The sequence below is a fragment of the Rhinolophus ferrumequinum genome, chromosome 7, assembly GCF_004115265.2.
Source record: "Rhinolophus ferrumequinum isolate MPI-CBG mRhiFer1 chromosome 7, mRhiFer1_v1.p, whole genome shotgun sequence".
NCBI lineage: Eukaryota > Metazoa > Chordata > Mammalia > Chiroptera > Rhinolophidae > Rhinolophus > Rhinolophus ferrumequinum.
The window spans coordinates 94,339,546-94,410,330 of NC_046290.1; the positions used below are offsets into that span (position 1 = coordinate 94,339,546).

Consider the following 70,785-nt stretch of genomic DNA (forward strand, 5'->3'; position numbering starts at 1 on the left):
AGCACCCACCGTGCGCCAGGACCTGCCAGGCACCAGGGATGCTGTGATGAGACGGGTGCGTCCGTTCCAGCTGGACGGGCTGGGGGCGGCTGCCTCTGCTTGATCTGGCCTCACAATGGAGGAGACAGGGTGAGGCCACCGGCCCCCAGAGTTCACGGAGGGCTTTTGGGCAGATTCTGCCTGCTAACCCTGCACTTCTCAACCCTAGCTGGACCATAGGATCATTGCAGGATAGTCTTTATTTTTGATAGACCACATTTTGTTTATTCATTCATCAGTCGATGGACATTTTGGTTGGTTCCACTTTTGGGCTATTGGGAATAATGCCAAAACATTCCTGTACACGTTTTACATTGGCCCAGCTCTTTATTTTTTGCAACATTCCCATAAAAGATTTTGTGTGAATGTTTTCAATTTTCTTGGGTGTATACCTAGGAATGGAACTGTGGGGGCATTCACTTACGTTGGACCGTTGTTACCATGTAATCCATGACACACTCTAACCTCGAGTTCCAAGACACTGAATGTTGCTTTCCCCGGGTACAACAACGTGGACTGTTCCCCGCAGGCAGGCTCGTTAAGGGCTCTCTGCCTTCTTCTCCACACTTTTCCCTCCACATTGGCACCCTCTCCATGCCCGGGGTTCATCAGGGTGACGAGTGGGCCGCGGGTCTAGCAGATGGCTACCAGCGCTTCTGCGGGTTCTGCTCAGGTAGGGCTCCTGGAAAAACTCAAAGGAGATGCTCCACTACCAACCTTTGCAAGGTAAGGACGGACCTCTGTGTCCTTCCCTCCGTCTTACCCCTTCTGTGCTAACCTTCACTGTGTTTATAGCAACTTTCTTTCACCGTCAAGAGTTGTCAGAAAAGCTCACATTTCTTTCTTGGCTGTCCTTCTTGCTGTGCATCCACATCTGTTGCTTTTTCTACCACATTCCTTTTTCTTTTTTTAAATAACAAAATCATTTTAAAGTGTACAAGTAGTGGTTTTGAGCATATTGTCTGTCTGGTGCAAACACCACCACGATCTCATTCCCTTTGCAGAGGTGGTTCTTCCTACCTTTCTTGACCATCGCGACATCTGGCCCCTGACCCCCAGCTGGATTTCACACGATAAAACCAGGAGAGGCAAAATGACGGCAGATGCTGCTCTTTCCTTCTGTGGCCTTGTGACCTTTTTGAGAGCAGGTAGAGAAGCTTTTAAAACTATATAGAATCAGACCTTGGGGGTGGACTCCCCGCATGGGTGAGCCCCCAGGGGGTTCCATATGCTCTGGGGTGAGAACCCTGCCCAGAAGCAGCCAAAGCTGGTCCCACAGGAATTATGCCCTGGTTGGGGAGGGGCACATTCATGATTCTGAGGGCTGGTGGCACGTCAGCCAGTCCTCCACTTCCGTGAGTGCCCCTGCCCCCTGCCCGCTCTGGGAAGGCCCTGGAGCCCTGAGCGCTGAGGCCATGACCCCATCCCGCTTTCCTCCCATGAGCCAGTCAGTAACCCAGACCCACCATTCAAAGGCTAAGCAGCCTCTTGCAGGCACATCCTCCACGTCCCTCAGGGCCTGCAGGGCAGTGTGAGACCCCGGCCAGCCTGAGCACCCTCTTTTCCTTCCTCCCTCATTCCTCCCAGCCTTTCTCCGACCTCTCCATTCCAGCCCTCTGTGCCTTTGCTGTTTCCTCTGCTCAGTGCTCGGTCTTACCCAGCTCAACGCCCATGTCCTGGCTTCCTGGTCTCCCTCTGCTGCCAGGCAGTGGTCATTCCCCAGCCCCAGGGCACAGCATCTCCTGTGGTCTAGCACTGCACTCCCTGCACAGCTCCTCCTGTCTGCACCTCCGGGAGCAACTCAGGTCCGGCCACGGCAGATTTCTCTGGGTCCCCAGCTCCCAGCATGAAGTCTGGTGCTGCCTGGGTAACAGTGAATGTGAGTGGGCGGTGGGAAAGCCAGGCCTTTGGAACTGGCTGGAGAGTCTTGGGGCAATCAAGGGTCCCCGCGGATGTCGTGGCCCCAGTGGGGTATCTGAAGGACGGAGAGCGCATTAGTCTGCAGACCCCAGAAAGAAAGGCCTTCACAGTAGCCAGACCTTGCTTGGAGTCAGATGTGAGAAAGGGCTTCAGCCCCCATTTTCACTCCCTTCCATCTCCAGCTCCGCGTCTCCTGAGGACAGGAGTGAGGTGGGTTGAATGCAGGCACAGCCCTGCCCTCCAAGGAGAATATCCGAGAGGGGCTGGGTGAAGGGTGTTCAAGGTCCAGGACCTGCTGGCCTCAGGCCTCTCTCTCTCTTGCCTGGGCAGGTCCAGTGCCGACCTGCCAAGAGGGCAAGAGCCACACGTCAGAGTGCTTGTGGGAGGGACGCCAGTCCTGGTACCAGCAAGGCCCCGTCCTGCTCGGTGAGCACCCCGACCCCCCAGGCTCACCTCTGCCAGAGGCTGGCGGAGGGAGGGTGGGTGTCACAGCCCGTTTCCAAGATGGTCCCCAATGGCCTTGGCCTCTTGTGTGGTCTCCTCCTGTGTCACATCAGTTGGGCTGTATGATGGTAGAGGGTGGTGGGGGGGGATGGTGCACGGATTCTGAAGCTCGGGGGAGGCATTTTGGCTTTGACCTTGGCCTTGCATCCCTTGCTCAGAGGGAAGTCAAGCACCATACTGTAAGGACACTTGGGCAGCCCGGTGGGGAGACCCCAGTGGAGAGGAAATGAGGCCTCCTGCCAATGGCAGCCCTGTGCACGAACCACCTGGGACTTGCATCCTCCAGTCCCAGCCAATACCGCAGAGGACTGCAGCCTCGTCAGGGGCTCCGAGCCAGAACTACCCGAACTGCTCCTGAATTCCCCACAGAAATCGTGACGTGTAAAGAGTCATTTCAAGCCATTAAGTTTTGGGGCAACTTGTTCCATAGCCCCTCTCGCTTGGGGCTGTTTCCTCTCTGATTCTGGGTGTTGGGCTGGAAGGCTTTCCTGTCTTCCTCCCAGCCCTGGGCCTGTGCGCCGCCCCCCCCCCCCCAGTATGGAGAAAGGGGAGATGAGATACGGCCCTGGCCCCACAGTTATCAAGACAGCTGTCAGCCGACATCACTTTTTTCTCCATTTTAATGAACACTTTACAAAGTACAAAATATACTGTCTTTTTGGGGGAACATTAGGTACTTTTTCTCTCCATCATACAGTACATGAATCTCGAGGGTTTTGTGTTTCTTTAACAAAGTAAGTGTGAGGGGCCCGGGTGTAGGGCTGCCCCGTTCTCCCCTCACTCAGACCTTGGGACAGATGTAGGTGCCACTGCTACTGCTGGTGACCTGGGGCATGCCAGGTGAGGGCTCGACTCCCCAAGGTGAGGCCCTGGGCAGGGCAGGGGCCCCTCAGAACCACCCTGTGCATCCAACATCCACTCACCCCCATCTCGGATAACGGAAATGATTTTGGCATAGAGCAAGAGGAGGGCTTGGGATTTTCTGTTAGGTGCCCCTCCCACCCCAGTTTTGCAGCCAACCCTGCTCAGTTCTTTCTCAATCATTTTCTGAATGGATAAACTGAGGCAGTGGACAGAAACACATTGAGCTCTGTCTTGGGACCTGAATATGGCCTGGTTTTCATCTTTGCCCTCCCCTGACCCAGCTTCCAATTTTGCTGGACGTTCTTCCTGGAGGAGCCCCAGTGGGTGAGGGACTCTGGCACCAGTAGCCTCTCCCTGTGAACACTGACTTCAGGGCTAGATGCTTCTGGAGTCGGTTCAGCAGGCTAGCCCTTCAGGCTGGCTATGTGGACAGAGCCCCTGCCGGGATCTCTCTGCCCCCACCACACAGCAGTTTTAACAAAGTCAAGTGGGCTAGGGCAGTCCCGTGGGTGGCCCCACTCCCCACCCCGGACCCAGAGCCTACGTGCGGGGCCTGCCCCCTCACCTCCGCATGTGGCCCATGGGTCAGAATGCGAGGGAGGCCTCAAAATACCGAGGGAGCCAAACCCGTAGCTCAGATTTGGACTCTGCACACGTGTGCTCTTACACCCTAACGTGTATGACACAGCAACACCCACACATCGTGTGTATGTACAAACGTGTGGCCACGCACAGCACAGGTGCTGACTCCCAGGGCAGTGGCTGCCCTGCATGTCAGACTCCCACAGCCTCCCCTGCCCTGGAATCGAGAGCCACAAACTCCCGTATCACCAGGCGGCCCATGGGTGCCATGGGCCAGGCTGCCGGCTTCTGCCTCTACTCCAGGCCACTCCTGCTGCCATCAGCCCCAAGGAAAACCGGCTGCCTCAAGCCAACAGCTCCTTCCTTTCCTCTCCCGAGAGCAGGCTTCACAGGAGTGAGAGAGTATCACAGCGGAAGGCCACAGCCCATCCTGCGGCTTCTCCCACATTCTATGCAAAGGGGACGAGAGAGAATTCAGCTTGTCCTTTTGGTGCCTCTAATTTGAAAAAGAAAGAAAAAAGCTGGGGTGGTCTCTGAGATGTCAGAAAAGTACCTAGCCATACCGGGGCTCACCTGCCCTCACCACACCCCGGCTTCTCTTCCCGCCTGCCCTCCAAGGGGCCGAGCACTGTGGGCCATCTTAGTTGGCTGCCCTCCCAGGCGGCCTCTTTGAATGGAGGGCTACAGCCGGCTCCAGGCCTAACCCCTTCTTCAGCACAGTAGCTAGGAAACCTGAAAAGCCAGTCTTTCCGCCGCCGGAGACAATCCTCCACCCCTGCGCTTCTTTCCAGCCAACCACCACCTCCACGTCTCAGGGGCTGTGACAGCAGGGACTGGTCACGCCCCGGCCCTGACTTACAGTGGGCACCGTGATGGGGGTTTTCTTCCTAACCTGCACCCAGTGCTCAACTCAGGAAGTGGCATCAACAATTCTGTCACAGGGCTGAAGTGCTCTGCTGTCACCTGGGGGATCCCCAAGGTCCCCTCTTAGCAGGGGCTGGCAAGCGCCCTAGTTGTCCCCAAATCCAGATCCAGAGGTTCAGGAAAGTGGCCCAGGGTAGCTGTGGGCTCCTAAGAGATCTGCCCAGGAGAGGAACTGTGGCCGGGAGGGGCTGGTGGTGGGCGGGCAGCTTCATCTTTGATTATCAGGCAAATGCTGCCTTTTGCTTGAAACAGGCCTGGCCCTTTCCAGTTCCTAGAGCCTGTGACCCAGACCTCCCTGGCATTCTGTCCTCTCAGAGACAAGCCCCATCAGACAACACATCTTCTTCTGGGGTCCACACTGGGCCCTAAGGCCAGACTGCCTGCCAGGGGAGGCCAGTGGGCAGCTCTGGGTTACCTGGTCCCCTCCCTGCCCACCGGGGGCCTGTGGCCTGGAGGTGGTGGCAGGGGGAGAGTGCTGGTGCTCGGGGGAGGGGGACTCCTGACCCCCCTGAATCTTGGGGCAGGAGGTCTACGTGCCTCTCCAGCTTGGGTGTGTGCTCTGGGTTGAGGGCAGTGGCGTGGGCAGCACCTCTTGTGGGGCTCTGGAGACCCCTGGGGAAAGAGGTGTAAAGCTGGCACTGCCCATGCTTGCTGGGTGAGGACGAGGGGCTAAAGGGGCTAAGGGTTCCCTGTGAACCAGGGGAGCCCAGGCTGAGCATGGAACAGAGGCAGGTTTTCCCCACTGGGGCAAGGAGAACGGGGTGGCCACGGCGTGCCCTCCTTCACTCTCCCCTCCTTGAGCTCACCCCACTCTGCAGTGTACAGGGGTGGCGTGGACAAGGGGCCACGGTGGCGTTTAGATGGTTTCACCTTCTCCTCAGGGAGTGGCAGAGGCAAAGACACAGGGTCTGGCCTGCTCACCCGCCTCTCGGCAGCCTTGCCCAGACACCCAGTTTTCCTCCCCCCCCCCGGCTGCATGCCCTACCAGCCAGAGATAAGAAATCCTTGGCCCCAACAGCGCACATTCCTCAGGCCACCTCTCTGGTGGGTCTGAGCAGCACATGATCCATCCAAATGGAGCCTGAGGTCTGCAGACCCCACACTCGGCAAACCTGCAGACAGCAGGAGTCAGCTGGCCACTCTTTCCCCCAAAGTGCTGTGGAGACCAAACCAGCGACGGCCACTCACAGGCACCGCCAGACACGCACAGGCACCCGAGAGGACGCGCCTCGCCTCTGGGGGCCTCTTCACACAGCAGGACGGGGACTGCGAAAATAAAGAGAGGGGTTTTCTGGGGGCCCGCTCCCGCCTTGTCCCAAGCCCTGCCTGGACACATCAAGGGCATACATGCATCCTTTTTCAGGTAGGTGGGGCCAGCACCCAGGAGACCTGGGAAAAGAACCTGAGGTTTCTAAGCTTGCAGGTGAAAAGTCAGGTAAGCCGGCAGCATGAAAACAGCTATGTGAGCAGAGCGGGCCTGGCTGGAGAGCTGGGGGTGACCACCCAGCTGCCCTGGGTCTTCAGGCTGAGCCACTGGGAGGGGGCTGTGCTGTCCAGAAGCAAGAGGCCCCAACTCCTCCTCCCTGTTCTACCATCCCCCAAACACGGTGTCAGGGGCCCTGGCTGTGGAAACACGGGTGCAGAAAGGGCTGAATCCAGTTTCCAAGGGAGACTGTGGGCGACGGGGAGGGACCCTCGACACCCCCACTGCAGGCTCAGCTCCTGGGCTGCTGGTTTTGTTTTCTCTTAAGTCAGGGCTGAGGCAGCCAGTTTCTCTCAAAATCGTATTGCCTATATACTTGAATTAAAAATATATGGTGGCTCAAACGTGCCTGTGTGCATGGTGGGGGGAGGCCCTCACGCTCATACACACGGGGTCTGTGTCCACGTACCGCGCACACACGCGTGTGTGCCCACACAGTATATATTAACATATATATTGCTCAAGTATATATGCTATTTACAGTATATATCTATATCAACATAAAACACAGGTATTTATACGTGTGTACAATAGATACGCCCTAGGGCCTGGGAGCACTCACGCATTTCTGGGGTCACGGGGCCAACACACTTGCTTGGCAGGGAGGAAAGGCAAAGTGACATTAGGGAAACGGACAGAAAGCAGTCTGGAAAGGTGCGCCATGGAACACCAAGGCCTTCCCTGGACAGAAAAGGGACTCAGGGCTTCAAGTACTGCCCTGCCCACTTGGCCACCCCCCTTTTGGAACCAGCAATTTACACATTTTGGTTGTTTTGGAGTTTTGTGCAAAATGAATTAACTTAAAAAAAGGGGAGCTCCTAATCAGTGCTTGGGCTCTGAGCATCTGCAAGAATCCAGACGCACAGCCCTGTGTAAGGGGGGCGTCCAGGGCGCAGAGTCCCACACGGCTCGAAGTGGGGAGTGGGGGCACCGGCAAGCCCCTCACCAGACCAAGAGCACAGCCGTGGTCCTCTGCGCGTCTCAGGCCCAGCACAAGTCAGCTGCTGCCCAAGAAAGAGCAGCAGGAGGGGCACGGGCCACAGCGGGCCCTGGGCACTCAGAAAGCACCCCCAGCTAAAGAGGCGGCACAGACGCTCACCCCATCCTCCCTGGGAAGCTCCAGGGGGACAAGCCCACCTCGGCCTGGCTGTCCACCTCCCAGTGGCCCTCAGGTCCCTTCTGATGCTCAGATGGGAGCACGGCTTCCTGGGTACCTGTCAGGGGGCCTGGCTGACAGCCCTGAGTGAGGTGCACCGGGGGCCCCTGTCCTGTAACAGACCTCTGCTCCTAGCTTCCTGCTCCAAAGAGGGGGCCAAGGCCCCTAGTTCTCATACTTGCTCCTGGAGCCACGGGGCACCAGCCAAGTAACGCTGAGCCCCTGGGCCCCCCAACAGAACTCAGTAGGCCCTATCTCCTGAAACTGCTGCCAACGCAGCCTGGACGCAAATACATTAAATAAGGAACTAAAACAAGGTACGGTTTTCTCTATTAAGGCTCAGATAAGCTGCCTCCCAGGTCAAGTACTCATGAATGCCACAGTCCCAGGCTGAGGGGTGGGCGGGCAGGTGAGTTGGGGCCGAGGCCTTCCATGTCCCCCAAAGTGGGGCAAGGGAGGGAGGCAGGATGACGAGGGAGCCCTGTGCTGGTCTAGTCAACTGTTGGGGGGGGGCCTAAGAAACCCCAGGCCCAGGACGCTGGGGGTGCCCCCACTGGGGGGAAACCAAGGCTCTGCCTGCCTGAGTAGGGTCCAGGGCAAGTAGAAGGGACAGGAGCTCGCGCCCTGGGAAGCGCACCCCCAGGAGTGAGTGCTTGTGGTGGGGAGGGTCTGGACAAGGCCCCCCTGGCAGTCTTGCTGGGAGTTGGGGCCCAGGCCCTGTGGGTGGGGCCTCACAGTTCGGGGCCTCACCCCTGCCCCCTGTATCCTCATGGGCTGCTCACTGGCCTCCACTCCGGGAACCAGCCCTGAGCTGATGGACCCTGAGACCAGCAACCACAGCGTCCGGCTTCACGCCCTCATGGGATCCTTCCCAGGCTCCATGAACTCAGCCCCACTCGGCCTGTCCCCCAGGATGACATGCAAATGGGTACCTCAGTGTCTTACAGGAGGCACCAGCTTACTTCGGTGTCTGCCCCCAGCTGTGGGCATGACCGGATGAGGAGAAGGGTCAGCACACAAGCTCCCTGGGCCTCAGACAGAATTTTCTGGAGTGGGGGTGGGGGGAGGAAATGGGGGGTTCTCGGGAGGGTCTGGGAGCTCTAGGAAGGCAAGAGGACATGGAGAGAACTTGGCTTGGGCTCCAGGCCTGATAGAGTCAGCAATTGGGGGTGTCTCCTAGGCCCCTTCTTCGGGGGCCCTGGGGCTGATTTTCCAGTCTGTTGAAATACTGTAAGAATCTTCAGGTGGGGCTGGGCCCAGGCCGGGAGCGCAGACGGGGAGGCGTGGCAGAGGCCCTTCTAATGCTTCTCTGCTTGGCTGACTTTCAGGGCGCTGATGACGCCATTGATGTTTTCTTCTGGTACCTGCAAGGGGCAGGAGGCGGCAAACACATGAGCCCCCGGAACTGGCTCCCCTGCCCCGGGGGTCAGTGCTGCACACTCACCAGTGCGTGGTCGAACTTGAAAGTACTGATGTAGTAGGCAGGGATGTCTGCAGCAGCCAAGGGCTCGGAGATCTGGGCCACGATGCCACACTCATCTGGGGACAGTAGGGAACTCTGCTCAGCCTCTATGTGGTGTTATCACCCGGGGCGCCCGCCGGGCTTCTCAGCCTTTCCCCTCCTCTGCCAGAGCGCCTGTACTGTACCCACCATCTTCCCAGAGATTTCCTATTCCTACTCCTCCCCTGCAGGCTTAGAGCAAAGGCCCCCCTGCTGATCCCCTGGGCCAGCAGCAATGAGCTCTCCACCCTCACCGCTCCACCCAGTTCTAACTGTGGTCACTGTCTGCCAGTGTCTGTGCTCTGCAGTCCCACCTCATCTTCCCTGCCATCTTTCAAGTTCTCTAAGATAGAACTGGGGCAGCATGGGCAATGGGGGACATGGACTCAGGCCCTCTCTTCTAGCCAGATGACTGTGGTCAAGTCACTTCCTCTCTCTGAGTCTCCCTTAGTTTCCTCATCAGAGTCCCCACTGGGTAACGGCCTCTGCCTGTCCTAAAGCCAGTGTCAGGTATTTGGCTGGGGCTGGGACAACTTCCTTTCCTCTCTAATCTCTGAAGCAGGTGCTTTCTGGCCTCTCGAAAACCTCAAGATGACAGGCTGGCTTGGGGTTGCCGGGGGCTGGTCTTACCCTCACCCACAGCTTCCTCTCTGATTTGAAGGCACCACCCAACGCTTCCTCCTACAGGAAGACCTCCAGAATCTGAGGACCACTCCTCCGTCAACACAATCCTGTGTTGTTTTCCTCAAAGCTACTGTTCTGATTTTGGCGATGATGCATTTCCCCAACATTGTCCCTGACTGAGCACGGGGAGTGGACGGAAGACTCCAGATCTAGTCATCAACTCCCATGGGATTCTGAGGCCGGAGCCTGGGAATCAACCTGGGCTCCATCCCCATCGTCATGACTCCCAGCAACCCCTCTGCCTCTCCACTCCCTGGCCTTGGTCCTGCTTGCCAGACCCCCCAGGGACCTGCTTTCCCCTTGGTCTGCTGGAGCTCCTGGCGGGACCTGCGGGCCCCTTGGGTGGCTGTGCAGGCCTCGTGCCTGCACTCCTGGTGACCGTCTGCTGCTGTGTGGTGGAGGCTGGTTGTATCCCGAGGCACCTTTAGCTACAGACACAACTATTCCTATAAAAGGAGGACGGGAGGAGATTAGAATCTAGAATGGTGCTTTCCGAACTGTGGTTGTAACCCACGTGTGCCATCAATTTAGAAGGCTGGTGACCAGCGTTTTACAAAATGACAGAACAGAAAAGGAAAGGTCAAACAGCACAGCATATGGCCAGAGTGAGTCTAGTTTCATGAAACCAGTTGGAGTTGTTTATGTGTCTGCTGGGTTATGATGTGAAATATACTGATTCCAAATCATGGTCAAACACGTGTGGAATCGACCAGTCTAGAATCTTTCAGATTGTACGTTATTTTCCTTGCAGGACTGTTTACAGCTATAAGCATGGCTCTAAAACCCTCAGCATCCAGGAAGGCAGACCCAGCTGGGGCCTCCTCGGCTCAGCCCTTTCACTGTCACTGCCACGAGGCCACGCAGATCAAACAGCTCTACAGCCACGTGTGGACGTCGGCCAATGGAGAGATGGTTCGAGTGTCATCTACTGCACCGTTTTCACTTCCCCTCATCTGACTGTTTTGGTAATATTATTATCCTGAGTGTATTTTGGTAAACTCAGAACCACGGCTGGGGATAAAACGATTAGCAGGTATATGCGTCTTCTCGCCCATTGCTGCGTCTCCCCCTGATGACCCCTGGCTGCTTCCCTTGCCTGCCAGACTTCAGGAAGCAATGGCGGCAGACCCCCTGGTCTGGCATCAGGACCCTGCCCCTCTGCCTGGGATGACCTGGCAAGGTTCTTCTCCCACCCTTTCCACCTTTGGACGCTGCACCCAGGGCCCAGCTGCCTGCAGCCACCTGGGTACCGTGGAGAGGAGCCGCTATGCCACGCCTCCCTCTGCTGGTACTGCCCTCTCCTCCCTGCCAGCCCAGTGGACACGTATACCCACTGGTCAGCTCCAGAGCCACCTCCTCTGGGAAGCCTTCCCTTCCTGAACCTTCTCTAAGCCACCTGGTCCTTACATGTGACAGCGACTGCAACTGCTGTTTGCCGAGCACTCGGTGTAATCGACACCTGATGGATGCTCAGAACCACCGTGAGGCAGCATCTACCCTCACCCTTATTTTACAGATGAGGAAACTGAGGCTCAGAGATTAAGCAATCTGCCCAAGCTTACACTGGTTTCTTCCAGCCTCCTTCACTGGTGAGTTCCTCCAGGCTACTGTATCTCCACAACCCCATGACCCTGTACACTGGGCAGCAAATGTGGGCAAAAGAAATGCTGGGGTTTGTGGAGAAGGAGGCCCCGAGAGATAGACTGGGCCCCAGGGTCAGGCCAGGAGCCTTCAGTGTACATTTCCTAGTTCTCGAGAGACTGGCCACTGTCCTGTCCCCAGGATGGCTCTGGCTTTGGCCTTGATGTGGGCAGTTAGGGGGTACTGTCCAGCCCTGCTAGTTACCGTCTACTGTGAACTCATCCAGAGAAAGGCCCAGGTGGCAGAACCTGGCTCCCTCACCAACCCCTTGTCCCCAGATCAAAATGCCCCGCCACGCCCACGTTCTGTCCCAGGAGCAGAGCTCTCAGGGCTGACCTGGCGGCCCCTGGCACAGTCTGAGCTTTACCCAGAACATTCTGAATGTTGTCAATGGAAAATTAGGGCTCACTGCTTCCCCCGGGGCTTGGTGCTCCCCGGAAACAACTGCCCCGTGATTTACCAAGAGCCGCCTCTGGATTCAAGTTTCTGGGTCTAACAATCTCGCCTAAGGAAATCATTTCTAATCGAGACAGAGCTCCACTCGCAGGCAGCTCTCTGCACTCACTCCCAGCGGGGCCAGCAGCCTGCGCCCGGGGCTGGCAGGATCAGGGCCGTGCTGCCCTGCTGACTGACGGGTCTGAGGCCTGGGGCCCCTCGGAAAACGCTCACGGGAGAAACGGCCTCCCAAAGACACTGTGTGGACAACTGTGGAAACTTACTCTAGACTGAGTCTTAGGGAATTCCTGTGAGTTTCCTCCTGTGGGACCAGGTCACTGTGATCCCGGAGCAGGAAGTGCTGGGATGCCTGAGACTGACTGTGAGGTGCTCAGCAAACACATTTATTTATGGGAAGGAAACATTAAAAACGACAATAGGCATTACCTGTGAGCAGTGGGACTAAGGAGTGATTTTTTCCCCCTTTTCAATTTTTATTCTGTCCCCAATGTTCTAATAATAAGCAGGTATTAGTTTCTAGTGGGGAAAATAAGAGCACTGCGGTTGCAGCCACTGCTCCCATCCTCTGGAAGCCTGGACCTCCGGTCACTCACCGGTCAGGGGCCTAGGGCAGTGGGGACCTCAGGCTCCCTAAGCCTCAGTCTCCCCATCGGAACCACAGGGTACAGACACAGAGGCTGAGGGACCCTGGATGGCGTGAGTCCCCAGCCTTGGAAGCGCTCACAACGCCAGCCCCACAACCCTCCCTGTTGAACCCCACAGGGCTCACCGAATCCCAGGGGCTGTCCTCCAATTCGCACCATCTTCCAGAGCTCTCCAGATGCGCTTGTGAACAACAAATTACTAGGAAACCTTAAAAAGGAGCGAGAGAGAAACCCCAGAGGCTGTTAGCGGTGCTCCCCAGGCAGCACTCCACGGAACCTTCCCCGCTGGCCGGGCTCCACCTTCCGCAGGAGGGGCCTGAGCTCAGGGACCCAAGGACCATCCCCCCGTGAGCCACTGACCCACTCTTTTTGCACCCTCCTCGCCCGGGGTTGGGGGACAGGAAGGCAAGGCTGAGAATGGGCTGTGAAACACCTGCCCCTTTGCTAAGGCCGTTTAGGACGGCCCGCCCCAGCTCCAGAGAGGGGGCTGAGGGACAAATGGCACGTGGATGACCCGGGGCCTCGGTCTCTCCAAGCCGCCTGTTACCTGTGGGACAGGGCCAGCTCACCTGCAGTGAAGGGTTGTGAAGACCTATTAGGGACAAAGTGGGTGACGTCCCCACCACGGAGCTGGCCCACCCTGGGCTGACCTCTACCCTGGGGCCCAGCTCACCTCTGCTGGGTCTGCACGTCCATCACCAGGGAGATGTACCCCTCAATAAGGGAGAAGGAGAAGAAGCGGATGTGGCCGCAGTCGTCGCCGGCAGCCATTGGGTCCTTCACTCTGGAAGCGGGGAGCTGGTAAGAGGCGGAGTGGGGGCCCCGCTGCACCCCGAAAGCCACCCAGCTCGCCTGCCCACCCACTGGCCTCAGCATGAGGTGTTGGGAAGAGCACTGCCTGGGAAAGCAGGGCCAATCCCGGCCCCTATCCCGCCTTGCGGGTAACCCTGAGCCAGTGTCCCCACCTTACTCTCCTCATCTGTGAGGTGCAGATGATTCCACGGCATTCGCAGGGGTGAGCACAGCACTTCACAGTGCTGGAAACCCAGCTGGCCCCCCGGACAGGCCACACCTGCCCCTCCCCAGGCAGGGTGTCTCTGTCCCTGTGTTGACGACATCTCAGGGCACAGCCTGTGGTCACTGATAGCTCACTGGGCCCTGGCCCCACCCAATCTGGTGTTGGCCTAAACTTAAAATCCGCTCTGAGGAAAAACGCAAAGCCTGTCATCTACAGAACGAAAAAACCTGAGTTTCCGGCTCCCCAACTGACTGAGCGTGCCCTTGGAGCGCAGGGGACAGTGCGGTATTTATGACATCTACATACACACCGGGCTTCACCAAGCTTTGAGCTTCCCAAGGAAGAACGTCTCCCTTCTTAGAATGAAGCTTTTGGGGAGAGCCATGCTTCCCCGCCTCAGACCAGCTTCCAGGGCACATCTGCGACTCCCCTCTCAGATGAGCTCCAAGGGCACGTCTGTCCCCCAGATGAGGCAGGGGCTCCTAGGCACAGCTGCGTCCTCTTGGCCCACCCTGCAGCCCCTCCTGCGTGAGGGCCCTACCCGTTGGAGTAGAACATGACATCCATGAGGAGTGTGGCCACCGCAGGAAGCGTGTCGGGGTCCAGGCTGGTGACACAGAACCTGTTGCTTGGGCTGGACAGGGGGTGGATGACAGGCCTCTGGACTGTGGGAGCACAAAGACAAGGGGTGCTGAGGCCGGGAGGAGAGAAGCAGCATGGGGCAGGTAGGGGCCGAGGCAGAGGGACAGCCAGCCAGCAGGCGCTCTGGGGAGGCCCGTCGTCGCTCCACCAACACCTACAGCTCTCCTGCCACTCCAGGCTCACCCCAGGCCCTGGGCCTTGGCACATGCCATGCCGTCTGCGGGAATGCCCTCCCCAACCTCCACCACCTGGCTTAGCTGCTCCTTGTTCTCCAAGCGTCAGCTCGAGAGTCACTGCCTCTGGGCGGTCGGTCCTGACCCCTGGGCCAGGTCGGCAGTGACCTGGGGCCATCGCTAGCGGGATCCACATCCATCACCCTGGCTGGACCTCGAGAACAGGGTCTGCCCAGGACTGTGGTAACCATGCTATGCCTGGCGCTCAGCTGGTGCTGACAATGGGCTGTTCCACAGAGGAACTGGTAACTTCTTGAGGTCTCCCTGCACAGACCCCCCACCTGCCCTGCTCACCCATCTTGGGCTTCACGAAGCCGTTGGTGATGCCAAGGTTCTCAGCTGCCACTGTCTCGCCATTGACAACCCGCAGGATGGTGAACTCTGATGACAAGGTGTGGGTGACGAAGGGCAGGTCCCGCTCACGCACCTGGGGACAGGGAGTCGAGCACATGAGTGTCCTGTGGTCCCTGAATTCCGTGGGACTGGGGTCACTGGCCCTCTGAGAGTATGTCCCCAGAACCAGCTTCCCTGTCCTTGCCCCCTGCCGTCCTGGTGGGGGATGGAGGCCTGGTAGCAGGGGCACAAGTCTGGGGCACCAGGGGTCATGCAGAGGGGAGGAGACCACACCGAGGGCCGGGACGTGCACGTCTGCCCCCCACCCCACCTTCTGTGCTGTGCCCTGACCTGTCCCTGCCCTGCCCTGGGCCCGTGGAAGAAGAGAATGAATGACGTGGTAATCAGGTGCTGGTCTCGTGACCAGACACACCTGCCACTCCAGGGGAGGGGTGAGGGAGTGGGGAGCCAGGTGTCCAGCTGGGAGAGGCCCCCATTCAGATGTGCCCCTCATCCCTTACTTCCTGGCCTCCAGGTCAAACCACGCAAGAGGCAGGTGGTGGGTGGGGTGGGCAGAGACCTGGAGCCCAGCCTGGGCCACGCCGACACTTGACTGATGACCCCAAAGTACCCCTGACTTCTCTCTGATCTGATCAGAGAATGGGGGCCACAGAGCTTTACAGACTCTGTCTGCGGGGGTGTCCACATCGCCCAAGGCCCAGGGTGCGCCGCTGCGGTTACCAGGATGAAGTCCGTCTGGTAGGTGGACAGCATGAACACGGAGATGTTCTGGTCGGCCAGTGGGGCGATGACCGACTTGGCGATTTTGGTCACGCCGATGGGCTGGGAGCTGGAAAAGCTGCCGCCGCCTGACACCACGTTGAGGGCCAGCCAGGTGGCATCTGCCACGCTCAGGTGCTCCGAGGAGGGCAGCTCTGGAGGAGGACACAAAGCCGGCCTGTGACTGATGGGCCCTAGGTCCCCAGGGCAGGACAGGGCAGGCCCCAGAGGTGGGGACTGAGACTTGGGAGCAGCTCTAGGACCTCGGCTGCCCGCTCTCTGGCCTCAGTGCCCGCACCTGTCAGAGGATGGGATCGGCCTCCAAGGTCCTGCCTTGGGAGGACAGAGGCGGGAAGGCCCTGAGCAGCCTTTGGAGGAGCCAGGTGGCTCAGCCCAGCAGGAACCACAGGGACGAGCGGTTTCTCTATGCTTGGCCTCAGTTTCCTCAGCCATGAAATGATAAGTAATCAGCAGTCAGAACCAATTTTGTTATTTTTAGTTCTCACTACCCTTCTGGGTACCAGGTGCTTCCATCACCAGGAACGGATCCTGTGGGTTTCCAACTGGGTTCCCAGGAACCTACCAGGAGGCTGGGGTTGGACGGGAGGCCAGGAACAGACAGGGTGGGGGCTCTGGATTTCTTCCCTGTTTCAGTCACACAGCTCCAGGAGGGCTCCTGATAATGCCACCTTTTGGTGGGCAGTGACTGTCACCCAAGTACCTCCTGAGAGCCCAGGGGCCCTGGGGTTGGCACCAGCAGGGGCAGGGTGGGGCAGGATCAGAGCGGCAGCAATAGCCCAGTCTCCCTGACTAGGTCGTGAAGACCCAGATTCCAAACGCTCAGACCATCCCTTCCACCCTGTTCTGCAGAGTGCTCCCAGGGGAGCCTGTACACGGGACGCGGGTACACACGTCTTCATGGACATGCAGCCACAGAGACAAGCACAGCTGCACCCAGGACTCTCCATGCATCACAGGTACCTGCTCAAACTCACCCCACAAAAGGACTGTTATTCCCACTGGAGACACCACAAACCAGAGAGCTCTGAGAGGGCAGTGATTTGCCCAAGATCACTTAGGGAATAACAGTGCTACGATTCAAACCCAGGTCCGATACCCTCATGCTCTGTCCTGGGCACTGAACGAGAAGAAGGGCCAGGTCCCCGGGAAGCGGGGCTGGCTATAAAACGGGGCCCAAACATTGGTGAGCTGAGGGGGCCATGGTGATGATGAGGATGGCGACGCCCCAGGAAAGGCTGTGCTGGCCTCAGGGAAGATGGCTCCCAAGGAGAGGAAACTGAGTGGGACCCCACCAGGCTCCTACCTGCCCAGCTCTGGTCGCCATGGTGACCACAGTCTAGTGAGCCCATTGGTCCTGCTGGCTGAGAAGGGCTAGTCCTCCTCCAGGATGGCTGGAGAGGCAGACAGCATCCCAGAAAAAGGAAAAGGTTTGGGACGGAGAGCAGGACAGAAGGCTTTAAAAGGTCCAGGTGGCCATGCCTAGCCTCTCTACCTATTGTCTGGGGTGTCAGAAAAGAGATTTCTCAGCTGAAGTACTGCCAGAGCAAACATACTTCCCAGAAGTGGAGTCCCAGCTCAGTTCTGAAATTCTAATAATTCTGCTCTTGGCTCTCAGCCCTTGATAGATGCCCCTGAGGTTCTTTCTGTGGCAGGTCCGGACTGAGAGGGTGGGCTGTTCTGGACCTGTGGTTACCTCTCTGAGGCTTCCAGAAGGGTGAGCTCTGTCAGAGCAGAGAAAGCAGCTAGAGACCATGGTGTTCGCTGCTTCCGGCCCCACGGACCCCAAACGCTGCCCTGGCATTTTTGGGGAGAGGGAAGGGCAGTCTGGGCCCCATCCTCACCCTGGGCCAAGCCTTGGGGTGCCCAAGGCACTGCTTTGGGCACATGGAGATAAGCCACCAGGAGGTGGCAAGCTGGCTCTTCCCTAGAAAAAAAGTGGACCCATTCCAAGGCTGAAATGGATTATCTCTGTCATTGCCCATTGTCTGAGACCCTAAAAATAGTCTCAGAGCTGAGGACACACCACGGGAGAGGAGGTGACAGTGTCTCAGCATCCCCACCCCAGCCACAAATTTGGGCAACTCTGATGCTGGGTGGAGCCCCGTACCTCCCCAGGAGTCCCCCGTTCTGGCCGCAGGACATGCAGTTCCCTGTGCTACATGGCCATGTGCTCCACACCGAGCCTGTGTTTCTCAGGCTCCTCCTACCTGGCCTGCAGCAGGGTCAAGAGTCCTGGGGTAGGGCAGGCAGGTTTCATCCTGGCTGTGTGACCTTGGGCAAAGCCACCATCCCTTGGGTTTTTAGTTTTCAAACGCGGGATGATACAATCAAGATCTATTCCAGAAGATGCTTGGAGGATTAAATGAGATAACCCCCATGAAGTGCGTAGCTGGGTGCCGGGCGTCCATGCGAGTGCTCACCAAATGCCAGAGCCTGTATGTTGTTACGCGGCTGGTGGCAGCTACTGCTGGATGGAGGTTGGGTAAAATGTATAAGGAGTGTTAAAAGTGTGCAGTTTCACTGTATAGGAGTACAGCTGACCCTCAAACAACACAGGCTTGAACTGCGTGGATCCACATATGCGCCTCATACATTTTTTTTTCTTAACAGGACTTTATTGGGGGAACAGTGTGTACTTCCAGGCCTGTTTTCCAAGTCAAATTGTTGTCCTTTCAATCTTAGTTGTGGAGGGTTCCGTTCAGCTTCAAGTTGTTGTCCTTTCAGTCTTAGTTGTGGAGGGTTCCGTTCAGCTTCAAGTTGTTGTCCTTTCAATCTTAGTTGTGGAGGGTTCCGTTCAGCTTAGTTGTGGAGGGCGCAGCTCAGCTCCAGGTCCAGTTGCCGTTGCTAGTTGCAGGGGGCACAGCCCACCATCCCTTGCGGGAGTCCAACCGGCAACCTTGTGGTTGAGAGGACGCGCTCCAACCAACTGAGCCATCTGGGAGCTCAGCGGCAGCTCAGCTCAAAATACCATGTTCAATCTTAGTTGCAGGGGGCACTGCCCACCATCCCTTGCAGGACTTGAGGAATTGAACTGGCAACCTTGTGGTTGAGAGCCCACTGGCCCGTGTGGGAATCGAACCGGCAGCCTTCGGAGTTAGGAGCACGGAGCTCTAACCGCCTGAGCCACCGGGCCAGCCCCCGCCTCATGCATCTTGAGCATGCCTTATGGAACTGAGAGGGAGGGAGGTGGTCCTGTGTTTGGGATGAGGCCACAGAAGCCCCAGGTCGCTAGCCCAGAATCACAAGCAGGAAGTAGCAGGGCTGGACAGGAACCTGGGTCTTCCTGTATTGGTCCAGTGTGAAGCCAGGTGTTACCTCTCACCATCTTCTACTGTCCACCTTTCGGCCAGTCATGGCCCAAAGAGCCTGTCCTGCCCCATCGTGTTACAGATCCCAGTGACGCAGGTAAGGGGAGGGGTGGGTGGGGGCCAGTGAGGGGTCCTGATGAGCATTGCACCCCTCTAGCTTCAAACCTAAGATGCTGCCCACTACCCACAGGCAGGGCAGGAGCTGCTGTTCCTATTATTTTGGGTCCCTGAGTACATCTAGCGTTGCACATAGTAAGTGCTCATTAAATATGTAAAAGATCGAATTACACACAAGCGCGTGCAGACACACACACACACACCCTTCTGTTTGCCACACAGACATACAGCATGATTTGAGGCAAGAACCTCTAAAATTCCACATTAAACAGAAAGCTGTCTGGTTAATGTGATTGACAACTGCCCCACGCTCCCAGGAGAGGCTCAGCATTTAAACATACATGTGAACTGTGGATAGCTGCTGGCTCCTAACCTGAGAGCTTTACGCTTAACCAAGGCACCCTGGCTGATGTTAACAATGGTGGAGGGAGGCTCCTGGGTGAGAAGCAGTGTTTGAACTGAGAGACAGGAACTGAGAGACAGGGCGCCATCCTTCACACGGCAAGGCATAGCCAGCATCCGTCCCGGGCCCACGGGGGAAGCCACAGACCAAACCTTGAAGAGGAGCCTCCTAAGATAAACACCCCAGAGCTTAAGTGAGAGGGTGGAACGAGGCCTCCCTGCCTCTCGTTGCAGCCCCCACCCCAAATGCTGCGCTCTGAGAGCCTTCCCAGAATGCTGCGGCCACACTGGCCCACGCCCCTTCTCAGCTGCTCCTGACCCTGGTCTGTCGGGAACCACCACACCACTTCCCAGAAGCTTCCGCTGGAGCCACCCTGTGGGCACTTCCTGCTTTAGACAGGCCCATTCATACTGACCCTGGGCACCTCAATGTCAGCTTTCCCTCTTGCAAAATGGGTCTTTACTCTTTACCCTCAGGTCACTGAAATGATCCCAGGGGGTGCTTCACCTCTGCAGCGGGGTACAGGGGAGTCTTTTCTGTTTCCTTTCCCCCTATAGCTCCGCAAAAGGAACGTGAGAGATACTACTTTAAACACACACGACTTTTTCTCAGGCAGCAACAGCTCTCCCAACAGCCTGGTTGGCTGGCCTGGAAGGGAGACCGTCACCCAGAAGTCACAGAACCCTGAGGCTCCTGGGGTCAGAGGTGGTGTCTCTGATTTCAGGTACATTTCCAGGGCCTAACAAAATTCCGGCACTTCCCAGACGCTCAGTAAATACTAACTGCCTCCTGCAACCTTGGGGGAGGGCTCAGATAACTAGCCACTCCGCCACACGACATCCCCCCAGTTACTGACAATTCCTGCAAACATGGCCTTCCAGGACCTGCGAAACCAGCTTACCAGGTCCCACCAGGTCCCACGGGCTCCCTCTCTGCCTGCTCTGCTCACAGTATTCTCTCATTTGCTGCTTCGAGAAATAGAGACTTCATCTTGTCTGGGGAGGAGGATTAGATAGAGTATCTACTCCCAGAGAACAGGTCCTCTGGGGCGTTCCTCCTGTCTGAGGTACCACAGTTCTCAGCAGTTCTGTGGAAAGGCATGTGTGCCCATAAGAAAATGAAAGTGTGTTTAGGTTGCCCAAGCATACGGTCTCCACGTGACTGTGCTTCATGGTTAGGGCCGAACGTCTATCCGTGGCTCCTGTGCTCAGAAAACATGTGATGAGTGAGTGAGCGAGTGAGTGAGTGTGTGAGTGAGTGAGCGAGTGTGTGAGTATGTGAGTGAGTGTGTGAATGAGCGAGTGAGTGAGTGAGTGAGTGCCTTCGATGGTGAGGCAGGGCCTCCCGTGGGGCCTGCTCCATCCTCGCTCTGGCCAGGCAGTTGCCCCGTTGGAGACAGGGAAGGACACTGTGCCCTTGAAATGTGGGGGACTGGGCCCAGCGCTCACACTTGCTTGGTGTCCTGGAGCACGTGAGGGGAAGGATGACAGAGCAGAGTTGGGGAGGTCGCTTCCCTGGGGTTCGAACACAAATTGACAACCACAGAACAGTCAACTGCTGACCCCATAATGCTATTTCTCAGACCCTATTTTAGGAATCAACCTGAATAAGAATAAATGTTACCCATTTACAGAGTTCAAAAATTTATCATTGGAGAAAAATTAAAACAACTTTAATTCTAACCAAAGGGGCAGGCAGACCCTTACCCAGGGCTGCTATGAAAGGCTGCGATATCACAGGAAATTTTAAGTTGCGGTGTTAAGTGAAAACATTTCTAGATATAATATGGTCATAAGTAAATTAAAAAGTGACAAGCTGCACACAGAATGGAGTTGGAAAGAAAAAGCTAAAAAGTTACTAATAGTTTTGTTTGGGGTGGAACTTAGTTTTTTAAAAATGTCAAATTTGTTGCATTTGCTGCAAGTTTTGAAGAATGTAACTTAGTGATTCAGAGTGGACACCAGCTTTGGGGGAAGTCCAGCTCCCCCTGCTTGGCCCTGGGCACATGACTGCCCCTTTCTGTTCTCAGCTCCTACGGATACAAATACCACCACCTCCTCAGAAATGAACGTGTATCCCTCAGCACGAGTGAATGTTCGCTGTTACTTTAGAGCAGGACAAACACAATACACTTTAACAAACTAAAAGGATGCAGGGAGGGGAGAAAGGGGAGCAACTGCTAACGGGTAACGAAGCTTCGTTTTGGGGTGCTGACCGCGCTGGGAATCAGAGCTGTGACAGCTGCACAACCTTGTGCATATCAGAAAACCACTGAACTGTCGTGTACTTCACAACGGCGCATTTTATGGCACGTGAATTCATCTCAGTTGAGAAAATGGGGAAAAGGTAAAGACAACCGTCAAAGGATGGTAACGGGCTTGCTCCCATGGGAACAAGAACGAAGGACAATTTAAAGGACCTCACTCACAGTAGATGCTCCTTGAAACAGGTGCCTTCCTTCTTGGCTGGGTAAGCACTGTGTTTCATTGGACCCTTTAGCCCTGGGGCCTTCCCCGGGCAGTCTCACGAGCAGCTGGGGAGTGTGGGGACACAGGGAGAGGAGAAAGACTCTCTGCCGACTTTCTAACCCACCGGCAGGTGGAGGCAGAAATCGGGGGGGGGGGGCAGTGAAGGCTGACTGCAGGGCACGGCGCCGCCAAGTTCCAAGTGAGAGCAGGACTCACCCAGGAACCCTTCCTCGTCAACGATGATGGTGTAGTCCTCCGGCGTCTCAGTCAGACTGAAGAACTTGCACCTGGGTGGACAAACAGGTACAGCATTAGTCCTGGCAGGGCCCCGTGGCAGCCACCCACCTCTGAGCCAACAGGAGATAGCTCGGCGTACCTGAGTTCTGACCCCAGGCTGTGGCTGACCTCAGTGAGCTGCTTACCTCCCTCTCCATTTCCCCGTATCCCCTGTTCTGATTCAGGGGGTCTCAGAGAGGTCTAGAGATGGCAATTATGTCCTCTGCACTCTCCGATCTTTGGGGACCCTGAGCTGGCCGGCGTCTAGGGTCCCATACAGGCCCATGGGTCTTAGATCTTTTTCTCAGGGGAGGAAGTGGCTGAAGGGTGCGCTGGCAGGAATGATGCAGATGAACTGTCTTTTCCAGGGGCGCCCCACCTCACTGCGCCCCCAGCCCATTCATGGCCCCAGCACCTCTCCTCACCAACTGGAGAGCTCGCACTGTTCTTCAAGGCCTAATTCCCATCACCACGACAGCCCAGACTGGAGGGTACTTTTCCTCCATGCACAGGAGTGGTACGGCCGTCCCTGCCAGTTTTGGGGTATGGGTCCCTGAACTGCAACACGTCCACTGTGGTAATACTGCTTAGCCTGGGGTGTATGTTGCTCATCCCCCCCCCCCCCCCAAAAGCGTCCCGTTCCCAAGGCCAGGGACCGGCACTCTTTCTGCCCCTCTGTGTCTCATCCCGATGTTAGGAGACACAGCGGATTCCGTGTCAAGCTTTCCCTCATGGGGTGGGGGAGGGGTCACCACCCCTGAATGCCTGTCTCCCCATCCCATCCGGTCAGAATGGCCTCTGGTACACCCTGCGTGCAGCTGCAGGGAGAGACACTTTGCACAAGCGCTGGCGTCTAGGAAACTGCCTGTGGTCATTTACCTGCTCTCTCTCTGCTCTCAAGAGTGAGGCCCAGCACGGGCTCCAGGCCCAATGTGTAAAACTCATCCACCTTGGGAACCATAACAGAAAGAGGCCCAACCAGTAACCCCAGCAAGGGCCCGAATATCGTCTCTACAAGGATTAAAATGGAAAAGGCACCGTGAAGGGGGTGCAGCATTACAGGGGTTGGGGCGGCCGGGATGTCCCCGGCCCTTCCTCGTGGCCTTCCTTTCCCGGTGGCTGCTCTGCAACACTGAAGCCTTAGCAACAGAATCTCTGCAGCACCCTTTTTACTTTATTCTTTAAATTTTTCACAGGGCATGAGAGCAACTGGAACTGGTAGGAATGCAAAATGGTACAGCCATGTGGGAAACAGTCTGGCAGTTGCTTATGAAGTTAAACATACACTGACCACATGACTCACCAGCCCACTCCTGGATATTTACTCAAGAGAAATGAAAACATATGCACACAAAGACCTGTATGCAAAGGTTTACAGCCTTTATTTGTAATCACCTCAAACTGGAAACAACCGAAATATCCTCCCTTCAGCTGGAGAACTGGATGAACTGTGTTATTTACTGGTCAGCAATAAGAAGGAATGAATTACTGATTTGTGCAGTAAAGCGGATGAATCTCAAATGCATTTTGCTACGTTAAAGCCAGAATCAAAAGGTTACAATACCCTGTGATCCCCCTTACATGACATTCTGGAAGAAGCAAAACTGTCAGGGCAGAGAACAGACCTGTGGTTGCCAAGGGCTGGGCTGGGGCTGACTTTCGAGGGGCCCCCGGGAACTTCTGGTTCATAATCTTAATTGTGGAGGTGGTTGCAAGATCATAAACGTTTGTCAAAACTTTAGAACTGTACCCTAAAAACGGTGACTTTTACTGTGTGTAAATTATACCTCAATGAACTTGACTTTAAAGAAAATGTGCCAGAATCGTAAACAGGGTGGCATTTATTCTCTTCTCCTTCAACATTCTGTTCAACCAACAGCATACAGTCTTCCATTTCCCTCCAGCTCTTTGGTTTTCAAATGACATCTCTGTCCCTGCCTGTCCCATATCCAATTTGCAACTATTGCCTGGACAAATGGAATCTATAATTGCTCGGGACAACAACAAATTATCACCTTAGTAAGCGGTAATCACTGGTCTGGCCTCGCTCCTTCTTGGGGACTCCTGTGCACTAAGAGCCGTGGAAGTCCCCCCTCACCCCCTGAACCCCTCCCACTGTCACCGGATTGCCATCAGTAGGTACTCCCTGGGTGGGGGAGTGGCCATCCAGCATCTGAGAGAGAGCCCTGTGAAGGCAAACAGATGTGGCATTTGCTCCCAGCGCCCTCTTGGCTGTGAGGGACACTCCAGAAATAGAAAATATAAATCACCCTGGAGGTACAAACACCAGCAGAAGGCAACAGCGGCCTCTGTGTAAACGGGGTATAAATACGTCGCTGATGTGACCTGTCTTACCCTTCAAGACCCAGTTTAAGCATCTCCTCTGGGGCAAAACCTTTTCTGATTGGCACCAGCCACCTCCTTTCCCTCACCTCCCACCACGGGAGTGGTCCTTCCTTGACAGCCTATATATACCTTTATACTATGTCTATGAGGGGATGTTAAGGCCAGTGTGGGCAGCTGGGTTGGTGGTACATCACAACTCTAGGAGAGGGTTCATTCGTCTCCTAGTGTATGTGAAGTATGCGCTTACACTTGGGCAGTGCACAACCTGTGCAACTGTGCATGATGGTCCTGAGTACTTTCCACAATCTATTACAAATAATACTTGTTTTCTCCAGTAGACCATAAGCTCTCATAGGCAAGGACTGTGGGTTCTCTGTACGCACCCCTAGTACCAACACTGGCTGGGCAGTGAATCAACCCTCATTGATGAGCAAAAGAAGGGACTATAGCCATATACCTACCTCCAAAGCCAGAGAAGCCCTAATCAGAACAAACTTTTCTTGCCCTGGTGTGGCACTGCCTTGATTTACTCCTCTGGGAGACACTAAAGTCTCCAGTCCCAACTCACACTCTAATGAGTCATGGCTAGATCCACACCGCAGATGCTGGGTCCCTGCTGTTTGTGGCCTCGGAGTACTTTGTCTACAAGGAGCTGGAAAGAGGACCAAAACCCAGCAATTACCTAGCCTGCTGCTCAGTGCTGTTAGGAAACCTGAGGAGGAGGAGGAGAAGATCTGTTTGCCCTCGAGATGCCCTCCTGGTACTTAGGAACAGGATGAAACAACAGAAGAGGGAGCAGCCTGGCAGAGCAAGCAGCCTGCGCGGTCCTGGAGTCAAGAGGCCTGGGTTTCAGTCCCAACCTGGCACCTGGGGGTGGTGAGCCCTGGGCTGCTTCATTCCTCTGCACAATGGGGGCAGGTCCAAGGTGGACTAGTTCCCATCCAGTTCCAGCTTGGGCTGCCTGGAACCCTGCCAGCTCCATAGCAGGGTGGACCTCAAGGGGCTTGGTCAACAAGGCATAGAGGCGATCCCAGAACCCGAGTGTCTGGAAAACATCTTTCAAGGGCAGGCAAAACACCCAACCAGCTCCGATCAGAACCCAAGACAGATCTGCTGCCCAGGGATCTGGGCAAGTTGGTGCATCACAACTCTGGAAAGAGGACTCATTCATGAGACAGTCTATATGAAGAGTGCCCGTAGACTTGGGCAGTATACAGCTTGTGCAACTGTGTGCAATAAGTTGCTTGGCAGGTCCTGCAGGAGCAGTGAGGTAGATGGGATATAAAACTCTAGAGCCCTGAGCAACGAAGGAGGGAGACTGGGGAACAGCAGCTCTGGGGAGAGCCCTCACTCACTGTGGTTCAGGCACACCCCAAGAATCATGCAAGTCCCGCCTAGGGAGTGCCAATGCATCCCTGTGCTCTGTGAACAGAGATGAGGGCAGGCCACACCACAAGCCCATGTCTGTTCAGAGCCTCATGGCCAACATGGAGCACGCCCAGATGAAGTGAGAGGACTCTAGATGGTGCCCCTTCGGCCTGGAGGAAGATTCCAGCCACCACCTTTAAATCTCTGTGGTTACCATGGACCACGGGATGGAAGCAATGTTGCTGCTTCTGGCTTTGTGACCCTAGGCAAGTTACTTAACGTCTCTGTGCCTCAGTTTCTTCATGTGCACAATGGGGATAATAATAGTATCTACTTCATAGGGCTGTTGTTGAAGAATAAATGAGTGAATACCCAGTATGATTATGGTAAATACTCAATATGTTGGCTATTTCTTCTTGGTGGGCAGAGAAAGCTAAAGAGGAGACCACAGGAGGCCTGCTTGTGCTCCGAGTAAAGAAAAACTCTAAAGCCAGCCGACTACAGAGACCAGCAGGCTGGCCTGGGAGGCGGTGAGTTCTCAGTTCTCTGAGGGGCTGAGCCCCAGGCAGACAGGCTCTGGGGTGATGCTGCCTCACTGGGGAGGATGGATTAAGCTGAGTCTCCAATTCTTTGAAACACCTGGTTCCTACACACTTAACCCAGGCAATAAGCTTTTGTCGAAAAGTCTCCATTCACCTGCCCAGTAGCCCAGCTCCTAGCCAGCGAAGGAATGATGGTTTATGAAGGGAGAGAGGGACCTAGCCTAGCAGTGCCAGGGAATCTGTGTCGGAGCCAAACCTGCAGCCCTGGGCACTGACCCCACCTGTCCCAGCTCCCTGACATGGCACGCTGAAGCCTCAGTGATCTTCACAGACATGGTGCATTTTCCAGCACAGGGACCGTCCAGATTGGGGTGCCATGGGGGGTGGCCTGACACATCACCTTTGGGTGGGAGCTCCTATCAGCATCCGTCTTGCCTTCTCCATTCACCCTCAGGCTGAGTGATGGCCTCACAAGGTGAGGCGAGCTCCTTTCCTCTTCGTTCCTAGACATCACGAAGACGCCGTCATGTAGTCAGGGCCCAGCAAAGGCTGCTGTATGTGGAATCTCATGCACAGGACCCAGGTCTCTGGGAAGTGGAAGCTGGCTTTGTGGGCCAGGCCCCATCTGGGACTGGGACCTGCTGCCTGCAGGGTTATGATGCCCTGTGCCAGCCAGACCCTGCTGAGGTCACCTGCTGGCTCTTCACAGAATAAGTCCAGACCTTTGCAGTTATAGCCTGGGCAGTCAGGCTTTGAAACGAGCCCAGAGCCTTCACACGCACTGGATGGACCTGGCAAACAGGACTGAGAACAGGCTTCTAGCATGTTCCAGGGACCTGTTTACAAACCATTCTCATTCCTTTGTTTAAGTAGGGCCTCTGAATGCCCATGAACCCATTTTGAATTTCAGCACCAGCTTGGAAAGCCAGGAGTGTGTCTTGCAAAGTGCAGCCATTCAGTCTGGAACAGGGGGGTTTACATCACAGCGAGGCCAGGAGGGGCAGGGGCTGACCTGCTTGTGAGGGCCGCCCGCCCTGCCCCAGCTGCCGCTTTCCTCAGCGTAGCACAGGAGCCTTTGACAACACATGGCAAGTGACGAAGGACTCTGGGCCTGCCTACGGTGCTGGTCTCACTCGTTCTGGGGGATCTGCCTCCCAAAGCAAAGCCAGGAGGATGGGGTGTGTCAGGCTTTGTTCTCTTCACCAGTTACGGCCTTTTCATTGATTTCCCCTGGATCCTCAATAGGTCGCTCGTGTTATTTACATTTTATTTCTACTGTCTTTAACAATTAGAGGCGGCTGTTTCAAGTTGTAGTTAGAAACAAAGCCCTGCATTGGTTCTGTGATTTGAAGGGTAACCCTGAACGGGAGATTCTTTTCTGTTAAGACGGAAAAAAATCTGCTATGTCACGGGCAGCAGGAGAGACAGGGCGGGCAACATTGCTCATCAGTTTTAGGGGGACTGCAGGACTGCAGAAAGGGGGTAGGTAGGGCAGAAGGAACCAGTAGGGTCTGGATAAAGCCTCTGAGACCCAGGCAACAGCCTGAAGCAGTGGCTAGATCAGTCAGTCATTCAACAAACCAGTCAGACATTGTTTCAGCTGCCAGGGACACACATTACATAAAACAACTAGAATTTACACGTGACGGGAGGGCAAAGAGAGAGTGCGTCTGGTGGTGGTATGTGCTGCAGAACAAATGAAACAGTGCAGGAGGGACAAGGGTTAGCAGAATAGGGGTTTGTAATTTAAAAACAGAGCAGGGGGTGGTTGCCAGGGGCTGAGGAGGGAGAAATGGGGACCAATTATTTACTGGGTACAGAGTCTCAGGTTGGGAAGATGAAAAAGTACCAGAGCAGGATGGCGGTGATGGTTGCACAATGTGAATGTACTTAATGCCACTGAGCTGCACACCAGAAAGATGGTCAATTTTGTGTTATGTATATCTGGACACACACACACACAAAAGGTTGAGCAGGGAGGGGAAGGTCCCCACAAGACCTGTAGGAGGTGGAAGGGCGGGCATACTTGTCTCACAGAGGCCAGAGGGAGGGGCCCGTGTGTGCAAAGCCCTAAGCTGGGCACATGCTGGGACTGACAGAGGCCAGGGTAAGTGGGTCAGGGGAATGACAGGCAATGATGTCAGAGGTACTGGGGGAGGGACGAGGCCTGGTGGCCTCTGTGAGGACGGGGAGGCCGCCCTGAGACCAGTCAGGGGGCGATTCTGCAAGCAGCTGGCAAGAGCTGACGACGAATTGGACCAGGCTGGCGGTGGTTGGCACGGTCTGTTTGTGGCCAGGAAATAATAATTCAACAAATTGGGGAGGTGAGGCTGGGGAGAAACACGAAGCCAAGGCAGGGCTCAGCTGTCTTCCACGGCTGACAGGATAACATCCTGTCAGAGGCACCTGGAGGGAAGTCAGGGGCAGAGGGGGCCCTGCGTTAGCAGAATTCACTCACCTCTGAATTTGGCCCCAAGCAACTGCTTCAGTCCTTTCCCGTGGGGCAGGTAAGGAGCCTGGGGCAAAGCGCAGACCACAGGGGAGTTGCTGAAGGGCTGCCTGTCCCAATGGCCTGGGGCAGCTGGGCGGAGCCAGAAGGGTCATGCCAGGGCAGAAACAGTCTGGGAAGGGCCAGCCTCTTGTTTTGTGCACACGTTTCCGAGTGCAGGGCACACACGTGGCGCTGACTGGCGCCTTTTTCCTTTTCCCTGTGGGGGACCGAGACAGAAAAGGCCCACGTGTGGGTCTGGGCTTTACTACCTAGCCAAAATGAGGTGGAACAATTTATGGGTCCGCAATTTGCTCCAGGCTCCTTATCTGTGAAAGAGGTTTGGCAATGCCTCCCCTGCAGGGTAGTTTAGGATTTAGGAGGTACTGAACATCCACAGACGTGCTTGAGACTCTGCCTAAGCATGTGTGGTCACTTGATGCAGCTAAGTGGAGCCGCTGGCCTGGGGACGTCCCTGGCAGCATTCCTGTCTGGGGAGTGCTCAGGCCTGCAGACAAGCATGCCTTCTGCTTGTCGGTGCTCTGTGTTCAATGGTCTCTGCCTCATTTTAGTGTCCCCGTTCCTTGCGGCCGGGCCCCCACCCCAAACCTTACCAGAAGCAGTCTGTCTCCCTCAGGGCCCGGTGAGCCCAGCCCAGCTCTGTCCCAGGGCGCTCTCACAGCCGCCAGCTCATGTCCTCCCCAGCCAGGCGATGAGAGTATGCACTTCCAGGTCTGTCTTCGTCAGCGAGGTATAGCGAGGCCTCGCCTTTCTCGTCGAGGTCCCGTGCCCAGCACAGGACTTGACACAGGGCCTGGACATAATCAGTGCTAACTGAACGAATGTGCAGCTTTATTCTCTTGTCACAGGCAGGATGACTGACGCTCGGTAGGTTAAGGCAGTTACGCCTTGGGTCCACCGTGCTGTGCAGTCTCTAAGGTGGGGGCCCTGGAGGCAGGTATGGTCTGCGGCGTATGCTTTATGACTCAGCTCTTCCCTGGGAAGGAGTCTACCCTCTTACACACGTGTAACGGGAGACATGGGTAAGAGGATTTATAATAGTCTGTTCTCAGTAACAAAAACCTGGCTACAACCCAGATGGTCATCACTGGGGGAGGAGAGGACCAATGACAGAATCTTACCCAGCAAAATGAACACTCTAAAGTGACTTGCAAACATATGAATGAGTCTCTGCAATATAACAGTAGATAGAAAAGCAGCCCCCCAATATTAAGTACAGCATAGTACTCCTTTTAGAGTTAAAAGCAGCTCAAAAAAACAACAAACCACCTTTAAGACTCCATGTAGTTGCAATATAACTACATAAAAAGGAAGCAAAGAACGCCGGTTCCCTTGGGCACGGATGGGGACAGGGAGACCTCTGGTTAAACGCACACTATTGTCCAGATCCTACCTGTGCTCTGGCTTCCCCTGAACTGATTCCATTATTAACATGACTGGTTAGAGAAATGAATCAAGGTGGCTGAGCAAGGGTTGATGGATGAGGGTTAAGAACCTGAGCTGAGGTCCCCTGGGGCAAAGCAGGGGGCCACACTGGTGTCCTGAAGGCAGAGGCTGTTCTCTGGGGGCTTGGATCAGGGAAGTTTAGGCAGTTGGCGAATGGGCCTGGGATCCAGCAGATGGGCGTGAAGGACCCACCGCAGAACTGGAGCCCGCACAGGCCACTGGGCACACACAGCTGTAGGAAATGCGGCTAAAGAGCCACACAGAGGGAGTGGCTAGAGAGGGGTCCAGGTGCCAGAATCAGGCTAGGGGCCCAGGATGAATGGGCAGAACTGGTCCCAAGGCTACAATCCCTGCCATCTGGATCATTCAGTTAGGCTTTGGCTGGTCAGTGATTTGGGGGTTCACGTTAGCTCCACAGATGTACCTTCACTCCTCGACTTGGTCCCCACACCTCAGCCTCTATTTGACCCTCTGATGGAGCTGTAGTAAAGGTTAGTGCTCTGGAAAGAGCACTGCTTTGGAGTCCAGGGTCCTGGGTGGCTGTCCCAGAGATGGCGTCAGCCCTGTGGCCTCAGCGGTTTGTTTACACAGCCCCTGAGCCTGTCTCCCCTTTTGTTAAGAGGGGCTACCCCCACCGATCGCTGGGCTAGGGGAGAGGTCGGCACCTCTGCAGGTACAAGCACCAGGCACATGGAGGCTCCAACAGCACCAGTTTCGTTCCTTCCTTCCAGTTCAGATAATAGCACTGAAATTCTCCTGGTTTTCTCCCGACCTAACTGAAAGCTTTTTCAATTTCCCGTTTTCTCATACTGCAAGGACACACACACACAACCTCCTATCCTTCTCCAAGGAAGCAAACAGATTTTTATCAGCATGCTGAAAACAATCATCAAAATACACGACCCCCCTAAAGCAATCCGTAATGCTCGCCCCCACCCCCCAAGTCCCTGACACTATTAATCGGGAACTGACAGTCCCTAGAGGGCTATTACAGGACTTTGGAGCTGAGCTGGGCACTGCGTGGAGTTGTTGTCCTGTTGCCTGGCAACTCCGAATGCCCCTGGCTCCTGGGTCACCCGAGTAGGGCCTCTCTCATCTCCTGCGGCCACTCCAGTTCTGTACCGTCTGCTGGCTCTGGGGCAGGGTGTCCTGGGCGGCCTCCTGGGCTGACCCCATCCTTAGATGACCCTTGTCCAGCACCGTTCTCCTCAGCAATGACCTCCGTGACCTCCCATTTGGAAACCGCCCAGGGCCTGGTTCCTGCCCACCCCCCCTCGTGGGATCATTTCAACCCTCCCTCTCCCCCTGGTCTCCGGGTCCCACCTGATGTGGACCCCCACCTACACCTCCAGTTTCCTAACACTTAGGCCAACTGATGAGGGCTCCTCTCAAAACATGTCTGTTTTTACATTCATCTTAGCCCTTCTCTCTGGCCTCAGAAAAACAGCCTGAAGACCATCTTCTTTCCTTCTCCATTCCCACAGGTGTCTCTTATACGTGGCTTCCTCGTCTTAGCGACAAACAGGCTCAAGTTTCCTCCATCCTAAAAACGTCTCCTTCATCCCCATCTCCTCGGGTCACCAGCCCCTCCCACCGCTGCCACTGGCCAGCCGCAGCCCACCATGACCGCCAGCAGCCAAGCCTGACTGCCTCGTCCCTCACACACTCCTGTCCTTGACCTGTCGCTGGACCCCACCCCACCCCCCGCACGACTGGCCAAGGCCTTCCCCTGGACATGGAATCTACCACATGGCCTCCTCCAACTTCTGACACGGACACCCCTCCTTTGTTCCTCTAGTGACCTCTCCTCCCCATGCAGGTGGCTCTTACGGGGGCCCCCCATGACACACTCCCTCAGTTCTCACTCCCAACCAGGGTTCCAGCCTCTGCCACCTAAGCTTTCTCCCCAAGCTTCAGAGTACAGTTCTTTGCCCACACTGGCTGGAACTGTCTTGGACTCCTTCCTTACACCCACCCTCTGAGGGGGGAACTCATGATACCCATTTCACAGGTGAAGAAACTGAGGACAGCAACCTGTCAGATAACCGAGACGGCAGCACATGCCCTCATCCTGATGGGATGAGCCATAATTGCACACCAGTCACTAGACTCTAAAAAACCACTGCTGTTTCCTTTGGCCTTGGCCTATAGCCGACCACCAGGGCAGAGCCAAGGCCGAGGGTTGCCCCTACCCCGGGGCCAGAGAGGCTGAGTCATCTCAGAGAACATTCTCATTTTCATTTGCTGTGGCTGGCTGACACTGGAAACTCGATCTGTTTACTCTCAGATTCCTAACCCAGCAGAGCGAGGCCGTCACATCAGTCTCTCCACCAGCATCCTGGGCGACAAGCCCCTGCCAGCCAGAGCCCTTTCCAGCCACGGACCTTCAACCAGGAGCAAGAGGGCCGTTTCCAAGTAAACTCATCCAGCAAACCCACTCCGAGATTTCAGATTTATGAACCAGATAAATTAGTAGAGGGAAGAGAATTGCAAGAGTTTGTTTAATTTGTGGAAGGGTTTACCACAGGTTCCCCACCAAAACCACAAAGGGGAGACCTTCCTGGAAGCAGCCAGACAGGAAGGTGGAGTACAGAAAGGCCCAGACTCAGGCTGGGAGGCCACTGTGTGCCGCCTCCTTCAGTAATGGAGCACCGGAGGAAGGGGACCCAGCCTCTGTCTGCACAACCCTGTGCAAATAGGACAGGGGGAGCTCACTCCTTTGCGAGGCAATTCATTGCATCCGGGGGTAGCTTATTTCTAGAAAGCTCTACTAGTGTAGCCTCCTTTTACCTGACACCTGAACAGACTTACTTCTGCCCTTAGGGACCCATGGACATTTGCCCCAGCTGGAAGGAGCCCAGCAGGACCATCACCTTCTCCCCACAGTGGGAACAGGGCTGTGGGCAAAAACACTGCATAACCCCCAGCTCTTTACTGCTTAAAGCACTGGTGTTCAGCCTTGGCTACACACTGAACTGTAAAAAGCACCCAGTGGGCCTGTTGAGGGTACACGGCTACCACTGGAAAGTCCGAGATGCAGGGCCAGCTTCCGTCACCGGGCCTGGGCCTTCCTGCCTAGGAAGGACCCCTGGAAGCTGCCTAAGCAGGGACTTCAGTATGGTGAATCCGCTGCCACATTCCGATTGCCCACCCCGGTGAGCGGCTAACTGCAGGGCAGGGTCCATTTAAAGAGCCTCTGCCCTGCCGTCTGTCTGTCTGCACACTGCCCAAGGCAGCTGTGTGGGGATGGGATTTCTGGGCCCTCTGAGACAGAGGGAGACATCCCTCCTCCCACTGCTGGTCACATTTATTCCACTTCTGTGGCCATTAAACCAAGCCTAGGCCCCTCAGCACCCCGAGTTACAAAATGGAGAGGACCACACTGACTGCGGGAGGAGGAAGACAGAACTGAGAATGCCTGCTAGACTTCTGGGGGCAGGCCGCTTCCTGCGTCCAAGGCACGCCCATCCCCAGCAGTCAGCACCGGGGTGGCATGTGAAGCTGGCACAGCAACCCCTGTTTACCTCAATGCCACAGGGAGAAGACTGAGGAGACCAACCTTCTTGGCACCAAGAACAGGCAGAATCACATCTAGGCAACAGAAGTCGGGACGGCGTGCAGGACAGGCAGTGCTGGCTGGAAGACGGAGGTGCGGAGGCTTCTGGAATCCTGGGGGCCTTCTCTTATGGGTCTTGCCTGGGTGCTGTTTCCCCGGGGATGGTCAGTCTGTAGGATTCTCGAGCTGCACATATTACTATCTGTGCACGCCCCATGCAGCGGGGCTTCGCTAGCAGATGAGAAAGTCCTAGCTTTTCTTTCTGCCCTCCTCGGGTCTTCTCCGTGCCACACTCAAGCAGATGTGCTGCGTGGTCTGCTTGGAGGCAGCCAGAATGGCTCCCTCCCCAGGCTGGGCCTTGAGGGTCCCCCAAACGAGGGCTTGAGGGGGTCAAGTTGGGGAGGAGGTCATGCGAAGATGAGTGAGGAGAAAGGATTTCCAACCGCGCCCGGCGATACTCGCTTGCCCGGCCAGTGCCAAGCAGCAGCTCCTAAATGGCGCTCATAGCTTTAGGGACAAATGTCTTCCATCAGGTCAAGTCTGGGCTTGGACCGTTATTTCTTTCAGATATCATTTTTTCCCTTGAAATGTTTTTTTTTTTTTTTAAAACTCTGGTATAATTTACCATAATAATGTATTTTTTTTTAAAACGTTTTTTTTTTTTAAAACTCTGGCATAATTTACCATAATAAAATGTACAGATTTTAGGTGTACCGTTCGATGAGTTTTGACAAACATATACTCCCATTTAACTACCCCCCAAGCAAGAAATTGAGCCTTCCCTTCACAGCACTCTTCTCTGCCCCTTTCCTGTCACCCAACGAGAGGAGACCCCTGCTCCAATTTCTATTGGCACAGGTTCATTTTGCTTGTTAGAGCACTTTAGGGTCATGAAATCATACAGCGTGTATTATTTTGTGTCTGGCTTTTGTTCCATGCATTGGTTTGGAGATGAATCCATTTGGATATATTGTAGTTGTTTTTACTGATGTATGTTTATATATGTTCATAATGTATTTTAATATGTTCTTATTTATCCTTTCTCTTGTTAATGAATGACATGGTTGTTTCCAGTTTTTGGCTATTATGAATAAAACTGCTACGAACATCCTTCTTTACAAAAGTCTGCTGGCTGGCTTCCTACACCCCCAATTCCTGTAATTCCACAAAAGCGGCTCAAGCTTGTACCGCAGAACTGCTCTGCACAGCCGGCCCCCCGCCCACCTGAGTCTGCTCTCTCCAGGGGGTGGGTCCTGCGAACACCCTGTGCTCAGGCCAGGGCCTTGCTGAGACGGCATGGGACCCTGCTGGAGAGGGGCCCGGCAGAAACCAGCACACAGAGCACTGTGATGGTCCACTGTGGTAAGGGCTGTGACACAAGGGGGGTCTGGAGAGGGGGCAGCGTAGGCCTCCCTTGGATAGGGTGCCCGGGAAGGACTCAGGGAGGGATGTGTAAGCTGAGGATCGGAGGAAGAGACCCAGGCAAGGGAGACCCCTGACTCTAGGAAGGAAAATATTCCACAGCAGTGTGCTTGCATCGTCTACAGCCATGGAAACATCAAATGTCTTCTACACTTTGTAATACAACGTTGAGTGGAAAAAAGCAGGGCCCAGAAGATGACACACAGCCCGATACCCTTTTCAGATATACACCAGGGACAAAACCGTTCGTAAGAGTCAAGGGAAAGACAAGCGTGGGTGGACGGCAGTTACCATCACGGTTATGTTTGCAGTGGGGGGAAGTGTTATTCAAAGACTAAACAAACGGAAAGTAAAAGCAGGATCAATAAGTATATCACGAATCAAAGATGACGAGTAATCAAATTCTTGCACCTGAGATCCATTTAAAAAAAGGTTTTGAAATGTTTGAGCAACAGATCTGGTCTGTGTTTTAAGCAGCTCACTTCGGCTGCATGGAGGGGAGCTGGTCCTGCATCTCATGGGGGATCCTGCTGTTCCATCTCTGCACACCCCTCTCTGCTCCTGTGTGGGCCCCATCTTCTCTTACGTGGGGAAGCTGTCCACAGGGGTCCCCAGGGAATGCTGGGATGCAGGACCCAGAACCACAGCCTCTGAGTTGGGCCATGTCTGACCAGCACCGAAGCAGCCCCCAGCCCCCATGGCCCTCCAGCTGGAAGCCTGGAAGGATGGTCAGGACCACTGTCTTTATCAAGTCGGCAGTATCTGCCCAACCCCCGCAAGATGGAAAGTTGTGTTTCTGCAGGAGTCCCAGGGAGAGAAAACAAAAGGGGGTGGGAGGGAGGGTGAGAGAAGGAGCTCAATCAAGAAAGATCTTGGACGTGTCTAACGGGGGTGACAGCTCAAAGGCCTGCAAGATATGCAAGTGAAAAGAATCAGAAGAAACACTTTCCATATTAAACTCCCAGGGACATTCTTCATTTGCACCAAGAAACATGTGGCCCTCTTAGTCTATTTTTCTTCCTTGCACTTTTGGGAAAGAATAGTAGGGAGAAACAGGCCAGTAAGAGCACGATGACAAATGGGCCCAGTACCTGGTCTCAGCGTGAGGGGATACCCAGGAGTGGAAGGGACTGAAGTTGCTGGGGGTGGGGGCTGCTGAAAATGGGGGCAGCTGCCACTCAGCTGTGATAAGCTATTACCATGTGGGCCCTGGATTGCAAGAGCTTCCAGTTTTCCAAGAAAAGATGGAAATCCAGATTTTTGTGATTTATCTCAATGTTGAAGTGTTGGTGAAATTTAAAAAAATACACTGGGCGGGCCAAAGAAAACACTTCTGGCCTATAAATATCCTATATTCCCTTCCTAGACCCCCCAAAGTTCTCAAGCGTCTTGGGTTTTAGGGGCAATTTCCTGAATGGCAAAGGGTATCTGTATGTGTGACCACTCGTGGGGCAGGGCCTGGAACACCAAGGAGGTTGCCAGCTAAGAGCCCGGGGGGACCCCTCAGAGCTCCCTGGGCTTCCTGGGAGAGGTCAGGAGTAGGTTAAGCAAAATGCAAACCAGACAAAACAGAAGCGGCCATGACATCTGCCGGCTCTGGACACTAACCTAGGCATTCTGGCAGCTTGCTGCTCCCACTGGGCTGTGTCTGCCTCCTTCTGGAATCCCTGGCTGCCCACGCCCAGAGCCTCAGCAGTGGCACTCAGGACGTGAACTGCTCAGCCCTGTGCAGCACGCTGGGCCTCCCCTGTCACCCTCATGGAAGAGCTCTCAGCGGCGAGTCAGGAAGGTGTCGGACTCCCAGAAAGCTGGGTGACCCTGGCCACGTCCTGGGCATCCCTGTCAGCACACGTGGCCAGCTGTGGTAGAACCACGGTGCCAGCTCTGTCAAGTCCCTGCCCAGGCCACCCCAGTTCCAGGGCTCAGCATTGTGTTTGCTGGGGAGGCAGACATGAAGATGTATTTCCAGGGGGGTGACTCAGGGAATGAGAAGACAAGAGCAAGTGGGCAGTGCTGGGGGGTCTGGGGCTCAGGGAACGCATCCTGGAGGTGGCAGTGCCTGAGCAGCAAGTTGAAGAGCTAAGTCTATGAGTGGCTGGGATTTCAGAATGGAGCCAATGCCTGCCAGCCCTGCCTGTACAGGCCCAACCTCATGCTATTGCACCACACACAACTGCTTTGTCCACAGGCCCATGGCATGCACCCCCGGCAGCTACCCTCACTCACATGGCTGAGGTGGCCAGGTCTGACCCCACTATGCCCAGCCCTGAGTTAGGACAGTCACTGCCAAAACGAACCTGACATTCTCTGTCACTGAGCCCCAACAACCTTCTAAAACAGGGCTGCTGAGCAGAGCTTCCTGGAACGACGGAAACAGTCTAACCCACATCGTGCAGTTGGATAGCCACTGGCCAAATGTGGCCACTGAACAGTCTGAAATGTGGCCTGTGAGGCTGAAGAACTGAATTTTTTTTTTTTTTAATTGGGGAAGGGGAACAGGACTTTATTGGGGAACAGTGTGTACTTCCAGGCCTGTTTTCCAAGTCAAGTTGTCCTTTCAATCTTAGTTGTGGAGGGTGCCGTTCAGCTTCAAGTTGTTGTCCTTTCAGTCCTAGCTGTGGAGGGCGCAGCTCAGCTCCAGGTCCAGTTGCCGTTGTTAGTTGCAGGGGGGCACAGCCCACCATCCCTTGCGGGAGTCGAACCAGCAACCTTGTGGTTGAGAGGATGCACTCCAACCAACTGAACCATCCGGGAGCTCATTGGCAACTCAGCTCAAGGTGCCGTGTTCAATCTTAGTTGCAGGGGGCGGAGCCCACCATCCCTTGAGGGAGTCGAGGAATAGAACTGGCAACCTTGTGGTTGAGAGCCCACTGGCCCATGTGGGAATCGAACCGGCAGCCTTCGGAGTTAGGAGCATGGAGCTCTAACCACCTGAGCCACCGGGCCGGCCCTGAAGAACTGAATTTTAAAATTTCTTTTCTTTTATTTAAATTTCAATAGCCACTTGTGGCAAGAGGCCACCAATTCGGACAGTGAGGTTCTAGAACTTTTCAGCCCATCACTTACTCAAATGGAAGCAACCTCCTCCTGAAACAGAGCCCTGGCCTGCAGCTCCAGGACCCACCCCGCCTGGCCATCTGGCTGTGGTTCGCCACCAAGCCATTAGCCCTGGAACTGTTTCAGGCTCGGATTCTATCTCCGGCTCCATGATTTTGGAAACCTCAACGAGGCTCTCAAAAGTGAATGACTAACTGGTGGCATGAGGTGGGGTCTCAAATCTGACGCTCACAATTATCCTACTTTTCCCAGGAAAAGTCCTCTCTTGTTGGCTTAGCTCATGGGAGGAAATGTTTATCATGGACCCGAGCCCTGTGCCTAGCACTTTCAATGAGCTCAACCTTGATTCAGGAAGAAAGGGCAGAGAAACTGCTACTGTGTCTACAAGTACCTGACCAATGCTTGCCTCTATCTTCACCCTCCCATTGCTGAGATGGGCACACTGAGGCTTGGGTCTCATCAGTGGGAGGAAGAGGTCTGAACAAGCCCAAATCCTGGGCTCTTTCCACCAGTGCTCACTGCTAGGGGCTCACGAGGGCTGTGGTGGCGGGGAGACAGAGGGAGCCAGGCTGCCAGAATGAAGTACCAGACACTGGGCGGCTTAAACAACAGAACTGATTTTCTCGCAGTTCTGGAGTCTGGAAGTAGATCAAGGTGCCAGCAGGGTTTCTGGAGAGGGCTCTCTTCCTGGATTGCAGACGGCCACCTTCTTGCCTCATTCTCGCATGGCCTTCCTTCTGAGTGCACGCCGAGTGAGCAAGCTCTCTGGTGTTTCTTCTCATAAGGAAACTAATCCTGTTGGATTCAGGCCCCACTCTTATGACCTCATTTAACCTTGATTTGGTGCCCCACTGGGGGTTAGAGCTTCAGCATTTGAGTTCTGGGGGGACACAGACATTTAGTTCATAGCACCCTTAAACATGTCATAAGTTACTGAGAAGAGACACTCATGAAGCAATGGACAAAAGATCAGAGATGATGGATAAAGGGCTAAAATGAATACAAACCCATGAAAACCTGTACGAGATGGTTCCAAGATGAAGAAAAGGAGAGGAAGTATTAGTAACCTAACAGATGGAGGAGGTAGAGGGCTTGGGATGGTTCCCAGAAGGGGGCTGCCTCCATGTGGCCTCGATTTTGGGTCCTCAGGCCAGCAAGTGAGAAGGCAGGGCCTTCCAGGGAAGGGCCTAACACAGACAGGGTGCAGCTGGGAGGACATAAGGGGGGCAAGCAGAGAAGGAGGTGAGTCTGTACCCCCGACCACCATCTCAGCTTCCACAGGTCCGTTTTCACAGCCATCCTAACACAACTATTAGTGGATGCCACCTGCAGGCCCTGGTGCTGGGCCTCGGAACACCCGAGGAGGGCCAACTGCCTGGCTCCCCACAGCCCGTCTGCACCTCGGGGGGTTACTGTGACCACTGTGTGCCACGGCAAGCCCTTTCCATCTGGGACTCCATTCCAAACCCATGAAATAAAAGAGCTGAACTCCAGAAAAGATGTCAGGCTCGGTCCAGCCCAGAGCAGACGAGAACCAGGTGTTCGATGCGCTGTCTGTCCTTCTCCACCAGGAAGGGCAGTGCTTACCCCGACCTCAGGGCTGGGGCAGGAGAGGGCTGTAAGGGACCACTCTGTCCAGCTGCCAGCCCGGCACATCCGGGCCTTCTGCAGAGAACCCGTCGGTCCACTCTCCCCAAACACGCCCCACGCTCCCCCAGGCCAGGGCGGCTCAGTCAGCTCAGGGCTTTGCTTACTACCTGAACTGGGGAGCCCCCACTCCTTCCAAAGTGCTCAGGCACCTGGCCGGGGACTTAAGTGATGGCTAAAATACACTGCAAACCCCCACTGGCCTGCACTCCTGGCGTCGACTGCCTGCCATCAGGACTGGGGCCTAAAATCTACCCAGACACCCTGGGCTGGTTCAGCCCCTCACAACCCAATCTTCTCACTAACTGTGTTTTGTTTTGCATGGTTTACACCTGTCATCACCTATTCAGCTGCCCAGAGCAGATTGGTGACGGTCCAGTGGCCGACAGGCTTTGTCCCACAAGTGAGAAGATCCAGGCCCCAAGGGCCTTCCACGGGCTTTGAGCCAAATATGCCACTTTTATTAAAATTCTCACTTGGCTATGGCCAGCATCCCTAGGGCCTTGTCCAACTTGCTGAAGTCACTGAGTCAAAGAAAGTAAAGGAGACGGTGGCCTTACGAAAAAAGAGAGAAAGTAAGCAGGGCGTGACATAAAAATACAATTCTGACAAGCTGGCCAAGTTAGCCTTATCACCCCATTTTGCAAATAAAGAAACTAAGGCTTAGAGAGGTCAACACTCTGCCAAAGGCCATGAGCTGGTAAGCAGACAGAATCTGAGCGTGACTAGTAAGGGGGGTAGAACCTCTGGGCCCCAGAGATCTGGGCATCAGAGGTGTCAACATGTCCTCTCCGCCCACACAGGAAGTGGGTGATCTCAGGGGTAATCATCTTTGGCAGCAGCAAGGGGCCTCTTCCAGAGTGCTCTGAGGGTGGAAGGGGCCAGAAGGTGCCCACTCACGGACCTGGGGAGGGAAGGTGTTTCTGTGGGGTCTGGCACACGACCTCCCGGACAGCTGTCAACTTCCTGCTCAGCCCAGCCTATAGGCCTTGGGAGGGCGCTACTCAGCCCAGCTGGTGCCAGAGCCTGGAGGCTTCCCATCAGATAAGCGCAGCAGGAGGGTGGGAAGGCGGGGGGTGCCAGAACCTGGGAGTTTCCAACATTCATGGAGGTGAGAGCTCTTGACCTGGAAGAGGACAGTCCCTGGGTGGGGTGGAACCACCTTCAAAGGCTGGGCACACTGGGAATGGTTGAATATGGGTCTGGCTACCTGGGCCCCAGCGCCTGGCAGACAGCTGCCTGCACCTGCACATGGGGAGCGGGGGATGAAGGAGGAGCTGCAAATACCCGGATACAAGAGCAAAGAAACCCAGGGCGCTCACTATGGTGGGCTGGCTACAGGCTGGGTACTCTGGAGGTGAAAGACTCTTAAGATCCGTGAAGCTGGGGACCTGCAAGGTGGCTGGAAACATAAGATGAACAGTGCAAAGAGCCCCAAACAAGAAGACAACCAAATGCTTCAGGGCCTGCACGCATATGCACAAACACGCACACACCCCCAAATGGAAGGTGACATAGAGGGTCTTTTCACCTACTTTTCAGGCTGTCTGATGACACGCTGGGTGGTCAGGTGGTCGGAAGTAGGCCCGGGCCACCCTGACAGGAGTGTAAACTGGGAGCCCTCTCTGGAGGCACCACGGGAGGACTTTAGCAGCACACATGCTCTGACCCGGAGGTGCGCTGCTAGGCATTCACTACAAACACATCCCCACACATGCGAAATGAGGTCTGTGCACAAGGTTACGTTACAGCATTAAAGGTACACAACAACGGAGGTTGGGAACAAATGTCCACCGTGGGACACAGGTTAAAGACACAACGGTCACCAGTTCTGTGGAAAACTATGCAGCAGTTAAAAGGAAGGATACGAATCACGACTAAGATAAACGCCAGCTGAAACAGCCATGGCGTGGGACAAGAATAGTGAGCATGGCTTAATACTATGTTAAAAACAACGGGGGAAATAATACATATGCATATTTGCGCACGCGCGCGCACACACGGAATATCACCAAAAATCCCACGAATCGCGCTGTCTGTGGGGCAGGAAAAGGGGTTGGAGGGAACTTGTACTGGGCAACTCTGTATATTTTTGGAATTCTAATAAAATGTGAATGTATTATCTACCAACAATTTAAAATGAGGGGAAAAACCCACCAAAATAAACCAAAGCGGCAAGGGGGCCTTCCTGCTCCTGCAGGACCATGGTGGGCTGGGAAGGCATGGGAGCAGGTGCACTAAGAAGGCGCAGGAGGGGGTGCACAGTGGTTAGGGGCATTGCGTCGAGAGCTGGGCAGTCCTGGGGTCAAACCCCAGCCCTGTTTACCTGTGTCTGACCCTGGCAGTCACCAGTCGTCTCCTGCTTCCTACTCAGGGCACATCCCAGGCACAGCCTGCTGCCAGGAGAATGGAGGAACAGGAAGTATGAGGGGGTTCCCTGCCTCTCCCATCCATCTGCAATCCTCTCTTTGGCAGGGGCTCCGACCCTGACCCACCTAGCAGGCTAGGTGACCTGTCATCCTAAAGCTGACCCTTGCACTTTGCCTTCTCTCTATACAGGGATCCCAGTAGAAGCTGCTGGATCCCCTAGTAGGCCTGGCCCCTGCAGGGGGGGGGTGGGGGGCGGTAAATGATGGGTGGGAGGTCTCCCAGGATCTCCAGACTCAACGTGAGGACCAAGCGCCCGTACCGGCCGTCCTGACGCCCGGCCCACGCTCAGCCCCTGCCGAACGAGCACAGCGGCAGGCCCAGTCGGAGAGGACCCAAACCACAGCCCCCTGGGCAGGAAACGAGCATCTCCCAGAGCCACAGACCACTCGGGGGCACCTGAGGGTTATGGAGTCTGGTGGGCGCTTGGGGACGCCTCACTGGTGACGGCCGGCCGATGCCTGCTGAGGACGTCCTGGATGCCAGGCACTGGACACACACGAGCACGAGATTCCCACAATACCCCAGGGGCCAGCAGCACCACTCCCATTTCCCAGGTAAGAACACCGAGACTTACTAAAGTGAACTCATTCTCCAAAGGTGGTGTCATGGACTGAATGTCTGTGTTCCCCCAAACTCACATGTTGAAGCCCCCGATGTGATTGCTGTATTTGGCGGTGGGGCCTCATTAGGTGAAGATGAGATCATGAGGGTGGGAACCCCACGGGGTCAGTGCCCCTACGACAGGGAGAGAGACCTCACTTCCTTCCCCTCAGTGTGCGCGCTCCCAGGAGAAGCCATCTGAGGACACAGGGAGAAGGGGCCTCACCGGGAGCAGACTGGTCAGCACTTTGACCTTGGACTTCTAGCCTCCAGAACTGCGAGCAATAAATGTCCGTTGTTAAACCTCCCCATCTGTGGTATTTGTTCCTGCATCCCAAGCAGACTACGGTAACATGTGGCAGTAAGGATGCCAACTCAGATTTCACACGCTCTTCCTCACTGATAGTGCCCTGCCCCGCCACACCCCCACCCCTCAACTGTCTTCTCATTCTCGTGAACCTAGATTTGTTGTTGTTGTTCTTCAGTATGCCCAATGGGGCACCTTGTCATTTATAGGCGAACCTCCCAACACCTTTCTGGCCCTCACTTCCAGTTGTGACACTTCCAGCGTGGACGACCCATTCCAAAAGCACTGCTCAGCTCAGGGGGTCCAGCCTGGGGGGGTGCATGAGTTCTCCCAGGTAGCTCACCACAGGGTCCCCCCATGTCAGTACACCTGCCTGGGACCGAGCCCTGGGTGACGGGACATTCACCTGGAGGCCCAGAGGCCAAATGGGGAGGGAGGTGACTTCCATCAGGGAAGGGGAGAAATAAATCAGAGACAGGTCCCCGCTCCTGCTTGGCAGGGTGAGGTGGGGGGAGAGACCTGCCCCATTCTCACCCCTAAGGAAGGTAAAGGGGTGAAGGGGGGTCGAGTCCAAGGTCCCTTCTAAACCTCCCCCCACCGCCTTTCAGTGTTCTAGATCCTACTGCAGGCTCCCAGTTCTAACCCTGAGAAGAATGGGGTGGGGCGGGTTTTCTCTGACTTGTATGGTTGCTATGCTTACAGCACACAGCTGGAGTGACAACTCTGTACCCGTCCTGAAGCCTTTGATGTGGGAGCCTAAACGCTCCCACAGAAAGCATAGTACGGACACCTTCTTGATGCTCTGAGGACCACGGAGAAGGACCATTCCCTGAGGGGACTCCTTGGACACCTTCTTGATGCTCTGAGGACCATGGAGAAGGATCATTCCATGAGGGGACTCCTGGGAGGGACGAGCATGGAGGAGCCCCTGTGCTCCCGCCCACTGAGATGACAGACACAGCCTGTGCCCTTGTCAGCCTCGGCCCTCAGAGACGCCCATTCTCACTGGGCCAGACCTTCCAGGCTGCACAGCAACGACTGCCTCACAGACAGGACAGCAGGGCTCAGAGACGGGAAGTGACCTGCCGAGGCTGCACAGCTCACACACGGCAGAGCCAGGGCACCGAACTCCGATGGTGGGAGCATCTGGGGCAAAGTAGAGGGTATCCTGGTTAGAGAAGAGGGTAAGGGGCACTGCAGGGGCAGGGGTAGCAAGAACAAAGTGGGAAAGAGGAGAGGCAGGGACGGGCTTGGGGAGGCTGAGTCCAGAGGGCAGGGCCTTGGGGGCTACACTCAGGGTCTGGACTTCATCCCAGAGCAGTTCACACGTGGGTAGGATGGGCTTCGATTTCTGGGATTCGAAGCTGCCCTCCTGCCAAGAAAGAGGGCGTAGAGGGCACAAGACCCTCCTCCTGAGGGCCACAGGGTCAAGTGAGAGGCTTGAATGGAGGAGAACAGGGGAAGCATTGGGGGGCCGAGAAGGGGGGATTAGAGAAAGGACCTGGAGATGGGCTGGATGTGGGGACACAGAGGAGCATGGAGCAGGTCTGGGCAGGAGCACCGTTTGGGCCAAAGTCTGGGGGGTCTAAACGTCGGTCAGGCAGAGCTCCCCAGTGTGGGATGCAGACAACGGCCCCCAAGACCTTGCTGGGAGCAGAGAGCTCACGCCTTTAAAAAGCCAGCTGAAGGACACCAGAGCTCTTGGTTCTGACCAGCTGCTCTGACCAGGGGCTGCCTGCCTAGCCCCAAAGGTTCTCGGGGCTGTGTGCCTGCAAACCCTTTCTCCCCGGCTGGCGCCCCCTCCCCAGGACCTTGGGAGAGTCTCCGTCAGTCCCCACAGCTCCTCCAGTCTGAAACAAACTCCTCGTCAAATAAAAATCAGAATTCGTTATTCCATCCTGCAACCATCAGATTATCCTTTCCGGTGACGCGGAAGCAGGACAGACCACCAGCGCTGTGGGGGCAGGGGCCACCACTGGCCCTTGCCAATGCTTGCCGCCCAGCCCAGGGCACTTCAGTCTTCAATAAACATCCACTGAAGTCATACGAATAACCAGCTGACTGTGTGTCGAACACTTAAGTCCCTGACGTAAAATTTCCCCATCAGTCCTCACCACAACCCAAAGAGGTCAATACAAGATGCCCATTTTAAAGAGGAGGAAATGAGTCTCCCAACAGCTTGCCCACAGTCATGGAACTGGGAAGTGGTGGACCTTGGATAAAACACACATGTTCTGGACTGTCATGTCCATCCTCTGAGAAACAGCCCTCAGCATAAGATCTCCCATCTTAACAGCAGGAATGAGCAGCGTGAAACACAAGCCGAGAAGAGCTGGAAGTGGGGAGCTGGCCTGAACCCCAACCTGCTATGTGTCTGCTTCATGACTTGGGGAGAGTTACAGAGCAGCTAGCTGTCTCCCCTGTTGGCCAGGCGGGCAATCCCTCCTTCCTACAGAGCCCTGGTAAGAGTAAAATGACAGACAGCCCCACTGTGGCCTGGCGCATAGTAGGCTCTCAAGAAAGATCTCTGAGGTTAAGCTTCGTTTGTTCTAAATCCATCAGATCAGTCATGCATCAGTGACTTTTGAGCTCTCAAGGAGAAAGACTGAAATTTGAGAACAAATTTCCACTTACTGCCTTTACTGCTCAAGAAAGGGAGTAAATTTTGAGGTGGGGAGGGGACCAAAAGGCAGGCAGGCCTGGTGCATCGGCCCTGAGGGTGGAGAGAAACGTCCAGATGAGCATCTAGGAAGCCTGGCCTGGTTTCAATAAAGCTGTTTTTAAAAACAAAAACAAAAACCCTACTCTTCACTTACTGTTTTTGTGATCTTGAGCAAGGTACTGAATCCTTTAGTGCCTCAGTTTCCTCATCTGTAAAATGGGACAAGCAACTGCGCCTATGTGACAGGGTTGTTGTGAGGACTGAACAAGTTAATACATAACATGCTCAGAGCGGTCGTCCCCTGGGTACGAGTCTCTCCCTGAGCCTCAGTCTGCCCGGTGCTGCCCTAGCCTCTGCTCGCCACACTGCCCTTTGGTTCCCCACTCGCTAGGCTCCTCTTTTTAAAAAATTTTGTTTCGCAAAACATACATAAAATTTACCCTCTTAACCATTTCTAAGTGTACAGTTCAGTAGTACGTACACTCACACTGTTAAGCAACCAATCTCCAGAACTCCTTTGGTTTTGCAAAACAGCAGCTCTGTCCCATTAAACAACTGCCCACGCCCTCCTCTGACCAGCTCCTGGCACCCAACGTTCCACTTTCTGTCTCTATGACTTTAACTACTCCAGGTGCCTTGGGTAAGTGGAATCCCATAGCATTCGTCTTTCTGTGGCTTACTTCACTTAGCAGAATTGTAAGGTTCATCCATGTTGTACCATGTCAGAATGGCCTTCATTTTTGAGGCTGAATAATATTCCGTTGTATGTGTACACCACATTTTGTTTATCCATTCGTCTGTCACACTTGAGTTGTTTCCATCTATGGCTACTGTGAATCCTGCTGCTATGAACATGGGTGGACAGACAAGACCCCAAGCTTTTAAGCAGCAAAGATCTCAGAGGTCGGAGTATGTCCACTACACTATATTTAAGTGAAGGATGAATGTAAGGCACCTAGAGGAGAGTTTCCCCTTAGAAGCTTTAACACGTGCACAACAAACTGGGCTAAAGGTCTGGGGGAGCTGTCAGCTGCTGGAGAGCTCAGTGGGCCTGCCTGCCCATGCCAAGGTATAGGGCCCGGGAAGACCAGATCCCGCCTGCCCCAGCTCTGGTGGGACGAGGCTGGTTTATTCAGGGCTGGTTCCTCGTACCAGAGGTCTGTCATAAGAAAAAACCTTGCCAGCCACGTGCAGGCTCAGACGAGACCAATTCGGGCCTCACAATGGCCTCTTTTGGTCCACAAGAGATAAGTCACTGCTGTGGAGCATGTCCTGAGGCCTGGACATGCCCCTGAAGTGAGGACAGGGGGTACTAGTGATCCCAACCTACCCCGGGGTATGGGTGATCCCGGGAAGCCACTCACTCAGCCCTAGGGTGGCTTCCTGGGGGAGCTGACGCTCTTGCTGATTCCGGGAAGAGTCTGTGTTAGGTTGAAGGACTTGCGAGAGCTGTCTGGCCGCACTAAAGCTACAGTGACCCCACGTTCTGGCTCGCCCTGCTGTCCAGGGCAATTATATTTAATGCTCTCTATTACTCTCAAAAGGGTCCCCATTAGGATGATAAATTAAATAGTCACTGTATTAGCTATTGCATAACAAATTACCCCAAAACGTAGTGGCTTGATACAACAAACTTTTCTATTTCTCATAGTTTCCACGGGTTAGGAATCTGGGTGCGGCTGGGGTAATTCTGGCAGAGGATATCTTATGACATCACAGTCAAGGTGCTGGCTGGTGCTGCGGCCATTGGCAGGCTTGCCTGGGCAGGAGGATGTGTGGTCAAGGTGGCTCCCTCACAGGCTGGCTGCTGTGGGAGGCCTCTCCACAGGGATGCTTGAGTGTCCTCACCACATGACAGCTGGCTTTCCGCAGAGCCAGGGATGAAAGCACGCGAGCGGACCAGGTAGCGCTACCGTCTCAGCCTCGCTTCTGCCACCTTCTACATGTTAGAAGAAAGCCACTAATGCAGACTTCATGTAAAGGCAGGGGAGCTCCAGCTTTTGAAGAGAACAGTGTCAAGGAATTTGGGATATTTAAAAACTTCCAGAGTTACTCTAAAAATAGGGCATGTGTGGTGTAGAGACAGGACAAAGCCAGAGAGGACAGAAGAAGTCAGATCAAGGAATATTCACAATGCCAGGTAAGGAGAGGGAACCACCAGGAGCAGGGTGCAGGGTGAGAAGGGCTCCGAGAAGGCGGAGCTGTGGTTAGGGATTCAGAGTGAAGTGTGGCATCCCCCACGTTGGGCCCCAGGGCTCCCCTCAGCCCTTGCAGCACCAGCTGTTCCCTCCCGTCCAGCCTTTGGGCCTCTCACCCTCTAGCTTTGGCGGACAACACACCTTTCCTTCCCTCTGGACAGAAGCTCCTTTTGTGTTTCCTAGGGGGCCCTGCACGTAGCAGGTGCACGCTGCAGGGTTTCTGCATGAACCCATGCACAGCAACCCCGGGCTGTGGTGGTGGCAGCCACAAGTCACAGCCCGCATTCTGCATACACCTTTCTCTTTCCAGCCACCGGGCCTTTGCTCATGCTCTTCTCCTGCCCAGAGGGCACTGGCTGTGTGATTTGCACTGCCCTGGAGACAGACGGATTGGGGACCTACCTGCAGACAGCAGACTGGCCAGGGCAGGCAGTACGGATTTCTGTGGGCATGTGCTTACTACAGACTCACCTACGCTTTTTTTTTTTTTTGGCCACTCAAATGAGATGGACTTTTTAGGATGGAATTTAAAGATAAGAGCATTTCACAGGCCAAAAAAAAAGAAAAAGAAAAAGGAAGGAAGGAAGGAAAGAAAAGGGTGCTGCAGTTTCCCACACCGGAATACATTTCAGGATAATGATCTTGCCCCCTGCCCTCCCCTTTGTTGCTGGGGGAGGGGTGAGACACCTCTGCTGAGTGGCCCCTGGGAAAGGCATGCCCAAACTGGTGTGCTTTTAGGCCTGGCCTAGCGGTCATCAAGACAGGTTCTACCACCAGACTTCCTGGGTTCAAATCCCAGCTTTGCCACTTCTGTGTGTCCTTGGGCACTCAAGTTCCTTGGTTTCCTCATCTGTAAAAGGGGGACAATCCCCCTTTTGGAGTTATCATAGGTGTTTTTCCTGTATACTTATTAACTGTTCCCAGTTTTGCCTCACAGGGTTTTGGAGAGCAAATGTGAGTCCCAGAAGCACCGTACCAGCCTTCACCTCCCGGTGGCCACAGGCCCCAGCTGCAGTGGTGAATCCTGACTGGTCTGTGATGGTCTCATTCCCTGTGCACCTGATTGGTTCAAGCATGTTCACGTGACCCAGTCTGATCGGTGAGATGAGGAAGTCCATGCAGGAGCAGGGCACATTCCTGGAAAGGTTTTCTCAGAGACACCTGGAGACAACAGCCCTGTCCCTCCACTAGATCTCTTCCCGACTGCCCCTAAGGCCTGGAGCTGCCCCAGCCATTCCATAGGGAGCCACACCGTCATGCCAAGGATGGCCAAATAGAAAGGCAGCAAGACCTGGGTTCTTGATGACACCATTAAGCCCTTAAGTTACCAATCCTAGAGCAGCCCAACTCATAACATCTTACCATACAAAGTTCAAACTTCTTACTGTTTAGGCCAGCTAAGTATGGCTTTTTGTTATTTGTAGCCCAAAGCATCTTGCTGATATTCCACGGTGGGTCACATTTCATCTTCTTGAGATTAAGCCCATCATACCAGAGAAAGGGTCTACGCTCAGCTGTGCACTAAAGGAAGACTTCCTAAAGATAGTGAGGCTAAAACGGAATCTAAAAGGATGAGCAGGTGGACAAAGGGGGCAGGTAGGGCAAAGAGTAACATTCCAGGCAGACAGAAGACAGGCGTGAGGCTAGAGACACCATAGGGTGTGTGTGGGTGTGTGGGTCTGTATGGCTGGGAGCCAGGAGAGCTGAGGCTGGAGAGAAGGATGCAGTGGGTCCTCAGCCAGGCTACACAGAACCTCAGGGGATCACAGGGCAGAAGGAAAGCTCTGTGGACAGCCTGGATTTTGCTCACCCAGGGTCTCGCCTAGAGTCCAGCTTCATGCCTAGAACAAGTGCACTCAGCCGGCCTTCTGTCCCCTATTCCGGTCACACCCAGATGGTGATCTGAGTTGGGGCAGAGAGCAGGGCCAGGAGGCACTGCACTGGACCTTGCTTCTCCAGGTGTGATTCTGCCTGCCATGCCTCTGCCGGCCCCCAGGGCACTCATAAGGGACTGGCTGAAATCTGGGTCACTCTGTGCACGAGTGGGACATCCATCAAACAGGCAGTTACTAAGTGCTTACAAAACAGTGTGCTAAGCACAGTGGAGATAGGACCTGATTCAAATCCCAATTCTGTTTCTTCCCAGCTGTGTGACCTTGAGAAAGCCACTTTACTTTTGCAAACCCAGTGTCTTCACCTCTTTACTTCTTTGTGATAGATGGTGATATAAATGGTGGCTCTATTATCTCTGGTACGGGGAGGGGTGGGAAGTAGATAAAAAGATGCACAGAAAGCTTCCTAAGCATACAGTTTATAATCTAGGAGGGAGAATAAGACAAGCAAACAATACGCTCTTATGGACAAAAGTTGAGAAGTGATGAAAGGTTAAGTGGAGGGAGTATCTGAGCCGGCGGTCAGGAAGTAGAAATCTAGATGGGAGGCGATGAGAGACAAACATTCCTGGAGGAGAAAAGGCCCACAAAGGCAGATACAGAAAGGCTGCAGGTGCCACTCTGTGCTTCTAAAGGCTTTAGAACAATGGGCTGAAAACAGAAGGGCTGGACTAACTGTTGGATGTGGGCACCATTTGCAACCTGTCATAGCAAATCTCTGAGCTTATGCTACAAAGATACAGATTCAAGTCCTGCTCTACCACTTACTGTGTGACCTTGAGCAAGTCACGTAACCTTTGAGCCTCAGAGTCCTTTACAAATCAGGTATAAAACCTAATTCAGAGAGCTGTCCTGTGATATATGCAGGATCTGGGACCAGGATCCCCTTTCCCACCCAGCTAATTCCTATTTTAAAGCCCTAAGATCCAGTGCCACCTCCTGCAGGAAACCCACCTGCCCCCCTCAGGCAGTCCCCCAACACCTCCCTCCACCCCACTAGACTCCCCTACCCTGACTCCACTGCTGTATTGTTTGTGGTCACCTTTGTCTTCCTCTCCCAGCAGGTCCTGGGCTTTGAAGAGGGAGGGGCAGGGTATCTCAGCATCTCATGGACCCAGCTGCACCCCACACCTCAGATATCCACCAATGCTATCCTCCTCCCCAAGCCTGCGCTCAGGTGGACACAAGAGGGAGGAAGTGATTAAGTCTGCTGGAGGTGGAGGGGAGGGGGTTCAGCAAAGCTTCAGGGTGATATCACCAGATCTCCAGGCTGGAACAGGAATTTACTGGGGTGGGGGTTCCAGGCAGAGATGGTGGCACTAAACCAGGAGGTGTGAAGGGAAGGATAAGTAAATTGTGGGTCACCCAAGTGCTTGCCAGAGAGTGGCTGAAGAGGAGGTTCTGTATCCAGATCTGGAAAGGCCTCAAATGCCAAAGCAAGGAGTTGACCCTACAGGGAATGATTGAAAACTTGTAAACAGGCAGCACAGATACCCTGGGGCAGGTTGGGGTGGGGGGAATGCTGCACTATTTGGGGCTGAACTTAGGTTGGGGGTGGGGTGGGGAAATGGCAGGGCTATGGGCCATCACTTGGGGGCAGGAAGGATCAAAGAGGACCAAAAGCTCTACCTGGATGACTTACTATTGAGACTACACTGAACAATACATTGTTGAACAATACTGCTTGCTAAAAAGCCCATTTCCACATCACTCCATGCTACACACACAGCAGCTCTGTGAAAACTAGTGGGCCAAGTGGTGCTGCCTTCATTACAGAAGGACAAAGTGGGAGCCAAAGAAGGAAAGGGACCTTGCCACAGTCATGCAAGCAATGAGGGGGACAGTCACAACCTGAAGTCAGTGTCCTGGCCCTGAGTGCTGTGGAGGCAGCCTTCCGCCATTTGACAAATGAACTCAGCACCTTCTAGAGCCAAACCCTGGAGACATGGAGATGACCTTTGACCTCTGAGTCATCTTGAGACTGGCCTGGTCACCTGGGCCTCAGACCAGCTGCCTCTTGCAGGAAAGGGAGAAGCGGGACCCACTGACGGGTAGATTTTCCATAGGTAGGTAGGCCAGCAAGGGCTCACCCCCAGGACATGCCTATCTATGAGTCCTCCACAGCGGACCCTTGGGTGGGGCTGGAAGAGGGAAAGGGGCAGAGGGAGTGGCCCCTTCCAGCCTTTCTAAGAAGTCCCCCAATGCCCCCTCCTCCTGGCACCCAGGGCCCGCACAGCCGCAGCCTGACTCATCATCCTGGTTTGAATGGTAGCCGAGAAATCAGCCAGGGGGCTGCCTGGGGCTGAGGGCCAAGGGTTGGAAAAACAAGGCCGCTTTCTCTTACTCCAGCCTTGGAACTCAAGACAGGCTAGGGGTGGGGGGCAGAGAGCAGGTAGATGCAGGACGGTGGGTGTCAACAGCCAGAGGAGGCTGTGTGGGGTGAGGGGGAAGGAGATTCAGAATCTGAGCTGTGGGCTTTTGTTTTCAAATGACCTGTTTAATAATTACCTTTGCAATCAAAGAAGCCAGGGCCCAGCAAAGACAAGGATTTCAACCTTCCATACCCCACGGAGCAGCCAGAGAAGAAAGTAAACAAGATGCCACTGGCAGATCTCATTCCATCTTGAAAACAATGGCCGGACTGAGCTCCCAGCTCAGACACACACATTAAAGTGCGATTTCCAGGCAAGAACTTTACCAGGCAGATAAGAGGCTCGGATTGAATTATTTCCCTGCATCCCCAGAGCTCCTCTGAGCTCAGCGCCCAAGGGAGCAGTTTAGGAGCCCTGTCATTTTAACGTTAACCTTGACCTGTAATTTATTCATTCATTTTGCAGGGAGGGAGAACCACCCCCGCCTCTGAAAAACCCAACCACCACCAACTTCATCCTTTTGAACGGTCACAATGGTGGACAAACAAGGGATTTAAGTTACAGAAGCGAGCTCTCACTCACACTCCTCGGGCTCCGGCTCCTTAAAAACAACACCACCTAATCCAAGCACCCACCAGGGCTCATAAAGTCAGACCTGACCTGGCACTGGGAAAAGCCAGCTTGTTTTTTTTTTTCAACCTCCCAAGGCCTTCAACTATTTTTCCCCCTGCAGCATCCAAGCCCAGCCTCAAGGCAGAGCCATAAACAAGCCCGCTCCTCCCCCTTCCACGGCTCGGCAAAACAGCCCCCACTCCACCTTCGCAGACCCCGAGGATTAAGAACCACAGCGACCCTTACCAGCGGCCCCTCTTCTGCTCTCCCCCAGCCCCCCCGCCCCATCCGCAACCCTCGAAGCACCTTGAGATAAACACCCACTAATGATTTTATGATTTTCTGCTCCGGGTAGCCGCGCTCAGCAGAATCCCTCCCCTCCGCCCTGGCGACGGGGGCCGGCCCAACCGAGGGATTGGGGGATGGGGGGTGGTAGTTTGTTTTTTCCACTGCCGCGTCCCCACACCTGTTTTTCATTCATTCATTTGTTCGTTCATTCATTCACGGATTCGTCACTGCAGCCTCCCCGACCCTCCGGATCTCGGGGAAGGGCCGGGAGGGAGAGGGCCGCGATGGGGGAGACAGCGGCGGGGGTGCATCTGGGGGGATCGGGATGGAAGCACCCCGTTTGAGGGCACTTTGGATGGCTTTGTCAAAAACAAGGCGAGAGGCGGGGCGGAGGCGCTCCCCGGGGCTGGAAGTTGTTTTCGAGCGGCGGCGGCGAGGACAGCCGCCCGGGTGCGCCTCTTTGTCTCTCCCCGGCCGGCGCCGCGTCCCCGCGCTCTCACCTGGTCTTGGAGGACAGGAAGGCAAGTTTGATCAGGCCGTAGGTGAAGAGCGGGATACTCTCCTTGGCGACGCTGGCAACTTGCAGCCGGTGCTCCAGGATGTGGAGTTCCATCGTCCGCCCGCGCTCCGCGGCGGCTCATCGGCGGGGGGCGAGCCGCGGCCCCCGCCCCCTGCGCGCCCTGCCGGCACCGAGCGCCGCGGGCAGCCGGCCCGGGGACCGGGAGCTCGGCGGCGGGCGGGCCCGGGCGGACAAAGGGGAGGCCCGCCGAGCCGCGAGGGGCCGCGGGCGGCAGGCTAGGGCTGCAGCGCTGGCGGAGCGGCAGCGCACGGCGCCCGGCGCGGAGAGCAGCTGGTGTTCGCTGTAACAAACAACTTGCCACTCAAACGCCGGCCCGCTGGGCATGCGCGGCCGCGGCGGGGCGTGCCGGGACTTGTAGTTGCGCTCCGCCCGGCGCTGTCGGCGCTGATGTCAGGGGCTGGCGGCCGCGCGAGGGGTCGCCCGCTGCACGGGAAAGGCGCGAGTGCCGGGCCCTGCGCGTCCACCGGGGAGGCGGAGGGCAGGAATGGGGGCTTTCGAGCCAGCCTGCGCCCGGTGAAAGCACTGTCACTCAGAGCTCGGGACTGAGCGCTTTGGGGTGCAAAGCGAGTCGCCAACCCAACTCCAGCGCTGGAGGAGGCCCGAGTCTGGGAGGGGAGAGATCTAGAGAAACCAGTAATTACAGTGCAGAGAAGCAAAACAGAGAGGGGGTGCTGGGGACAAAAATGCAGCGAGGGGTCTAAAGCGGTTTCCTGGAGGAGGGGACATCCAGATTGGGTTCTGAAGGATGAATGGAAGCTCGCCGAGGAGTGGGGCAGGGGCCTTCCAGGCAGAAGGAACAGCGTGTCCAAAGGCATAGAAGCGTAAAAGCCTCCACGGTGCTGTGTTTGGCTTTGTTGGAGCGGAAAATGTGAGGGAGGAGAGGCAGAGATAAGGCAGGCGCAGTCACCAGGAGTACGGTGGAGAGGGGTCATGCGTGCAGAGCTAATGAGGGGGCCCTTTATCCCGTGTGAGGGGGTGATGGGGACGGTGAAGGCCGAATTGGGGAAAAGTCTGAAGTACATTCGAAGGGCTTCCCATCCCAGGGCCAATGTGCCAGTGACTATATCCCGCAATGGCTGACCGGTTTTGAAATTTTCTAGGTTAAAGTTACTGGTGCTTTGCCCTTTGGCAGAGTAATTTGCCGGTGTAATGGGTCAGGTCTACCTGCTGGGGCAGGCGGGGAACTCTCTTTTGGAGGGATATTCTGGCTGTGTTCCTTCACACTCTCAGCCCTTCTCTGTTAGGTAGCCCTTCTCTGTTAAGCTCCCTCATTTCCACAAAAGGGTGTGAAGCCTGCAATCTGCTTCCTCTTAGAGCACGCTGATCCCTCCCTATTTTATTTTCATTAAAGAATTTAATATCCTCGAATAAAGAATAGATTTACTTTTTTTTTAATTGTCTGTTTTCTAGAATCTCAGCTCCGCGAAGGTAGTGATCTTTGTGTGTTCTGGTGTATCCCCAGTGCCTGCAATGTGTGAGACACACATTCAATATTTATGGAATGCATAAGTACATACATCTATTCCTTTAGAATCTAGAGATGTAAAAGGCCCAAACAGAAATGCATTCAGGGGCTAGGCAAGTAACAGAAATGTATGAAGCAGTTGGGTATCAGATAGTCGGAAATGGTGCAGGAGAAGGGAATTCTTCCTGAAGACTTAAAATTCCATTTTAAAATAAACAACCAACAGGTGAAACCAAACAAAGCTAAAGGCAGGAATCGGCCAGTTTTCTGACTTCTGCTCTGGATGGCCAAGTCAGTGTTTTTTAACCTACAGGCCATGACCCATGAGTGCATGGTGAAATCAATTTAGCAGGGCATGCCTAGCATTTAAAAAAAAAAAAAAAAAGAGTAGAGAATGGCACAGATCTTTGCACACAGTAAGGGTAAGTTACTATTATCTTTTCTATGTTTCAGGAAACTTTCATTCTGGCTATGTGTGTACATGTGTGCATGTATACGTGTGTATGTGTGTGTGTAAGTGTGTGTGTGTGCATGCATGCACTGGATCTTGAGGTGAAGGTATTTCTTACTGTGTGTCTTGGTCAAAAACATTTGAAAACACTGTGGGTTTTCCATTTAATCAAGCCAGACCATCATAAAGTTTGCAAATTTAGACTGTTTTAGTTTGACCTGCAGAATTGCTTTCACAGAGTTGTATTTGGTGCTTAAGATTTTTGTGACTACTGAAATTAATGTTGGGATGTTAAAGAAACTGGCCTCTGGGTTGCCAAATCCAGAGGATAATTTCTGGCTTGGAGTAGGGTTAGACATTCACTCTCAAAGTCATTCAAATGCCAGCTTGGAACTTTCCCAGTGGAATTCACTCCCTTCTTGATTCCTTTGCACTGCACTCTTCTGGTCCTTCTCTGGTTCTTCTGGGTTTCCATCTTTGGTTTCTTCTTTGCCTAACCCTTTAATGAGTAGAGGCCCACCTGGTGTTCCTTTCTGTAGTATTTTTACAGTAATAAGCTGCCAGTGAATCATGCCTCCTGGTAAGACATCCCACTTCGACTTTGGGTTTGGCCATGTGACTTGCTTTGACCGATGCGGTATTAGCAATTGTGCTTGCTAAGTCCTGTGCATTGGGGCTTGCCCACTTAGAATGCTGCCTTGAGACCATCATGCTGTAAAGATGCCCAAACGAAAGACCACATAGAGAGACAGGTCCAAACTGAGCCCAGCCCCCTGCTGACAGCTGGCACCAACTACCAGACATGTGAGCAAGACCATCTTGGACCTTCCAGCCCACTCGCCAGCTACATGCAGCCACATGAGTGAGCAAGGTAAAACCAGAAGAGGAACTACCCAGCTAATCTATAGAAACATGAAATATGGTAAATCATTGTTTTTAGCCCCTTAGATTTGGAGTGTTTTATTATGCGGCAATAAATAGCTGATATAGTTCCTCCACCCTCATCTTCTCTGCTTCAATGGGCGTACCCAGTTTCTGGTTTGTAATATGTTGATAGGCCCCAAATTGACAGTTCCAGCTCAAAACATATTCCTGAGGCCCTGATTCACATATTTAACTTCCCAGTGGTTGGTGATGTCCACCCAAATGTTCACAGACTTGGCCAACCAACCCAACCTGTTTAAATCCTACCTCAACATCCAGCCCACCTCAGACTGGCCCCTCTTCCTCCTGTAATCCCTATGTAGGATAGCGACACTTTCCTCAGTCCCTCAAGTTACCAGCCTACTATGGCAAACTGCATTTTCCAAGATGGCCACAACAAGATCTTGTGTTCTACATGCTCTTCTTGCAACATGACGTTGATCATCATCCCATCAGAAGGTGAGTCTATGTTCCCTCCCCTTGGATCTGAACAGGCCTGTGACTCCAGAGGAAATGACCCACCCAACTTATGAAATTAGGTCATAACAGGTGATACTGCCGCCACTGGGGCCTCTTGGGACACTGACCTCGGAACCCATCTGCCATGCCGTGGGGAAGCATGAGGCACAAGGCAAGACTACACGTAAGCATTTGCATTAGTTTGCTAGAGCTGCATAACAAAGTACCACAGACTGGGGGACTTACCCAATAGATATTTATTTTCCCACAATTCTGGAAGCTAGAAGTCCAAGATTAAGGTGTTGGTAAAGTTGGTTCCTTCTGAGGTCTCCCTCCTTAGCTTATGGTTGACCACCCTCTCCCTGTGTCTCACACAGTCTTCCTTGTATGCATATCTGTGTCCTAATCCCTTCTTGTAAGGACACCAGTCCTGTTAGATTAGGGCTCTCCCTAATGACCTCATTTAACTTAATTACTTCTTTAAAGACCCTATCTCCAAACACAGTTACATTCTGAGGTACTGGGGGTTAAGGCTTCAACATATGAATTTGCTGGTGGTGGTGGGGTGGACACAGTTTGGTCCATGGCAGTATTCCACCCAGCACCCCCAGCTGAGGTTCCAGCTGACAGCCACCAGGCATGTGGTGAGGACGCCTTGGTCACAAGCACATGAGAGGCACCACCAAGCAAGAAGCACTCTGCTGAGCTTAATCAGTTTCTAGAACCATGAGAGATCACAATAAAATACTGATGGTTTTAAGCCACTACATTTTAGGCTGGGTTGCTAAACAGCAATAGATAACTGATCCACCCTGGAATCAAACTGGTGGTGGTGGTGGTGGTGGCGGTGGTGGTCCAGGAGAGGTTGACCACAGAATCATCCTAGATTGTTACCTTTTACCTCCTGCCGACCCCCACTGTCTGACTAATCACCAAGTCTTAATGATTTCATATACTGTACACCTCTCTAATCCCGTTTCTCTCTTCATCTCGACCATCATAATTCCATGTCAGGACACAACTTTCCTGTCCCAGATGGTTATAGTGGCCTCCTAATGCCCATTCCATCCTCCTCACGTTGTCAGAGTAGCTCTTCCATACCTCTGGTTAACGCCCTTTAGGGGCCACGAAGAAACCACAGCCCAGTTAAGAAAACCAGGCAAGGCCAGATCCTCCATGGCTGGTCACATGTAAAGGGGAAGGGGCTTCCTGCCCCCTAGACACAAGTCCTCCAATATGGTAGCACTAGCCAAACACGGCTGTTGAGCACTTGAAATGTAGTGAGAAACTGAAGTTTTAATTTCACTTCATTTTAATTAATTTAAATTTAAAAATGAATGCTTGATTCAGTTATTGGAAAATGTTCAAGTAAGTTTGGAATAGGGTGACGAATTGTCCTGGTTTTCCTGGGACCGAGGTTTTAAAACCAGGACTTAGGTAAACTGGGATGAGTTGATCCCACTACTTTGAGAGAACTTGGTTATGGAAATCTATGAAACCTAAATACAGATCAAGTATTGTGGATGAAAATAAAGCATTTGATTGGCAACGAGCTAGAAATGTCAAATACACCTTAGCTTTCAAAGTCTTGGTATGGAAAAAAGAATGTAAAATGTCTCAGTATCTCAATTTTTTATATTGATTACATGTTGAAATAATAATATTTTGGATATTAGGTTAAGTAGAATATATTATTAAAATTAAGTTCATCTGTTTCTTTTATTTTTTAAAATTCAAAATGACATATGGCTTGAATTACATTGTTGCTGGATGCACAGCTGTAGGGCAGTGGTTCTCAAACTGTGGATGGTGTCAGAATGACCAGGGACAGTTGGTGAAAATACCCAGGCCGAGGCCCTATCCTGCTTCCAGGATCCTGGAAGCTCTCCAGGCCTCAATCACACTGCTGTGGTGGGTTGGGGTAGGGGAGTGTAGACTCCAGATACCACTTTCCACTTAAGCCTGGAGTCTCTGGACCCAAGAAAGCAACTCCCAGAGACAGGCAGGACTTCTCACTCTGCCCGGCTAATGCCTGGTCTGGGCTTTACCAGCACAGGCTGCTCAGACAGGGTGGGAGTGGAAAAAAGATGAGGGAAAGGAGGATCAGAAGAATTCCATTTGGCCAAGGGGCATCTCGTTCTGGGGCCAGGTTCTTTCTGGATCTTTATCTAGTCCCTAGGTGAGCTGACCGTGAATCTCCTCCCCTAAGTTTGACAAACCGCGGTGAGGGCCATGGTGAGTGACAGAGGGTTCTTGAGCAAGGGAGGAACCTAATGAAATGGATGCCCCATTGGCCTATTCGGAGGGGTCCTAGGCCTCCGCCACCTCCCTTTTCCACACTTTCCCACAGGGCTGTAGAAAGAGAGTTTTCTGATGCTCCCACTTGCTCCCCCACTCCTCCACAAGAAAGGATTACTGGTCCCCAAAGTACAGTGGACTGAATTAACGTGAGTAGTTCCAGCTTAATCCCTACCAGCTATTATCCTGATCTTGGGGACAGGGTCTTCCTTCCCTGCTCAGTGTTGCCAGGAGCTCCCGGGGAACAGATGGCAGCCTCTCCGCTACAGATCCACACTTAGACACAAACACCAGGTATCATTTGGACCCATTGTGGTAGACAGTGTGCGTTATGGGAAACCAACCAACAAACCAACCAACCCTGCATTCTAGAGAGCCAGGCCTGGTCTAAATTTGATCTCTATCCCCTTCTGTGCTGTCCAAGTTACGACTTTCTCTGCTCGGATTCCCTGATATGTGAGATGGGCATAATGATACCTCTCTCACAGGGTGTGCATGTGTGTGTGTGCACCAGTGTGTGCTGTGTGCACGTATGCATGTGCCGACGTGCGTGCGTGTGCTCATGCCTGCCTGCATGGGGATTAGATGAAAGAATGACTTTGGGAAAGCATCCCGTGCTGTTCCTGGTAGAAACACAGTAAATATTTGTCCAGTGAATGAATGAATGCATGCATGGGTATGCTCTTCTTCGGCAGTCTGGCCTTAAAGGCGGGCCCCCTTTGTGGCCCTTACTTTCTACTCCTTCCTGGCTTCCATGGTTCCCCTCATTGAAGGAGGAAAGGAAAGAAATGGGTGTGTCCAGACCTTTTCCTTGGTGCCAGTGTGTGTGTTGTATCTGATCCTCCGGAGAGGTAGGGATTCGTATGCCCATACTACAGATTGGGAAAATGAGGCTAGAGAGGTTGGGGAGGAGGAGCCTATGGACACCACTTTTCTTTTTCTTTTTAATATTTCAAATGTCTTTTTTTTGGACATTCAGCATTATTTTATTTTAGTTTCAGGTGTACAGCATAATGATTAGACATTTATATAATTTATGAAGCGATCCCTTGAATAGTCTAGTACCCGCCTGTCACTGCACATAGTTATTATGACATGGCTTTTCTTGACTCTCCCAAGGGCCTATGCCAGGGCTGAGCCTGCAGAGGTACTTAAGGAATGCCCATCTATTGAATCGTTGAGTGACTATTAGGCGCCATGGTTACAGCAGGAGTTAGCCCCTTTCTTGTGCCATCCTTGGGCAGGGCTAAGGCAGGACAAGAGACCACTGAATCTTTTCCTCTTCTCTCTCTCTTCATCTTGAATCATTTCCTTCCATACCCTCTTCCTGTCTCCTCCCCCTTCCTACGTACTCCTCAGCCTGTGCCCTTTCAGACTTTTTTCTCTTTTCTCCTCTTTTCTTTTTCCTTTCCTTTCCTTTCCTTTCCTTTCCTTTCCTTTCCTTTCCTTTCCTTTCCTTTCCTTTCCTTTCCTTTCCTTTCCTTTCCTTTCCTTTCCTTTCCTTTCCTTTCCTTTGTATCATAATCTGTGTCTGAGAACCAGCTTGCATAACCTCCAAGAACCAAAAGGTTGACACAATGGAAGATAGAGGCTGAGGGGCCTCCACACCCCTACCATTTATATTCCTGTGCCTCAGTTTTCTCATCTGTAAATTGGGGTGGTTATCAGGATTCTAGATGGTGAGTGTAGGTGCTGCGTACAGGCCTGACCAATGGGAAGTGCCTGACGGATGTGAATGGTTGCTGTTATTCTGCCTGTTCCTAAGGCTGAACCTACCATAGCTCTTTAATATCCTGTGGACTAAATCTGGGGAAAGCCAGGGCCTGAGATTCTGAAGGTGTGACTGTGAAATTGTGCATCAGTTTCATGACTAAAATGCCAGTCTCCGGCTGCCTGCCTCCCAGAAAAGTGGTGAGATGTTGGTCCTTAAGCTGAGACAGGAAGACCATTACTGAATCTTGTGGAACTAACACAGTCTAGTCCAGAGAGGGCAGTACTGTGACATGTGGCTTTTTCCACAGTGGTATTTATTCAAGGCTTGTGAAATGACTTACGGGGCACCTGTGGTGACTGACCACTGGGATGGTGTCTTGGGGGTCCTGAGTGACCCCAGACTCGAAGCAGCCCCACAGTTCCTTCTCAGCAGGTCATAGGAGAGGGAGCTGTACCGAGGGCATCGTTTTGGACATTGCAAAGATGATTTGCCCTCTTGGGAAGCAATCTGGTTCTTTAAAATCCTTTGTGAAGATGCAGAAACATCTGCAGTGGACACTGCTGGAATCGTTCGTGAGATATTAGCCACATCTTGGTGAAAAGAGCAATTTATCAGGGGACATTCCTTCCAGCGACAGAGAACCTTTCAGAACTTGATTGCAGTTAATGCACCAGCCTTTCCAAAGTGTTTGATGAGACAATGAAGCCCTTTAATTTACTGTTCAACTTCCACACAGAGTGGGTCAGGCATCATTCGTGCCCCAGGCCCAAGGTGATGGAAGGCTGGCCCCAGGCTCAGGAGGCTGAGTGCACCAGGCATGTTGTCATGGCCTTCTCAGCTGGAACTTCCCATCTCCTGGTGGGAGTTGGCATGGAGTCAGCAGCCTGGGGTAAATCCCAACCTTGGACTTCCTTCCCCAAGCAAGTCACTTACTCTCCTGACACCTCAGTTTCATCATCTGTAGAATGGGGATGATAACACTGACATGGCTGTGTATGGCTAAGAGGGCAGTGCCTGGCGTGTGGCTGATGGTCAATAAATGGCAGTTGTGACTGGGTTTACAGCCCTGAGACCCAAAGTTCTCAGAGGAAACTGTGCTTGCTGCTGGTCCTGGGAATGTTCATATCCATGGCTCTAAACTGGAATCATACCATCAGCACCAAATAAAACAGACTTCAAGGCCTTCACCTACTGCTCACCTGCCCACCCCACCTTTACCACGTCAATGGACACTGCCCACTTGGGCAAATAGAAGATGGAGCGATGGGTGTAAAAACCCAGCTGTGGGCAACATCAGAACCCACCTGTGGACCTTGTCCAAACCTCGAGCTGGGAGCTCCTTGAGCTCAGTCTCCCTCCTTCTCACCTCTATTGGACACACATCTTGTGCAACACATATGGTGGTGCAGACTCTGGGTATATATAAGGGGTGCCATTAGATTCGTGTTAATGACAACACTGTCCCAACAAAGTGGTAAAGTTTGCTTGCTCTTACAAAACCAGCATGTTATAATAATTTTCCAAAAATGGAAGTAAAGCATCCTGAGAAAGGAATGTGTTTTCTACTTTGTCCAAAGGTCGGTATGGGTGAATGGCTGGCTTGGCCTTCCCCCACTGCTCCAGTGGCTTTCTCCTGCTCAACCCCACATTCCCCGTAGGGTAGGATTCTGGCATTTGCCCTCTGCTTCTTGTTCTGGTCTGGAGGGACCAGCTACAGGGGTCTCTTCAGGCCATGACTCGCCCTGCTGGCCTCATCTGTGCCTGGCTTCCTGACCGGCTTTTGACTCCTTGGGTCCTGACCCCAGGTTGGTTCCTGTTAACATCCCCTCCTCCCCTCACTCTCTCCACACCTTGTTCCTCACACTCTGACCTCAGCCTCCCTCCTGTTCATCACTCAGACTCACCCCTGTGGCTGATAATGGCTCCAAAGACATCGAAGTCCTAAACCCTGAAACCCATAAATGTTACCTTATATAGAAAAAGGGTCTCTGCAGGTGTGATTAAGTTAAGGCTGTTGAGATGGGGAGATTAGCCTGGATTACGCAGGTGGGCCTACTCTATTCACAGTATCTTTCCAAAAGCGAGGCAGAGGGAGATTTGACACAGACAGAAGAAAGTGATATGACTGCAGAGGCATAGATTGTAGTGATATGATCGCAAGCTAAGGAATGTCAGTGGCCATCAGAATCTAGGCACCGGGACTCCTCCCTGGAGCTTCCGGAGGGAATCACAGCCCTGATGACCCTTTGATTTCAGCCCTGTGTGACTGATTTTGATCCTCTGCTCTCCAGACCTGTGACAGAATAACTTTCTGCTGTCTTAAGCCACCAAACTTGTGGTCATTTGTGACAGCAGCCACAGGAAACCAACACAGTGTTCTTTCATCCTCTCTGGGGAAATCCCTTGCCTGGTCCTGCTTGGCTCTTGGCCCTGACCCTGTCCTGGTCCCCATGGTCCTGGCCCTGATGGGAATTCATTAGCCTTCAGATGGGGCCTGGACACTTAGTGCTGCAGTGCCAGACCGCTGTCCATGCTAATAGGGGTTTGGGGACCTTGTATCAACTGCATAGGCGTTATCTGCTGGTGAACAGCCACGGGCCCTCTGGGTGGTGGACCCCTAACAGAACCTCAAGCCTAGCGCTCCTGCCCTGTAGAATAATCAAGGCTCATTATGGGTGGGGAACATATCAGACAGTTCAGAAGAGCAATTGCTGAGGTCCTATCATGTGCTAAGCTATGTGACAGGCACATCATGTACATTCTTTCTTATAAGTTACCTTTCCCCAGTCTGGGGATCAAAATGAAGTTACATCAATATAAAGCATTCCTCTAGCTTATTTCCTTCCTGCAATAATGGGACCTCTGTGCCTATGTCCTTTTTTTACTTCTATGCCTTTCAAAGTTTCTGCGGTTGTTTCCAGGAGCCCCAGGGTGTGTCTCACTTGTGCTCACATTCTCCCACTGCGTGGTGTCACCTTCCCTCTCCTCCTATGACAGACTTCCAAGCTGGGGTGGCTGCTTTCAAGCTTTCTGCTGAGCCCGAGACAGATGTGCTGTAGCTGGAGTCTCCTTCCGCTGCGGTGTCCTCAGCTCCTTGGAAAACTGAGCACGTCTTTCGCGTGAAGCCTGACTTGGCCACAGCCCTGGCCTCTGAGCTGCCCCATCACCCTAAAGGGAGTTTCCTCTCCTCGGTTGTCCCTCTAGGCTGGCCGTCCGTGGTCACACAACTACAAAATGTGCCGTGTCCGCTCTCAGAATTGTGCAGAGGTTTTGGGGAAAGGCCTTCCAGCAGATTGTACTTTCCAAAAAAATCTCCTATCACTCATGGTCTTCATGCAATGTGATTTTGACCCTTCTCTCTCTCTGAATCTGCATAGACTGTGACTGTACCAGAAATGACACAATGGGTCATAAAAAGTGATGTGGCTCGTACTGGTTTTCTTGCTCATGGAATCTAGCTACTATGCCACCAGGAAGCCTGGAGAGCACATGGAGAGGATCTGAGGTTCTCTGCGTACAGCCTGCACTTACCTGCCAGCCACATACATGTGCCCTGTTGAAAAGGAGATCGTTCAGCCTCAGCCAACCTAGGTGATGCTACCTGGAGTAGAGATGAGCTGTCCCCACTGAGCCTTGCCCAAACTATGAATTCATGAGTAAGATAAATGTTTGCTGTTGTTTGAAGCCACTCAGTTTGCCATGGTTTATTTCACTGCAATAGACCCTTGATACAGGGTTCTTCCAATTTTCCTTTGCATTCTCCTTCTGTGGAACTTACACGTGGATCTGTAAGGCTGAGCTCAGGGCCAACCTGAGGAACTGGTCTTGTTCCATCCAGTTGGGCCTTACATTTACTGCTCTTCCCTCAGGATGAGTCACTTCCTGGGAAGCTCTTGGGTCCTCCTCACAAACTCTTGGGAGTAACTGCACTGGAATCGACTGGATATCCTTAAGTCCCGGAAGACCAGAGCTTAGGTTAAAACAAGGACATCTTCCCTTTCTTCTTCTCCTCCATCCCTAATCACAATCTTAATTATTTTATGAGGGGGAAACTGAGGCTGAGAGAAGTTGAATTACTCCCCAGGGCATACAGCTAGGAAATGGAAGACTATTTGGACCCAGATCTGTCTGGCATTCCACTGCCCTGGGGGCTGCTTCCTTGTGCTACATGTAGAGGCTGATGTTCCAGAGAGGTTCCCCTGTGTCTCACTAAGGCCCCAAGGCACTCTATCATCCTTTCACAGGCTCCTTTCAAAAAAGGATATACATTGAAATGGCCAATAAGCATACACGAAAAGGCACTCAACTCCTTTAGTAGAAGGGAGATGCAAATTTAAATCCGAAAAGTGACAATTTTCACTTTTTGCAGATGACATGATTCTTTTGTAGAAAACCCTAAAAACTCCACCAAAAAGCTATTAGAAACAATAAATGAATGCAGTAAAGTTGCTGGCTACAAAATCAATGTACAAAATCCATTGCATTTCTATATACTAACAATGAAATTTCAAAAAAAGAAATGAAAAAAACAATTCATTTTGCAATTGCAACAAAAAGAATAAAATACCTAGGAATAACCTTAACCAAGGATGTGAAAGACCTCTACACTGAAAACTATAAGACATTTTAAAAAGCAATTGAAAAAAATAAAAAAATTAAAGAAATTGAAGAAGACACAAAGAAATGGAAAGACATTCTGTGCTTATGGATTGGAAGAATCAACATGGTTAAAATGGCCATATTACCCAAAGCAATAAACAGATTTACTGCAATCCCCATCCACAATGGCATTTTTTAAAGAAATAGAATAAAAAATCATCAGATTTGTATGGTATCACAAAAGACCCTGAATAGCCAAAGCAATCCTAAGAAAAAAGAACAAGGCTTGAGGTATCACACTCCTTGACTTCAGCTTGCACTACAAAGCGACAATAATAAAAAAAAACATGGTACTGGCAGAAAAACAGATATACAGACCAATGGAATAGACTTGAGAACCCAGAAATAAACCTCCATAAATATGGGCAGAACATTTTAGACAAAGGAGCCAAAAACATACAATGGAGAAAAAAAATCCTCTTCAATAAATGGTGCTGGGAAAATTGGAAAGCCACGTGCAAAAGAATGAAACTAGACTGCTATCTATCGCCATGTACCAAAATTATCTCAAAATGGATCAAAGACCTAAACATAAGACCTGAAACAATAAATTGCATAGAAGAAAGCATAGGTACTAAACTTATGGACCTTGGGTTCAAAGAGGATTTTATGAATTTAACCTCAAAGGCAAGGGAAGCAAAGCTAAAATAAATGAATGGGACTGTATCAAACTAAAAGGGTTCTGCATGGCAAAAGAAACCATCAACAAAACAAAGAGGCAACCAACAGAATGGGAGAACATATTTGCAAACAATGCCACCGATAAGGGGCTAATATCCAAAATATATAAAGAACTGGTACAACTCAACAACAAAAAAACAAACAACCCAATTAAAAAATGGGCAGAGGACATGAGCAGACACTTCTCCCAAGAAGACATACAAATGGCCAACAGATATATGAAAAAAATGCTCAACTCCACCAGCTATTAGGAAAATGCAAATCAAAACCACAATGAGATTACCTCATACCTGTTAGAATGGCTATTATCAACAAGACAAATAATAACAAGTGTTGGAGAGGCTGTGGAGAAAAAGGAACCCTCAACACTGTTGGTGGGAATGTAAATTGATACAGCTGCTATGGAAAACAGTATGGAGATTCCTCAAAAAATTAAGACTAGAATTACCATATGATCCAGCAATCTCTCTCCTGGGTATCTACCCCAAAAATCTGGAAACATTTATCCATAAAGATATATATACTCCAATGTTTGTTACAACATTATTTACAGTGGCCACGACATGGAAACAATCAAAGTGCCCTTTGACAGATGATTAAAGAAGATGTGATATATATATATATATATATATATATATATATACACACACACACACGATGGAATACTACTCTGTCATAAGAAAAGATGAAATAGTGCCATTTGTGACAACATGGATGGATCTTGAGATTATTATGCTAAGTGAAATAAGTCAGACAGAAAAAGTCAAGAACCATATGACTTCACTCATATATGGGATATAAAACTAGGTAACAAAGGAACAAAACAAACAAAGAAACAAAAACTCATAGACACAGACAACAGTTTAGTGGTTACCAGGGTTTAAGAGGAAGGAGGAATGGTACAAGACTGTGAAGGGGGTCAAATATATGGTGATGGAAGGAGAACTGACTCTGGGTGGTGAGCATACAATGTGATATATGGATGATGTATTATAGAATTGTACACTTGAAACCTATGTAATTTTACTAACCATTGTCACCCCAATAAATTTAATTAAAAAATAAAATAAAATAAAAAATCCAAAGTTGCCCCTACTGTGATTGACTGCAAAGGTGCATTGCTCAGACCACCTTCCGTGGATTTGTGACCCCACCAGCCAATTAAAAATTTTTTTCAATTACATTACACATTCAATACTATATTAGTTTCAGGTGTACAGCATAGTGGTTAGTCATTTATATAACTTACGAGATGATCCCCCTGATATGCCTAGTACCACCTGACACCGTATATAGTTATCACAATATTATTGACAATATTCCCTATGCTGTACTTTACATCCCCATGACTGTTTTGTAACTGCCAATTTGTACTTCTTAATCCCTTCACCTTTTTCACCCAGCCCCAACCCCTTTTCCATCTGGCAATCATCAGTTTGTTCTTTGTATCTATGAGTTTGTTTCTGTTTTTTTGTTAATTTTGTTTTTTAGATTCCACATATAAGTGAGATCATATGGTATTTGTCTCTCTCTGTCTGTGAAATAAGTGACTTATTTCACTTAGCATAGTACCCTCTAGGTCTACCCATGTTGTCATAAATTGTAAGATTTCATTCTTTGTTTTAGCCAAGTACTATTCCATTGTATATATGTACCACATCTTCTTTATCCATTCATCTATTGATGGACACTTAGGTTGCCTTCATATTTTGGCTATTGGAAATAATGCTGCAGTGAACAATAGAATGCATATACCTTTTCAAATTAGTGTTTGGATTTATTTGGATAAATACCCAGAAGTGGAATCGCTGGATGATATGGCAGCTCTATTTTTATTTTTTGAAGAACCCCCATACTGTTTTCCCTAGTGGCTGCATCTATTTGCAATCCCACCAAAAATGCATGAGGGTTCCCTTTCCTTCACATTCTCTGCAACACTTATTGTTTGTTGTTTTGTTGATGATAGCCATTCTGACAGGTATTATCTCATTGTGGTTTTAATTTGCATTTCTATGCCGATTAGTGATGTTGAGCATGTTTTCATATGTCTATTGTCCATCTATCTGTATGTCCTCTTTGGAGAAATGTCTATTCAGGTCCTCTGTCCATTTTTAATTGGATTGTTTGTTTTTTTGGTGTTAAGTTGTGTGAGTTCTTTATATATTTTGGATATTTACCCCTTATCGGATGTATCATTGGTGAATATCTTCTAGTTAATTGATTTGTGGATATCGAACTAAACTTGCATCCCAGGAATAAATCCCACTTAATAATGGTGTATGATATTTTTAATGTATTGCTGAATTTGGTTGGTTAATATTTCGTTGAGGATATTTACATCTATATTCATCAGGGATATTGGTCTATAATTTTGTTTTTTAGTAGTGTCTCCATCTGGTTTTGGTATCAGGGTAATATTGGTCTCATAAAATTAGTTTAGGAGCCTTCCCTCCATCTTAATTTTTTGGAATAATTTGATAAGGATATGTATTACTTATTTGAATGTTCAGTAAAAATTACCTGTGAAGCCATTTGGTCCAAGACTTGTTTCTTTGAACTTTTTTGGATTACTGATTCAATTTCATCAGTTTTTGGTCTGTTGAGATTTTCTGTTTCTTCTTGACTCTGTCTTGGAAGATTGTATGTTTCTAGGAATTGATCCATTTCTTCCAGCTTGTCCAATTTATTGGCATATAATTGTTTATAGTATTTTGCTTTAATCCTTTGTGTTTCAGTTGTTACTTTGTCACTTGTTACTTTGTCAGTTGTTACTTCTCTTACATTTCTTACTTTATTTATTTGAGCCCTCTCTTTTTTTCTTGATGAGCCTGATTAAAGGTTTATCAATTTTTTGTTTTTTTAATCTTTTCAAAGAAGCAGCTCTTGGTTTCACTGATCATTTGTGTTTTCTGATAGTGGTTTCACTGATTTTTTAAAAAGACTATTTTTTTTATTTGTTTATTTCTGCTCTGATCTTTCTCTAGTTCCTTTAGGTGTAAGATGAGATTGTTTGTTTGAGATTTTTCTTGTTTCTTGAAGTAGGCCTGTTTGCTATGAACTTCCCTCTTACAACTGCTTTGGCTGTGTCACAGATGTTCAGTCGTGTGTTTTCATTTTCATTTGTTCCAAGGTATCTTTTGATTTCTTCCCTGATCTCATTATTAAGCCACTTATTGTTTAGTAGCGTGCTATTTAGCCTCCATGTGTTTGTGTGTTTTTCAGTTTTTTTCTTGTAATTGATTTTCAGTTTCATAGCATTCTGATTAGAGACGGTGCTTGATATGATATCAATCTTCTTAAGTTTATTGAGACTTGTTTTATGGTGTAATGTATGATCTATCCTGGAAAGCAATGTATACTCTGAAAGCAATGTATACTCTGCTTGAAGCAATGTATACTCTGCTGCTTTTGGGTGAAACGTTCTAAAAAATATTAATTAAATCTATCTAGTCTAATGTGTCATTTAAGGCCACTGTTTCCTTGTTGATTTTCTGTCTGGATGATCTATCCATTGATGTCAATGATTGTTAAAGTCCTCTACTATTACTGTATTACCATTGATCTCTCCCTTTGTGTCTGTTAATATTTGCTTTTTATATTTAGGTGCTCCTATTTTGGGTGCATAAACATTTACAAGGGTTATATCTTCTTGTTGGATTGATCCTTTTATCATTATAAAATGTCCTTCTTTGTCTCTTGTTATAGCCTTTGTTTTAAAGTCTATTTTGTGTAAGTATTGCTACCCCAGCTTTTTTTCACTTCTATTTGCATGAAATATTTTTGTTCCATCCCTTTACTTTCAGTCTGTGTGTGTCTTTCAATCTGAAGGGACTTCTCTTGTAAGCAGCATATGTATGGCTCTTGTTTTCTAATCCATTCACCCACCCTATGTCTTTTGATTGGAGTATTTAATCCATTTACATTTAAAGTGATTTTTGATAGGTTTCAAGTTATTGTCATTTTATTAATTGTTTTCTGATTGTTTTTGTAGTTATTCTCTGTTCCTTTATTATTCTCTTCCATTCTTCTGTTGTATGTTGATGACTTTCTATAGTGTTGTGTTTGGATTCCTTACTCTTTATTTCTTGTATGTCTCTTACAGATTTTTTGTTTTGTTTTTGATTACCATGTTTTCATATATTCCAGGCTATGTTTATAGCAGTCTATTTAAAATTGATAGTCACTTAAGTTGAAACACATTCTAAAATCACTACCATTTTTACTCATCTCCTCCATGATTATGTTTTTGTCATTATTTTTTACTTCTTTTTTTGTGTGTGTATGTTTGCATGTATCCCTTAAT

The 70,785-nt window shown here is 52.2% G+C and overlaps 1 protein-coding gene across 1 annotated transcript; it reads right to left on the bottom strand.

Annotated features, from left to right (window-relative positions):
• Positions 1–3,065: 3,065 nt before the first annotated feature.
• On the bottom strand, positions 3,066–54,013 carry CASTOR2 (cytosolic arginine sensor for mTORC1 subunit 2). The gene is made up of 9 exons (XM_033110168.1): positions 53,752–54,013; positions 21,938–22,008; positions 15,366–15,559; positions 14,586–14,718; positions 13,958–14,081; positions 13,072–13,182; positions 12,524–12,606; positions 8,917–9,011; positions 3,066–8,836 (listed from the first exon to the last, which is right to left on the bottom strand). Exons 1-9 carry the CDS (start codon positions 53,862–53,864, stop codon positions 8,771–8,773), a joined length of 990 nt encoding a protein of 329 aa, XP_032966059.1. The 5' UTR covers positions 53,865–54,013; the 3' UTR covers positions 3,066–8,770.
• Between the last annotated feature and the right edge of the window lie 16,772 nt (positions 54,014–70,785).

What these genes read in the sequence shown, in the direction of transcription:
- CASTOR2 (XM_033110168.1), bottom strand. Translation starts at nt 53,864, where the DNA reads ATGGAACTCCACATCCTGGAGCACCGGCTGCAAGTTGCCAGCGTCGCC. An exon ending in GTCATGTTCTACTCCAACGG is followed by an intron (nt 13,183 to 13,957) that starts GTAGGGCCCTCA and finishes CCCCGCTTCCAG; the next exon opens with AGTGAAGGACCCAATGGCTG. An exon ending in AGGACAGCCCCTGGGATTCG is followed by an intron (nt 9,012 to 12,523) that starts GTGAGCCCTGTG and finishes TACTGTCCCCAG; the next exon opens with ATGAGTGTGGCATCGTGGCC.